This window comes from Leuresthes tenuis, unplaced genomic scaffold (assembly GCF_036924035.1).
Source record: "Leuresthes tenuis unplaced genomic scaffold, fLeuTen1.0.hap1 SCAF_17, whole genome shotgun sequence".
Classification (NCBI taxonomy): domain Eukaryota; kingdom Metazoa; phylum Chordata; class Actinopteri; order Atheriniformes; family Atherinopsidae; genus Leuresthes; species Leuresthes tenuis.
The window spans coordinates 29,747,557-29,819,645 of NW_027325371.1; the positions used below are offsets into that span (position 1 = coordinate 29,747,557).

Genomic DNA, 72,089 nt, shown 5'->3' on the forward strand with positions numbered 1-72,089 from the left:
TGGTGTATAGTCGGGCATACGAACCTTTTCTTACCCGCTTTTTACAAACCAAGGTCGGACTTTCACACCTTCTCTTAGCTGAACAACTCCGTTCCCTCTTTTGATTGTGTACAGTCGGGTAATTTAACCTTTTCTTACCCGCTTTTTACCATCTATGGTCGGACATTCACACCGTCTTACAGCGGAACACCTCCGCTCCCTCTTTTGATGATGTATGGTTAGGCATTCGCACCTGTGGGTAAGAAAAGGTGCGAATGTCCGACAATGTATGATCAAAAGAGAGAGCGGAGGTTTTCGGATACAAGAAGGTTTGAATGTCCCACCATAGTTTGTAAAAAGCGGGTAAGAAAAGGTTCGAATGCCCGACTATACACCATCAAAAGAGGGAGCGGAGGTGTTCCGCTGTAAGAAGGTGTGAATGTCCGACCATAGTTGGTAAAAAGCGGGTAAGAAAAGGTTAAAATACCCGACTGTACACAATCAATAGCGGGAGCGGAGTTGTTCGGCTACAAGAAGGTGTGAAAGTCCGACTATGGTTTGTAAAAACCGGGAAGAAAAGGCTCGAAAGCCCGACTATACACCATCAAAAAGAAGGTTTGAATGTCCATCAATAATTGCTTTAAAACAAGAAAGTAAATTTTCGAATATCAAACCGCACATGATCATAAGCGGGAGAGGAGGTGTTCGGCTGCAAGAAGGTGTGAATGTCCACCCATAATTCATGAAAAATGGGTAAAAAAAAAGGTGCGAATGCCTAACAATACATTATCAAAAGCAGGTGTGAATGTCAGATCATAATTTGTAAAAAGCTGATGAGAAAGGGTGAGAATGCCCGACTATACACCATCAAATGCGGGAGCGGAGGTGTTCGGCTCTGAGTAGGTGTGAATGTCCGACCATAATTGCTGAAGAATGTGTTAGAAAAGGTAAGAATACTGGACAATACATCATCAAAAGCGGGAGAGGTGGTGTTCGGCTGCAAGAAGGTGTGAAAGTCCAACAATGGTTTGTAAAAAGCGGGTAAGAAAAGGTTAAAATACCCGACTGTACACAATCAATAGCGGGAGCGGATGTGTTCGGCTACAAGAAGATGTGAAAGTCCGACCATGGTTTGTAAAAAGCGGGTAAGAAAAGGTGCGAATGTCCGACAATGTATGATCAAAAGAGAGAGCGGAGGTTTTCGGATACAAGAAGGTTTGAATGTCCCACCATAGTTTGTAAAAAGCGGGTAAGAAAAGGTTCGAATGCCCGACTATACACCATCAAAAGCGGGAGCAGAGGTGTTCCGCTGTAAGACGGTGTGAATGTCCGACCATAGTTGGTAAAAAGCGGGTAAGAAAAGGTTAAAATACCCGACTGTACACAATCAATAGCGGGAGCGGAGTTGTTCGGCTACAAGAAGGTGTGAAAGTCCGACCATGGTTTGTAAAAACCGGTAAGAAAAGGCTCGAAAGCCCGACTATACACCATCAAAAAGAAAGTTTGAATGTCCATCAATAATTGCTTTAAAACAAGAAAGTAAATTTTCGAATATCAAACCGCACATGATCATAAGCGGGAGAGGAGGTGTTCGGCTGCAAGAAGGTGTGAATGTCCACCCATAATTCATGAAAAATGGGTAAAAAAAAAGGTGCGAATGCCTAACAATACATTATCAAAAGCAGGTGTGAATGTCAGATCATAATTTGTAAAAAGCTGATGAGAAAGGGTGAGAATGCCCGACTATACACCATCAAATGCGGGAGCGGAGTTGTTCGGCTGTGAGTAGGTGTGAATCTCCGACCATAATTGCTGAAAAATGTGTTAGAAAAGGTAAAAATGCCGGTCCATACATCATCAAAAGCGAGAGAGGTTGTGTTCGACTGCAAGTAGGTGTGAATGTCCAGCCATAATTACTCACAAACGGGTAAGAAAAGGTAGTAGCCAGACCATATATGATCAAAACAGGGAGCAAAGGTGTTTCAGCTGCAAGAAGGTTTGAATGTCAAACTAAAGTTCAAATATATTAACAAAAGCGGGAGGAGAGGTCTTCGGATGAGAGTGGTTGAAAATTTCCAACCATAATGTATAAAATGCGGTGAAAAAAAAGGTGTGATAGAACACTAAAAGGTGGAGCGGAAGGGTTCGGCTGCAAGAAGGTGTGAATGTCCGACTATATTAGGTGAAAAGCAGGTGAAGCAAGGTCTGAATGCCCTACCTTACATCATCAAAAGCAAGATCAGAGTTGTTTGGCTGCAAGAAGGCCATAGTTTGCCAAAAGCGGGTAAGGTGCGAATGTCCGACTAAATATCAACAAAATTTGGGGCGGAGGTCTTCGGATGCAAGTGGGTGTGAATATCCTACCATACAAGTATGGTGGGTGGAGAGGAAGCTGTGAATAGCCGACCATAGTTTGGAAAAAGCGGGTAAGAAAAGGTTTGAATGTCCGAACATACACCATCAAAAGAGGGAGCAGAGGTGTTCCGCTGTACGAAGGTGTGAATGTCCAACCATACTTGGTAAAAAGCGGGTAAGAAAAGGTTAATATACCCGACTGTACACAATCAATAGCGGGAGCGGATGTGTTCGGCTACAAGAAGGTGTGAAAGTCCAACCATGGTTTGTAAAAAGCCGGTAAGAAAAGGTGCGAATGTCCGACAATGTATGATCAAAAGAGAGAGCGGAGGTTTTCGGATACACGAAAGTTTGAATGTCCTACCATAGTTTGTAAATAGCGGGTAAGAAAAGGTTCAAATGCCCGACTATACACCATAAAAAGCGGGAGCGGAGGTGTTCCGCTGTAAGACGGTGTGAATGTCCGACAATAGTTGGTAAAAAGCGGGTAAGAAAAGGTTAAAATACCCGACTGTACAAAATCAATAGCGGGAGCGGAGTTGTTCGGCTACAAGAAGGTGTGAAAGTACGACCATGGTTTGTAAAAAGCAGTTAAGAAAAGGTTCGAATATCCAACCAAACATAATCAAAAGCGGGAGCAGAGCTGTTCGACTGCAAGTAGGTGTGAATGTCCAGCCATAATTACTCACAAACGGGGGAAGAAAAGGTAGTATTGCCAGACCATACATGATCAAAACAGGGAGCGGAGGTTCAGCTGCAAGGTGTGAATGTCTGACTATAGTTTGTAAAAAGCGGGTAAGACAAGGTGCGAATGCCCGACAATGTATGATCAAAAGAGAGAGCGGAGGTGTTCGGCTGCAAGGTCTGAATGTCCAACCATAATTTGTAAAAACCGGGTAAGAAAAGGCTCGAAAGCCCGACTATACATCATCAAAAGCGGGAGCGGAGGTGTTCAGCTGCAAGAAGGTGTGAATGTTCGACTAAAGTTTGTAAAAAGCTGGTAAGACAAGGAGCGATGTCCCGACATTGTATGATCAAAAGCGGGAGCGGAGGTGTCCAGCTGTGAGTAGGTGTGAATGTCCGACCATAATTGCTGAAAAATGTGTTAGAAAAGGTAAGAATACTGGACCATACATCATCAAAAGCGGGAGAGGTGGTGTTCGGCTGCAAGAAGGTGTGAACGTCCGACCAAAGTTTGTAAAAAGCAGTGAAAAGCGAGAAAAAGCTTTTCGTGAGTTTTGCATGATTTGGGATTTTGCTTATAAAATGCATTACTTCACTCAAACTATGTTAAAACTGATTTGTCCTTCATATTTACCATGTCTAGAAAGATTTAAAAAAAAAAACAACGTTGTACTTTGCAGTAAAAGAAAGAGCAAATCTGAAGTTTCAGGAATCCGAGTATAAGCCTGCTTTCATGAGTTCTGCACGATTTCGGATTTTGCTATAAAATGAATTGCTTTGCTCAAACCAAGTTAAAACTGCTTTGTCCTTCCATATTCATCAATGTCTAGATCGACTTCAACAAAGAAAAACATTGGACTTTGCAGTAGAAGAAGTTCAAATCCATCTACACATTGATAAATACGAAGGACAAAGCAGTTCAAGAAAATAAGCTTATTCTCGGATTCCTGATCCTTCAGTTTTGCTCTTTCTTCTACTGCAAAATACAATGTTGTTCTTTGTTGAAGTCGATCTAGACATTGATAAATATGAATGAAAAAGCAGTTTTAACTTGGTTTGAGTGAATGAATTCATTTTATACATAAAATCCGAAATCGTGCAGAACTCATGAAAATAAGCTTATTCTCGGATTCCTAAAACTTTTGATTGGCTCTTTCTTTTACTGCAAAGTACAACGTTGTTTTTTTTGTTTAAATCTATCGAGACATTGATAAATATGAAGGTAAAAGCCGTTTTAACATAGTTTGAGTGAAGGAATTGATTTTATAGATAAAATCCCAAATCATGCAGAACTCCTCAAAAGGGGCGTATGGCTTAATCACAAGTGTGGCTCTTTCTCATTCAGGGTAGTATGAGGAAGTTTATGCTTGAAATATATGTAGAAATGGGTACATATGAAGGACAAAGCAGTGTTAACTTAGTTTGAGTGAAGGAATTCATTTTATACATAAAATCCCAAATCATGCAGAACGTATGAAAAGAAGCTTATTCTCGGATTCCTGATCCTTCAGTTTTGCTCTTTCTTCTACTGCAAAATACAATGTTGTTCTTTGTTGAAGTCGATCTAGACATTGATAAATATGAAGGAAAAGGCAGTTTTAACTTGGTTTGAGTGAATGAATTCATTTTATACATAAAATCCGAAATCGTGCAGAACTCATGAAAATAAGCTTATTCTCGGATTCCTAAAACTTTTGATTTGCTCTTTCTTTTATTGCAAAGTTCAATGTTGTTTTTTTGTTTAAATCTATCGAGACATTGATAAATATGAAGGTAAAAGCCGTTTTAACATAGTTTGAGTGAAGGAATTAATTTTATAGATAAAATCCCAAACCATGCAGAACTCCTCAAAAGGGGCGTATGGCTTAATCACAAGTGTGGCTCTTTCTCATTCAGGGTAGTATGAGGAAGTTTATGCTTGAAATATATGTAGAAATGGGTACATATGAAGGACAAAGCAGTGTTAACTTAGTTTGCGTGAAGGAATTCATTTTATACATAAAATCCGAAATCGTGCAGAACTCATGAAAATAAGCTTATTCTCGGATTCCTAAAACTTTTGATTTGCACTTTCTTTTACTGCAAAGTACAACGTTGTTTTTTGTTGAAATCTATCTAGACATTGATAAATACCAGTCGAAACTCTGCTGCCGCTTTTGATAATTTATGGTTGGGCATTCTTACCTTTTCTTACCCGCTTTTTACAAATTATGATCTTACATTCACACCTACTTGCAGTCGAACACCTTCTCATCCACTTATGGTCATGTGCGGTTGGGCTTTCGCACCTTTTCTTACCCATTTTTCAGTAATTATGGGTGGACATTCAGACCTACTTGCAGCCGAACACAACCTCTCCCGCTTTTGGTGATATATGGTCCGGCATTCTTACCTTTTCTAACACATTTTTCAGCAATTATGGTCGGAGATTCACACCTACTCACAGCCGAACAACTCCGCTCCCACATTTGATAGTGTATAGTCGGGCATTCTCACCCTTTCTCAACAGCTTTTTGCAAATTATTCTCTGACATTCACACCTACTTGCAGTCGAACAGCTCTGCTCCCGCTTTTGATTATGTTTGGTTGGATATTCGAACATTTTCTTAACTGCTTTTTACAAACTTTGGTCGGACGTTCACACCGTCTTGCAGCCAAACACCTCCGCTTCCGCTTTTGATCGTATATAGTCGGGCATTCGAGCCTTTTCTTACCCGACTATTACTTACTATGGTTGGACATTCAAACCTTCTTGTAGCCGAACACATCCGCTCCTGCTTTTGATGATGTATTATTTGGCATTTGCACCTTTTCTTACCCATTTTTCATTAATTTTTGGTCGGATATTCAGACCTTATTGCACCTGAACACCTCTGCTCCCGCTTTTGATGGTGTATAGTCGGGCTTTCGAGCCTTTTCTTCCCCGATTTTTACAAATTGTGGTTGGACATTCAGACCTTGCAGCCGAAAACCTCCGCTCCCTCTTTTGATCATACATTGTCGGGCATTCGCCCCTTGTCTTACACGGTTTTTACAAACTTTAGTCAGACATTCACACCTTGCAGCTGAACCACCTCCATTCCCTGTTTTGATCATGTGTGGTCTGGAAATACTACCTTTTCTTCCCCCGTTTGTGAGTGATTATGGCTGGACATTCACACCTACTTGCAGCCGAAAAACCACCTCTCCCGCTTTTGATGATGTATTGTCCGGCATTCTAGTCTTTTCTATCACATTTTTCAGCAATTATGATCTGACATTCACACCTACTTGCAGTCGAACAGCTCTGCTCCCGCTTTTGATTATGTTCGGTTGGATATTCAAACCTTTTCTTAACTGCTTTTTTCAAACTTTGGTCGGACGTTCACACCTTCTTGCAGCCGAACGCCTCCGCTTCCGCTTTTGATGGTATATATTCGGGTATTCGAACCTTCTCTTACCCGCTTTTTACAAACCATGGTTGGACTTTCATACCTTCTTGTAGCTGAACAACTCCACTCCTGCTTTTGATGATTTATGGTTGGACATTCGCATCTTTTCCTACCCATTTTTCAATAATTATGGGTGGATATTCACACCTTCTTGCAGCTGAACACCTCCTCTCCCGCTAATGATCATGTAAGGTTTGATATTCGAAAATTTTCTTTCATGTTTTAAAGCAATTATTGATGGACATTCACACCTACTTGCAGCCGAACACCACCTCTCCCGCTTTTGATGATGTATGGACCGTTATTCTTACCTTTTCTAACACATTTTTCAGCAATTATGGTTGGAGAATCACACCTACTCACAGCCGAACAACTCCGCTACCGCATTTGATGGTGTATAGTCGGGATTTCTCACCCTTTCTCATCAGCTTTTTGCAAATTATTCTCTGACATTCACACCTACTTGCAGTCGCACAGCTCTGCTCCCGCTTTTGATTGTGTTTGGTTAGATATTCGAACCTTTTCTTAACTGCTTTTTCACAAACTTTGGTCGGACGTTCACACCTTCTTGCAGCCGAACACCTACGCTTCCGGTTTTGATAGTGTATATTCGGGCATACGAACCTTTTCTTACCCGCTTTTTACAAACCATGGTCGGACTTTCACACCTTCTCTTAGATGAACAACTCCGCTCCCTCTTTTGATTGTGTACAGTCGGGTATTTTAACCTTTTCTTACCCGCTTTTTACCAACTATGATCGGACATTCACACCGTCTTACAGCGGAACACCTCCGCTACCTCTTTTGATGGTGTATGTTCGGGCATTCGAACCTTTTCTTACCCGCTTTTTAAAACCAGGGTCGGACTTTCACACCTTTTAGTAGCCGAACAACTCCGCTCCCGCTATTGATTGTGTACAGTCGGGTATTTTAACCTTTTCTTACCCGCTTTTTACCAACTATGGTTGGACATTCACACCTTCTTACAGCGGAACACCTCCGCTCCCTCTTTTGATGGTGTATGTTTGGGCATTCGAACCTTTTCTTACCCGCTTTTTACAAACTATGGTCGGACATTCAAACCTTCTTGTAGCCGAACACATCCACTCGTGCATTTGATGATGTATGGTTGGGAATTCGCACCTTTTCTTACCCATTTTTCAGTAATTATGGGTGGACATTCACACCTTCTTGCAGCTGAACACCTCCTCTCCCGCTTATTATCATGTGCGGTTTGATATTCGAAAATTCTCTTTCATGTTTTCTAGCAATTATTGATGGACATTCAGACCTTCTTGCAGCTGAACACCTCCGCTCCAGCTTTTGATTGTGTATAGTCGGGCTTTCGAGCCTTTTCTTCCCCGGTTTTTACAAATTATGGTTGGACATTCAGACCTTCTTTCAGCCGAAAACCTCCGCTCCCTCTTTTGATCATACATTGTCGGGCATTCGCACCTTTTCTTACCCGCTTTTTACAAACTTTAGTTGGACATTAACACCTTCTTGCAGCTTAACCACCTCCGCTCCCTGTTTTGATGATGTATGGTCTGGCAATACTACCTTTAGTGTTGTTAAGAGATTAAAAAAAATTAGAGATTAATTAATTATGATCTGTAATTAATTGATCTAATTAATCTATTTTAATCTCACCTAAAAGAAATGCTGAAAAAAGCCCTCAACTTGAGGTATTTCCATTTAAATTCATTACGTTATTGCAGCAAATCAAAAGATTGATAAATAACAAAAAAGCAGCTTTATGAAGTCATTTATTGTTTTTAACAGATTTGAACAGATGCTGTACGAGCCATTTACATTCCACTGTATTTGAGACTAGTCCCAAGCACTGCCTGCAACCTTTAGTTTCGACCTTTTTTCAATCTCCAAATAATTAGAAAATAAAAATAAAATAAAACATCAGATCCATATAAAGTGCTGTAAGTTAACACATCAAAAAACAGTAACAACACTTTTCAGATCAATAGAAGTACTGGACACTGAACTTGTTGCTTTTCCTCTGCTTCAGATAATATAAAATAAATAAAACAGAACCAGCAATCACAGTGCTGTTAGCACATCAAAAATAACATTGTTCATCATCACAAAATAAAGTGCTGAAATAACATCAAGCAATCACTTCTAATGGGGTACAGATGACATGGCAGCTATGCTGACCTCATGCTTCTTATTTCTTCTTCTTCAGCCTGTCGCTGAGACAGACCAGCTTGGTCACATTTTCTGGGAGCAAGGCTGCCCTTTTCTTTTGTACTATGTGGCCTGCGAGGCTAAACAGTCTCTCACAAGGTACGGAGGTTGCCGGGGAGGCCAGGTACTTGCGTGCCACGACTGACAGCTTTTCATAGGCTCCTGAGTGAGCATACCACCACTGCAGGGGACAGTCATCAATACTGATGCTGGGCCCTGCTCTGAAGCGCTGCAGCTCTCCGGACTCCATTCCATCTTCTTCTGAGTCAGACCCCAGCAGAAGAGCGCTCCTCCTCTTCTTCTGAGCTGGTTCATCATCCTCTGTGGAGGGCTGGAGAGTAGCTACTCTTCTAGGCTCTGCTGCTTGGAGCATGTTTTCCAGACTGGTCCACACCTGAATGAATGAATACATAGATGGACAGGTAGATTTATTTTATTTTGTGCAGCACTTTATGTTGCACTTTGTGTCACATACCTGTAGAGGTGGATAAGTTTGAAAAATAAACTTCGCTGGACATTTAAATTTCCAATTTAATTGCCCTGAGAAGTACTACCTAATGTTCATTCATTTTTGGATGACACATGTGTAGTTTATTTCATTAAAATTGACAGGTGTTTATTTGGGCTTACCTGCATGGTTCAAGCAGGACCTCCAGCCTCTGCAGTTTCCCCCACTCAGCTTCGGTTAGCATGACCAATCTGTGGTTGTTCTGTTGGTCCAACGTAGCCTGGACAGCCTCTCGGTTGCGTAGGAGGCCTGAGACCATTGCGAGTGTCGAATTCCACCTGGTTGGTACATCTTGTATAAGTTGCTCGCTTTTTTTTCCCAAGTGCAACTTGTTGCTGGTTAAGTTCTGTGGTACTTGCAGGGCTTTGTTTGAAATGGCCAACAATCTTGCGGCACTTTGCTAGTACACCAGCAAACCCACTGCCATCGAGGCAGACTGTGATGGTCCTCTGGAGAATGTGAGCATTGCAGGCGATGTGCTCATATGGAAGGGCTCTCATAGCAGCCAGCATGTTTGCTGCGCTATCTGTACCGATGGTGGATATCTTATTTCCAATTCCCCAGTCATTTGCCACATTGAGGAACTGTTCGGCGCATTTATCAGCAAAGTGCCTGGTTTCTGTTTTCATGACGGTCAGCGCAAACGAGTTGAGGTTCCACTCACCATCAATAAAGTGTCCGGTCACCCCCAAATAGCTGTGGTTGCCAGCTGAGGTCCAGTGATCTCCGGTTATAGCAACAAAGTTGGGCGAATCCTCCACCAAAATCTCAAGTTTGTTTTTCTTTTCGCCGTCGTTCATCTTGCTGATTTTGGTCGTCACTGTAGTCCTGCACGGTGGCTTGTATGATGGGTCATTGGACGCAGTTTGCAACACCTCTGTTAACCCCTCGTCTTCCACTATGTTTATCGGCCTGCAGTTCATCACTATCCACTTGGCAAGAACATTCGTCAGCCTGTCGGTCGCAGACTTGCTCATACGCGGGATGTTCTCCTCGAGTTTAGTTTGGCGAAGAGCTTTGCTATAGATCGCTAAATTGCTAACGTTAGCTGTGGCTACACTCGCGACTGGGTGCTTTGCGTTGATGTGGTAGGCTAAACTGGAGCTACTTCAGTGGTAAGCAAACTCCTTCTTACAAAGAACGCAGATCACTCTACCTTTATCAATGGTGCCGTCGAGGCGTTTGTGAAATGTAAATATTCCATTCATTGAACCGACAACTCTTACATGCTCCTCCATTTTCAAGTCTCCTCACCTTGCCCAACTACAGTGGGAGCCTATCAGCTTATCCCAAACCATCCCAAACACAATGACAGCCAATCAATGTCCACTTCAGGGTGTGACAGACCATTGATTTCCAACCCAAGTACAAGAAGCCCAACGTATAAAAACGGATTTTAAAAAAAGGCAACTGGCATTCAGAAACAGCAAAGTTAGAGATTAAAAATTAGATTAACGCGATTAAAAAATATAACGCACTAAAAATCACTGTAATTAATTAATCTCCATTAACGCGATAATTTGACAACCCTGACTACCTTTTCTTACCCATTTGTGAGTAATTATGGCTGGACATTCACACCTACTTGCAGCCGAACACCACCTCTCCCGCTTTTGATGATGTATGGACCGGCATTCTTACCTTTTCTAACACATTTTTCAGCAATTATGGTTGGAGATTCACACCTACTCACAGCCGAACACCTCCGCTCCCGCATTTGATGGTGTATATTCGGGCATACGAACCTGTTCTTACCCGCTTTTTACAAACCATGGTCGGACTTTCACACCTTCTTGTAGCTGAACAACTCCGCTCCCTCTTTTGATTGTGTACAGTCGGGCATACAAACCTGTTCTTACCCGCTTTTTACAAACTATGGTCGGACATTCAAACCTTCTTGTAGCCGAACACATCCACTCCTGCTTTTGATGATGTATGGTTGGGCATTCGCACCTTTTCTTACCCATTTTTCAGTAATTATGGGTGGATATTCACACCTTCTTGCAGCGGAACACCTCCTCTCCCGCTTACGATTATGTGCGGTTAGATATTCGAAAATTTTCTTTCATGTTTTATAGCAATTATTGATAGACATTCATACCTTCTTGAAGCCGAACACATCCACTCCTGCTTTTGATGATGTATGGTTGGGCATTCGAACCTACTTGTTGCCCGTTTTTCATTAATTATGAGTAGACATTCACACCTTGTCGCAGCCAAACACCTCCGCTCCCTGTTTTGATCATGTATGTTTTGACATTCGCACCTTTTCTCACCTGCTTTTTACTATTGTCGGCCAATCACAGCTTCCTCTCCACCATACTTGTATGGTAGGAAATTCTCACCCACTCTCATCCGAAGACCTCTCCTCCCGCTTTTGTTAATATTTAGTCGGGCATTCGAACCTTTTCTTACCCACTTTTTACAAATTTTGGTCGAACATTCACACCTACTTGACGCTGAATACTTCCGCTCCACCTTTTAGTGATGTATGGTTGGCATTTGCACCTTTTGTTACCCTCTTTTTATACTGATTGCTGAAGATTAAGTTGTTCTTTCTCAAACTACAATTTTTTTTTAATTGTTGAAACTTGATTTGAAGTGGATAAATAAGGAGGACAAACAGTTTTAAGTCACGCTGATAGAAGAAATTAATTTTATAGCAAAATCTGTATTTCGTCATATGTCGAGAGATGCTTATTGCTGAAGAAGTTCTTTCTCATTCTACAAAGTACAACGTTGTTTATCGTTGAAACTTGATTAGACATGAATAAATATGAAGGACAAAGCAGTCTTAACTTGGTTTGAGTTAATTAATTCGTTTTATAGGAGAATCCGAATTCGTGCTTATTTTCGGATTCCTGAAGAATGAGTCTGGTTCTTTCTCATAATACAAAGTTTGTTGTTTATTGTTGAAACTTCATCAGAAGTGAAGAAATAAATGAATGCCTATCAACAAATGTGGGATCTAAACTCTACTGCTTCCTCTAAAATAATTTCTTTTCTCAATTCAGAAATGTGTGTGTGTAAGTCACAACACCCATGACACCAAAACGGCTTTCTTTTCTCTCTTTTCTCTACACTCTGCACTATGAGCACACACACCAAATCAGAAAGGCTTTTTTCTCTCTTTTCTACATTATGGACTGTGGGGACACAAAACCGCTCTCTCTTTTTTTTTTTGATTGTGTGCCAGGGCGTTGTCTCACGTATTAGATTATGCTTAAGATACGAATGGGTTTATCAGTCACATCAGAATCCATACATACTGATCCTCCCGTAATAAAATGGTCGGATCTTATCAAACACACTTTGTTTCTTGTGACAATCAAGTCAGCGAAACAGCGTATACACGTCAAGACACTGAATCAAGTTTGCCACAAGCACTCATAAGTTTGGCAGTATTGCTCTGCCGTCAGCAATCATACACCCATTTTATTTTCGTGAGACATGCAGGCACCTGTTCATCTACTGTTCTATCACTATGAATTAGTTTATCTATTATCAATAAGGATACTTCTACAACTACTATCAAAGTATGTCCAGACTTCTTATGTTGTCAGTTGCTATATATGAATAAGTGGGTAGCTACTGACAAGCATTAAGCATGTCACACAGCCCAAACATATAACATTTCAGGACACACCACACAGTTAACAACCACAGTGAAGTGTCAAAGCCCAAACATTCAACAGGACACTTACACAACACATTCAAATCAAACAGTCAGACAACATACAAGAACATATACCCCAGCCGGCATTGCTCCCTGCCTATTTTCCTACAGCTCACTATGTGTGCGCACACCTTTATTCACAAACTCTTCAACTTATACTCTTTTACCGAAGCTGCTACAGCTCGATTGGCCGAATACCCTTAGATCCTATTTCGGTGAATTTGACATCTGCCTTACATGTAACAGATTAGCGGTTTAGCAGTTTTAATTTAGTTTGAGTGAAGGAATTCATTTTATAGCAAAATCCGAAATCGTGAAGCACTCATGAAAGTAAGCTTATTCTCGGATTCCTGAAACTTTAGATTTGCTCTTTCTTTTACTGCAAAGTACAACGTTGTTTTTTTTGTTTGAATCTTTCTAGACATGGTAAATATGAACGACAAAGCAGTTTTAACATAGTTTGAGTGAAGGAATTCATTTTATAGATAAAATCCCAAGAGTCTGCAGAGAAAAGAGAGTGAATGCGAAGTAGACTTTAACACGGCTATGGGAGCGAGCCGAGTGTCGGCTAACCGGGAGAATTGCTTGAAAGAAACGCGACACTGAATGAGCGGTCAGAACAAAGCCTCAATACGGGATTCTCGTGGTGTTTTTGTTGCTGCCTTGTCTTTTGCATAGAGTAAAAGACAAGGCAGCCATCGAATAGGGCCCGATTGTTCCTACTTGGTCAGCCGAGGAGCGGGGGGGGGGGGGGGGGGGGGGGGGGGGGGGGGGGCAAGCATCTCAACCAAGCAAAGCTCACCATGCCTGATGCCCTGCTCCCGCAGTGACGGATAATCGTACTCTGGTTTCTCTTCATAACATACAAGTCTTTCGCCTTTTACTAAAGACTTCCGTGGAGAGCAGCACTAATGAGTTGTTTCTATTATTGGCAGGCTTTACCTTTGCGGGTGAAGCCCTTTCTGTCTGTGCAAAAGAAATCTTGCTACTTTGCAGAGTGACTTCTCTGAGTAGAGTCGCCTTACTTGTTGCGACTGTGCCGATGTTCGAAGCTGGAGTGCAAAGTTGTTGCTTGAATGGTGCTTGCTGGAGCATGCGGGAGTGCAAAGTTATACCATTTAAAAGGGCTGAAGAGTGCTCAGTGCAGCGGGGTGGGCGGAGGTGCAACGTGACACTCTGGCCACCTATGGCCATAAAAAGAACACTGCTACAAGTGCGCATTGTGCCAGCAAGGGCCCTCGCACCTGAGACAGTGGACAGTTATCGCTTCTCGGCCTTTTGGCTAAGATCAAGTGTAGTATCTGTTCTTATCAGTTTAATATGTCCTCTATACGAGGACAACATATTAAATGGATTTTTAAGAATAGGAGTTGAAAAAGAAGCTTGCTCCGTTCACTCCAAGCCTCGACCCGGTACTGCAGTGCCGCTGGGAACGGTGCGCTCTCCTCTGCTCTTGTGAAAAAGCAAACAGCGGTGCAGGATGGAAGTTTCAGGGAGCCCAAGATGAAACTTTCTTTTAATCTGCTGAGAAAAGAGAGTGAATGCGAAGTCGACTTTAACACGGCTCTGGGAGCGAGCCGAGTGCGGGCTAACCGGGAGAATTGCTTGAAAGAAACGCGACACCGAATGAGTGGTCAGAACAAAGCCTCAATACGGTGTTCCCGTGGTGTTTGTGGCTGCCTTGTCTTTTGCACAGAGTAAAAGACAAGGCAGCCATCGAATAGATTGTTTCTACTTGGTCAGCCGAGGAGCAGGGGGGGGGGGGGGGGGGGGGGGCAAGCGTCTCAACCAAGCAAAGCTCACCAAGTAGGAACAATCGGCCCTTTTCGATGGCTGCAACACCTGAAAGAGATATTGATGCGAGACCCGATCAAATGCTTTTTCAAAGTCTAAATTCAAAGTCTAAATTTAAGATGACAAGCCGGGTGTTTCTGTCTCTAGCGTAATCAATGATGTCTCGAATCAGTACGAGGCTGTCGGTGAGTTGTCTCCCTGAGATGGCACAAGCTTGGTCTGGGTGAATTACCTCCTCTAAAACAGAGGACATCCGTGTCGCTAAAACCTTGCTAAAATGTTTACAGTCAAAGTTTAAAAGTGTGATGGGCCTCCAATTCTTTAGGTCAGTCTTATCATTTTTTTTATAAAGTAGAGTCACTATTCCCACTCTAAAACTGTCAGGCAGTCGGTCGAGTTTTTCAAAATCTTTAAAAACATCTAAAATGTCTGATGATAAAAGGTCCCAATAGGTCAGATAGAATTCTGCAGGAAGCCCGTCTAAACCCGGAGCTCGACTTCTCTTAAAACCTGTTAGGCATTTTTTTAACTCTAAAGCAGTAAAATTCTGTGTCAAGTGTGCATTCTCTTTTACGGTTTTGTCAACGAGTTTTAAGATTTCTGCCGATGTTTCCAAGTGCACGGGTTTCTCTTTGTACATGTTACTATAAAAGGTATGTACAGTTTCAATCATCTCTTGTGTGGATTTTGTTAAAAACCCATCTTCTCTTTTTAGATTTTGAATACACTCCTTTTTATTTATAACTTTCTTTCTTTTTCACCTTCCTCAATTTCCTGCTCCCTGCTTTTTACAAAAATTCCTTTACTCTTTATTTCTGCTAAAACTGACATTTCCTTTTTGACATCTTTGATTTCTTCTTTAAAGTCTATGCCACACTGATTTAGTTTAAAGTAGCGCTGTAAGCGTTTATGTAGTCCCATCATACATCTATTCTCTTTCCTTTTTTTACGTTTACCTTGCTGTTTAAAAAAGTCTGGGTCGTTTCCTTCACCATTTCCCACCATTGTGCATGTGTTTCGTAGAGGTCTTGAAGGGTCTGCCACTCTTTATAACATTCCCTGTACTGACTGACTATGATTTCATCCTCCAACAGGGAACAGTTGAGTTTCCACAGACCACTTCCTACCGTCACACCAGAAGGGGGTGAAAGGGTGCAGGAGAGCATAAGGTGGTCTGAAAAGAAAACAGGGGTTAATCTAACATCAGTGGGTGGGCAATCTCTAGTAAAGAAATAATCAATGCGAGAGGCTCTGGTGCCATCATGACTAAACCAGGTGAAGCCCTCCTCTCTGGGATGCATGGTTTTAAAACAGTCAGTAAGCTTAAAATCCCTGCATATGCCCTGAAGTAAAATCGAAGTCTTATCCACTTTAAAATCTACCCCTGCTCTTTTTCTATCTTTCCTGCTCAAGATACAGTTAAAATCCCCTCCTACAACTAAAGGTACTTGCCCTAGCATGTAAAGCTGTATATCTTCTAAAAGGTCATACCTTTCATTTTTTCCATTGAAACCATAAATATTTAAGAGGTTAAAGTCTTGCCCCATAAAATTCAAGTGTGCTAAAAGTGCCCGTCCGTCTCTCACCACTGTGCTACCTTTCACCAGAACATGCAGATTTTTAATTAGAATGGCCACACCATCATTTTTATTTTGATTTGAGCCACTCCATATCGATAAATGGGGCCACATTTCCTCCCATTGTCTATGGTTTTTTAAAAAAGGTAGTCCACATTCTTGTATTAAAAACACATCTGATTTTATGGAGTCTAAGAAGGATAAAATACTCTGGGCTCTTGTCTTTGATTTCACACTTCTCACATTTAGTGTTGAGAAGGTGAGAACCATTAAAAGCATAAAGGAAAGTAGGTATGTCATTTTCGTTTTTCTAAGTTATCAAAACAAATTACACACAGGTTATTTCTTGGGAAACTAGCTCTTCCTTCATTTCTTTAGGTGAAAAGTGAGTAGGGTGATCTATATTTCCTTTTCGGACTCTCGGTGTTGGCCTCTGACGCAATGTTGCATTTAACTTTGAGTCCCTGGGGGTTGATTGCAGAGCTGAAGTTAAAAAGGAGACCTCATTTGGTGAGTCGGAGGGGAAGACTCTAGGTTCTTCCACTGAAGAACTGTCTGAAAGGGACCTAACCCTTCCCCTCTTCTCTGATACCACTGGGGAATCAGAGGCTCAGATGCCGTCCTCTTCGGCTGTTGACCTTCGGGGAGGTGAGTATCTTCACTAGACTCACCTGTCTGCTCTTCCTCCTCATTTAGCGTAGCTCCACCCTCTGCCTGTGAATTCTCACAGACTTCAACACTGAGTGGTGAGGCCTCTACAGGCCCCTCCCCTTTTTGCTCCTCACTTCCAATCCAAGCTTTTGGCGGGAAGTTTGAATTTATTGGGTCAACCTCTTCACTTTGTTTACCAACTGCCACCTTTGGTCCTTTCTCTTTGTTGGCTTGACTGTGGCTTTACCGTCTTTAATTTGTTGGCAAAAGATTTAGGGCAATCTCTGAAGAGGTGATTTAATTCTCCACAGAGATTACATTTCCTGCCATTTGGACACTCTCCAAAAGTTTGCCCAATTTCTCTGCTCTTCCCACATAACACCTTGGTACAAGCCTCAACCAGGTGCCCATGCTCACCACACTTGCGGCAGAACTTGGGCTGCCCCTGGTAGTGGATGTAACCTCGGTTTTCAAGGTGGCCAGAGTGTCGCCCAACCGCTGCACTGAGCACTCTTCAGCCCTTTTAAATGGTATAACTTTGCACTCCCGCACGCTCCAGCAAGCACCATTCAAGCAACAACTTTGCACTCCAGCTTCGAACATCGGCACAGTCGCAACAAGTAAGGCGACTCTACTCAGAGAAGTCACTCTGCACAGTAAGAAGATTTCTTTTGCACAGACAGAAAGGGCTTCACATGCAAAGGTAAAGCCTGCCAAAAATAGAAACAACTCATTAGTGCTGCTCTCCACAGAAATCTTTAGTAAAAGGCGAAAGACTTGTACGTTATGAAGAGAAACCAGAGTACGATTATCCGTCACTGCGGGAGCAGGGCATCAGGCTAGTTGGCATAGCCACCTTCCCCATGGTGAGCTTTGCTTGGTTGAGACGCTTGCTCCCCCCCCCCCCCCCCCCCCCCTTGCTCCTCGGCTGACCAACTAGGAACAATCGGGCCCTATTCGATGGCTGCCTTGTCTTTTACTCTGTGCAAAAGACAAGGCAGCAACAAAAACACCACGAGAATCCCATATTGAGGCTTTGTTCTGATCGCTCATTCGGTGTCGCGTTTCTTTCAAGCAATTCTCCCGGTTAGCCCACACTCGGCTCGCTCCCATAGCCGTGTTAAAGTCTACTTCGCATTCACTCTCTTTTCTCAGCAGACTCTTGGGATTTCATCTATAAAATGAATTCCTTCACTCAAACTATGTGAAAACTGCTTTGTCCTTAATATTTACCATGTCTAGAAAGATTTAAACAAAAAAAACAACGTTGTACTTTGCAGTAAAAGAAAGAGCAAATCTAAAGTTTCAGGAATCCGAGAATAAGCTTACTTTCATGAGTTCTTCACGATTTCGGATTTTGCTATGAAATGAATTCCTTCACTCAAACTAAATTAAAACTGCTAAACCGCTAATCTGTTATATGTAAGGCAGATGTCAAATTCACCGAAATAGGATCAAAGGGTATTCGGCCAATCGAGCTGTAGCAGCTTCGGTAAAAGAGTATAAGTTGAAGAGTTTGTGAATAAAGGTGTGCGCACACATAGTGTGCTGTAAGAAAATAGGCAGGGAGCAATGCCGGCTGGGGTATATGTTCTTGTATGTTGTCTGACTGTTTGATTTGAATGTGTTGTGTAAGTGTCCTGTTGAATGTTACATATTTGGGCTTTGACACTTCACTGTGGTTGTTAACTGTGTGGTGTGTCCTGAAATGTTATATGTTTGGGCTGTGTGACATGCTTAATGCTTGTCAGTAGCTACCCACTTATTCATATATAGCAACTGACAACATAAGAAGTCCGGACATACTTTGATAGTAGTTGTAGAAGTATCCTTATTGATAATAGATCACTAATTCATAGTGATAGAACAGTAGATGAACAGGTGTTTGCACATGTCTCACGGAAATAAAATGGGTGTATGATTGCTGACGGCAGAGCAATACTGCCAAACTTATGAGTTCTTGTGGCAAACTTTATTCAGTGTCTTGAAGTGTATACGCTGTTTCGCTGACTTGATTGTCACAAGAAACAAAGTGTGTTTGATAAGATCCGACCATTTTATTACGGGAGGATCAGTATGTATGGATTCTGATGTGACTGATAAACCCATTCGTATCTTAAGCATAATCTAATACGTGAGACAACGCCCTGGCACACGATAAAAAAAAAAAAAGAGAGAGCGGTTTTGTGTCCCCACAGTCCATAATGTAGAAAAGAGAGAAAAAAGCCTTTCTGATTTGGTGTGTGTGCTCATAGTGCAGAGTGTAGAGAAAAGAAAGCCGTTTTGGTGTCACGGGTGTTGTGACTTACACACACACATTTCTAAATTGAGAAAGGAAATTATTTTAGAGGAAGCACTAGAGTTTAGATCCCACATTTGTTGATAGGCATTCATTTATTTCCTCACTTCTGATGAAGTTTCAACAATAAACAACAAACTTTGTATTATGAGAAAGAACCAGACTCATTCTTCAGGAATCCGAAAATAAGCTCTATTTTATGAGTTATGCACGAATTCGGATTCTCCTATAAAAAGAATTCATTAACTCAAACCAAGTTAAGACTGCTTTGTCCTTCATATGTATTCATGTCTAATCAAGTTTCAACGATAAACAACGTTGTACTTTGTAGAATGAGAAAGAACTTCTTCAGCAATAAGCATCTCTCGACATATGACGAAATACAGATTTTGCTATAAAATTAATTCCTTCTATCAGCCTGACTTAAAACTGTTTGTCCTCCTTATTTATCCACTTCAAATCAAGTTTCAACAATTAAAAAAAATTTGTAGTTTGAGAAAGAACAACTTAATCTTCAGCAATCAGTATAAAAAGAGGTGCAAATGCCAACCATACATACCTAAAAGGTGGAGCGGAAGTATTCAGCTGCAAGTAGGAGTGAATGTTCGACCATAATTTGTAAAAAGTGGGTAAGAAAAGGTTCGAATGCCCGACTATATATTAACAAAAGCGGGAGGAGAGGTCTTCGGATGAGAGTGGGTGAGAATTTCCAACCATAATCTATAAAATACGGTGAAAAAAAATATGTGAATGCCTCATAGAACACTAAAAGCGGAAGTGTTCGGCTGCAAGAAGGTGTGAATGTCCGACTATATTTGGTGAAAAGCAGGTGAAGCAAGGTCTGAATGCCCAACCTTACATCATCAAAAGCGAGATCAGAGGTGTTTGGCTGCAAGAAGGCCATAGTTTGCCAAAAGCGGGTAAGGTGCGAATGTCCGACTAAATATCAACAAAATTTGGGGCGGAGGTCTTCGGATGCAAGTGGGTGTGAATGTCCGACTATATTTGGTGAAAAGCAGGTGAAGCAAGGTCTGAATGCCCAACCTTACATCATCAAAAGCGAGATCAGAGGTGTTTGGCTGCAAGAAGGCCATAGTTTGCCAAAAGCGGGTAAGGTGCGAATGACCGACTAAATATCAACAAAAGTGGGGCGGAGGTCTTCGGATGCAAGTGGGTGTGAATATCCCACCATACAAGTATGGTGGATAGGAAGCTGTGAATGGCCGACCATAGTAAAAGGCGGGTGAGAGAAGGTGCGAATGTCAAACCATACATCATCAAAACAGGGAGCGGAGGTGTTCTGCTGTAAGAAGGTGTGAATGTCCAACCATAGTTGGTAAAAAGCGGGTAAGAAAAGGTTAAAATACCCGACTGTACACAATCAATAGCAGGAGCGGAGTTGTTCGGCTACTAAAAGGTGTGAAAGTCCGACCATGGTTTGTAAAAAGCGGGTAAGAAAAGGTGCGAATGCCCGACAATGTATGATCAAAAGAGGGAGTGGAGGTTTTCGGCTGCAAGAAGGTCTGAATGTCCAACCATAATTTGTAAAAACCGGGGAAGAAAAGGCTCGAAAGCCCGACTATACACCATCAAAAGTGGGAGCGGAGGTGTTCAGCTGCAAGACGGTCTGAATGTCCATCAATAATTGCTAGAAAACATGAAAGAAAATTTTCGAATATCAAACTGCATATGATCATAAGCGGGAGAGGAGGTGTTCAGCTGCAAGAAGGTGTGAATGTCTACCCATAATTACTGAAAAATGGGTAAGAAAAGGTGCGAATGCCTAACCATACATCATCAAAAGAGGGAGCGGAGGTGTTCCGCTGTAAGACGGTGTGAATGTCCGACCATAGATGGTAAAAAGCGGGTAAGAAAAGGTTAAATTACCCGACTGTACACAATCAAAAGAGGGAGCGGAGTTGTTCAGCTAAGAGAAGGTGTGAAAGTCCGACCTTGGTTTGTAAAAAGCGGGTAAGAAAAGGTTCGTATGCCCGAATATACACCATCAAAAGCGGAAGCGGAGGTGTTCGGCTGCAAGATATTGTGAACGTCCGACCAAAGTTTGTAAAAAGCAGTTAAGAAAAGGTTCAAATATCTAACCAAACATAATCAAAAGCGGGAGCAGAGCTGTTCGACTGGAAGTAGGTGTGAATGTCAGATCATAATTTGCAAAAAGCTGATGAGAAAGGGTGAGAATGCCCAACTATACACCATCAAATGCGGTAGCGGAGTTATTTGGCTGTGAGTAGTTGTGAATCTCCAACCATAATTGCTGAAAAATGTGTTAGAAAAGGTAAAAATGCCGGTCCATACATCATCAAAATCGGGAGAGGTGGTGTTCAGCTGCAAGAAGGTCTAAATGTCCATCAATAATTGCTAGAAAACATGAAAGAAAATTTTCGAAAATCAAACCACACATGATCATAAGTGGGAGAGGAGGTGTTCAGCTGCAAGAAGGTGTGAATGTCCACCCATAATACCTGAAAAATGGGTAAAAAAAAGGTGCGAATGCCCAACCATACATCATCAAAAGCAGGAGTGCATGTGTTCGGCTACAAGAAGGTGTGAACGTCCAACCAAAGTTTGTAAAAAGCAGTTAAGAAAAGGTTCGAATATCCAACCAAACATAATCAAAAGCGGGAGCAGAGCTGTTCGACTGCAAGTAGGTGTGAATGTCAGATCATAATTTGCAAAAAGCTGATGAGAAAGGGTGAGAAATCCCGACTATACACCATCAAATGCGGTAGCGGAGTTGTTCGGCTGTGAGTAGGTGTGATTCTCCAACCATAATTGCTGAAAAATGTGTTAGAATAGGTAAGAATGCCGGTCCATACATCATCAAAAGCGGGAGAGGTGGTGTTCGGCTGCAAGTAGGTGTGAATGTCCATTAATAATTGCTTTAAAACATGAAGGAAAATTTTTGAATATCAAACCTTACATGATCATTAGCGGGAGAGGAGGTGTTCAGCTGCAAGAAGGTGTGAATGTCCAGCCATAATTACTCACAAACGGGTAAGAAAAGGTACTATTGCCAGACCATATATGATCAAAACAGGGAGCGGAGGTGGTTCAGCTGCAAGAAGGTTTGAATGTCCAACTAAAGTTTGTAAAAAGCGGGTAAGACAAGGTGTGAATGCCCGACAATGTATGATCAAAAGAGGAGCGGAGGTTTTCGGCTGCAAGAAGGTCTGAATGTCCACCCATAATTACTGAAAAATGGGTAAGAAAAGGTGCGAAAGCCCAACCGCACATGATCATAAGTGGATGAGAAGGTGTTCGACTGCAAGTAGGTGTGAATGTAAGATCATAATTTGTAAAAAGCGGGTAAGAAAAGGTAAGAATGCCCAACCATAAATTATCAAAAGCGGCAGCAGAGTTTCGGCTGGTATTTATCAATGTCTAGATAGATTTCAACAAAAAACAACGTTGTACTTTGCAGTAAAAGAAAGTGCAAATCAAAAGTTTTAGGAATCCGAGAATAAGCTTATTTTCATGAGTTCTGCACGATTTCGGATTTTATGTATAAAATGAATTTCTTCACGCAAACTAAGTTAACACTGCTTTGTCCTTCATATGTACCCATTTCTACATATATTTCAAGCATAAACTTCCTCATATTACCCTGAATGAGAAAGAGCCACACTTGTGATTAAGCCATACCTCCCTTTTGAGGAGTTCTGCATGATTTGGGATTTTATCTATAAAATTAATTCCTTCACTCAAACTATGTTAAAACGGCTTTTACCTTCATATTTATCAATGCCTCGATAGATTTAAACAAAAAAACAACGTTGTACTTTGCAATAAAAGAAAGAGCAAATCAAAAGTTTTAGGAATCCGAGAATAAGCTTATTTTCATGTGTTCTGCACGATATCGGATTTTATGTATAAAATGAATTCATTCACTCAAACCAAGTTAAAACTGCTTTTTCCTTCATATTTATCAATGTCTAGATCGACTTCAACAAAGAACAACATTGTATTTTGCAGTAGAAGAAAGAGCAACACTGAAGGATCAGGAATCCGAGAATAAGCTTCTTTTCATACGTTCTGCATGATTTGGGATTTTATGTATAAAATGAATTCCTTCACTCAAACTAAGTTAACACTGCTTTGTCCTTCATATGTACCCATTTCTACATATATTTCAAGCATAAACTTCCTCATACTACCCTGAATGAGAAAGAACCACACTTGTGATTAAGCCATACGCCCCTTTTGAGGAGTTCTGCATGATTTGGGATTTTATCTATAAAATCAATTCCTTCACTCAAACTATGTTAAAACGGCTTTTACCTTCATATTTATCAATGTCTCGATAGATTTAAACAAAAAAACAACGTTGTACTTTGCAGTAAAAGAAAGAGCCGATCAAAAGTTTTAGGAATCCGAGAATAAGCTTATTTTCATGAGTTCTGCACGATTTCGGATTTTATGTATAAAATGAATTCATTCACTCAAACCAAGTTAAAACTGCTTTTTCCTTCATATTTATCAATGTCTAGATCGACTTCAACAAAGAACAACATTGTATTTTGCAGTAGAAGAAAGAACAAAACTGAAGGATCAGGAATCCGAGAATAAGCTTATTTTCTTATGGGCAAGTGGGAACTGCTTTGTCCTTCATATTTATCAATGTGTAGATGGATTTCAACTTCTTCTACTGCAAAGTCCAATGTTTTTCTTTGTTGAAGTCGATCTAGACATTGATGAATATGGAAGGACAAAGCAGTTTTAACTTGGTTTGAGCAAAGCAATTCATTTTATAGCAAAATCCGAAATCGTGCAGAACTCATGAAAGCAGGCTTATACTCGGATTCCTGAAACTTTAGATTTGCTCTTTCTTTTACTGCAAAGTACAACGTTGTTTTTTTGTTTAAATATTTCTAGACATGGTAAATATGAAGGACAAATCAGTTTTAACATAGTTTGAGTGAAGTAATGCATTTTATAAGCAAAATCCCAAATCATGCAGAACTCACGAAATGCTTTTTCTCGCTTTTCACTGCTTTTTACAAACTTTGGTCGGACGTTCACACCTTCTTGCATCCGAACACCTCCGCTTCCGCTTTTGATGATGTATATTCGGGCATTCGAACCTTTTTTTACCCGCTTTTTACAAACCATTGTTGGACTTTCACACCTTCTTGCAGCCGAACACAACCTCTCTCGCTTTTGATGATGTATGGACCGGCATTTTTACCTTTTCTAACACATTTTTCAGCAATTATGGTCGGAGATTCACACCTACTCACAGCCGAACAACTCCGCTCCCACATTTGATGATGTATAGTCGGGCATTCTCACCCTTTCTCATCAGCTTTTTGCAAATTATGATCTGACATTCACACCTACTTGCAGTCGAACAGCTCTGCTCCCGCTTTTGATTATGTTTGGTTGGATATTCGAACCTTTTCTTAACTTCTTTTTACATATTTTGGTTGGACGTTCACACCTTCTTGTAGCCGAACACTTCCACTCCTGCTTTTGATGATGTATGGTTGGGCATTCACACCTTTTTTTTGCCCATTTTTCAGGAATTATGGGTGGACATTCACACCTTGCAGCTGAACACCTCCTATCCCACTTATGATCATGTGCGGTTTGATTTTCGAAAAGTTTCTTTCATGTTTTCTAGCAATTATTGATGGACATGTAGACCTTCTTGCAGCTGAACACCTCCGCTCCCGCTTTTGATCATACATTGTCAGGCATTCGCACCTTGTCTTACCCACTTTTTACAAACTTTAGTTGAACAGTCACACCTTTTTGCAGCCGAACACCACCTCTACCGCTTTTGATGATGTATGGTCCAGCATTCTTACCTTTTCTAACACATTCTTCAGCAATTATGGTCGGACATTCACACCTACTCAGAGCCGAACACCTCCGCTCCCGCATTTGATGGTCTATAGTCGGGCATTCTACAGCGGAAAAGACTCATTCTTATGTTTGGTTGGATATTCAAACCTTTTCTTAACTGCTTTTTACAAACTTTGGGCGGACGTTCACAATATCTTGCAGCCGAACACCTCCGCTTCCGCTTTTGATGGTGTATATTCGGGCATACGAACCTTTTCTTACCCGCTTTTTACAAACCAAGGTCGGACTTTCACACCTTCTCTTAGCTGAACAACTCCGCTCCCTCTTTTGATTGTGTACAGTCGGGTAATTTAACCTTTTCTTACCCGCTTTTTACCATCTATGGTCGGACATTCACACCGTCTTACAGCGGAACACCTCCGCTCCCTCTTTTGATGATGTATGGTTAGGCATTCGCACCTTTTCTTACCCATTTTTCAGTAATTATGGGTAGACATTCACACCTTCTTGCAGCTGAACACCTCCTCTCCTGCTTATGATCATGTGCAGTTTGATATTCGAAAATTTTCTTTCATGTTTTCTAGCAATTATTGATGGACATTCAGACCGTCTTGAAGCTGAACACCTCCGCTCCCACTTTTGATGGTGTATAGTCGGGCTTTCGAGCCTTTTCTTCCCCGGTTTTTACAAATTATGGTTGGACATTCAGACCTTCTTGCAGCCGAAAACCTCCACTCCCTCTTTTGATCATACATTGTCGGGCATTCGCACCTTTTCTTACCCGCTTTTTACAAACCATGGTCGGACTTTCACACCTTCTTGTAGCCGAACAACTCCGCTCCCGCTATTGATTGTGTACAGTCGGGTATGTTAACCTTTTCTTACCCGCTTTTTACCAACTATGGTTGGACATTCACACCTTCTTACAGCAGAACACCTCCGCTCCCTGTTTTGATTATGTATGGTTTGACATTCGCACCTTCTCTCACCCGCCTTTTACTATGGTCGGCCATTCACAGCTTCCTCTCCACCATACTTGTATGGTGGGATATTCACACCCACTTGCATCCGAAGACCTCCGCCCCCACTTTTGTTGATATTTAGTCGGTTATTCGCACCTTACCCGCTTTTGGCAAACTATGGCCTTCTTGCAGCCAAACACCTCTGATCTCGCTTTTGATGATGTAAGGTTGGGCATTCAGACCTTGCTTCACCTGCTTTTCACCAAATATAGTCGGACATTCACACCCACTTGCATCCGAAGATCTCCGCCCCAAATTTTGTTGATATTTAGTCGGACATTCGCACCTTACCCGCTTTTGGCAAACTATGGCCTTCTTGCAGCCAAACACCTCTGATCTCGCTTTTGATGATGTAAGGTTGGGCATTCAGACCTTGCTTCACCTGCTTTTCACCAAATATAGTCGGACATTCACACCTTCTTGCTGCCGAACACTTCCGCTCCACCTTTTAGTGTTCTATCACACCTTTTTTTCACCGCATTTTATACATTATGGTTGGAAATTTTCAACCACTCTCATCCGAAGACCTCTCCTCCCGCTTTTGTTAATATATTTGAACTTTAGTCGGACATTCAAACCTTCTTGCAGCTGAACCACCTCCGCTCCCTGTTTTGATCATATATGGTCTGGCAATACTACCTTTTCTTACCCGTTTTTGAGTAATTATGGCTGGACATTCACACCTACTTGCAGCCGAACACAACCTCTCTCGCTTTTGATGATGTATGGACCGGCATTCTTACCTTTTCTAACACATTTTTCAGCAATTATGGTCGGAGATTCACACCTACTCACAGCCGAACAACTCCGCTACCGCATTTGATGGTGTATAGTCGGGCATTCTCACCCTTTCTCATCAGCTTTTTGCAAATTATGATCTGACATTCACACCTACTTGCAGTCGAACAGCTCTGCTCCCGCTTTTGATTATGTATGGTTGGATATTCGAACCTTTTCTTAACTGCTTTTTACAAACTTTGGTTGGACGTTCACACCTTCTTGTAGCCGAACACATGCACTCCTGCTTTTGATGATGTATGGTTGGGCATTCGCACCTTTTTTTTACCCATTTTTCAGGTATTATGGGTGGACATTCACACCTTCTTGCAGCTGAACACCTCCTCTCCCACTTATGATCATGTGTGGTTTGATTTTCGAAAATTTTCTTTCATGTTTTCTAGCAATTATTGATGGACATTTAGACCTTCTTGCAGCTGAACACCACCTCTCCCGATTTTGATTATGTATGGACCGGCATTTTTACCTTTTCGAACACATTTCTAAATTGAGAAAGGAAATTATTTTAGAGGAAGCACTAGAGTTTAGATCCCACATTTGTTGATAGGCATTCATTTATTTCTTCACTTCTGATAAAAATGATAAGACTGACCTAAAGAATTGGAGGCCCATCACACTTTTAAACTTTGACTGTAAACTTTTTAGCAAGGTTTTAACGACACGGATGTCCTCTGTTTTAGAGGAGGTAATTCACCCAGACCAGGCTTGTGCCATCTCAGAGAGACAACTCACCGACAGCCTCGTACTGATTCGAGACATCATTGATTACGCTAGAGACAGAAACACCCGGCTTGTCATCTTAAATTTAGACTTTGAAAAAGCTTTTGATCGGGTCTCTCATCAATATCTCTTTCAGGTGTTGCAGCCATCGAATAGGGCCCGATTGTTCCTACTTGGTGAGATTTGCTTGGTTGAGACGCTTGCTCCCCCCCCTTGCTCCTCGGCTGACCAAGTAGGAACAATCGGGCCCTATTCGATGGCTGCCTTGTCTTTTACTCTGTGCAAAAGACAAGGCAGCCACAAACACCACGGGAACACCGTATTGAGGCTTTGTTCTGACCACTCATTCGGTGTCGCGTTTCTTTCAAGCAATTCTCCCGGTTAGCCCACACTCGGCTCGCTCCCAGAGCTGTGTTAAAGTCTACTTCGCATTCACTCTCTTTTCTCAGCAGATTAAAAGAAAGTTTCATCTTGGGCTCCCTGAAACTTCCATCCTGCACCGCTGTTTGCTTTATCACAAGAGCAGAGAAGAGCGCACCGTTCCCAGCGGCACTGCAGTACTGGGTCGATGCTTGGAGTGAACGGAGCAAGCTTCTTTTTCAACTCCTATTCTTAAAAATCCATTTAATATGTAGTCCTCGTATAGAGGACATATTAAACTGATAAGAACAGATACTACACTTGATCTTAGCCAAAAGGCCGAGAAGCGATAACTGTCCACTGTTTCAGGTCCGAGGGCCCTTGCTGGCACAATGCGCACTTGTAGCAGTGTTCTTTTTATGGCCATAGGTGGCCAGAGTGTCACGTTGCACCTCCGCCCATCCGCTGCACTGAGCACTCTTCAGCCCTTTTAAATGGTATAACTTTGCACTCCCGCATGCTCCAGCAAGCACCATTCAAGCAACAACTTTGCACTCCAGCTTCGAACATCGGCACAATCGCAACAAGTAAGGCGACTCTACTCAGAGAAGTCACTCTGCACAGTAACAAGATTTCTTTTGCACAGACAGAAAGGGCTTCACCCGCAAAGGTAAAGCCTGCCAAAAATAGAAACAACTCATTAGTGCTGCTCTCCACGAAAGTCTTTAGTAAAAGGCGAAAGACTTGTATGTTATGAAGAGAAACCAGAGTACGATTATCCGTCACTGCGGGAGCAGGGCATCAGGCTAGTTGCCATAGCCACCTTCCCCATGGTGAGCGTTGCTTGGTTGAAACGCTTGCCCCTGTGCAATCGACAAGGCAGCAACAAAAACACCACGGGAACACCGTATTGAGGCTTTGTTCTGACCGCTCATTCGGTGTCGCGTTTCTTTCAAGCAATTCTCCCGGTTAGCCCACACTCGGCTCGCTCCCAGAGCCGTGTTAAAGTCTACTTCGCATTCACTCTCTTTTCTCAGCAGACTCTTGGGATTTTATCTATTAAATGAATTCCTTCACTCAAACTATGTTAAAACTGCTTTGTCCTTCATATTTACCATGTCTAGAAAGATTTAAACAAAAAAAAACAACGTTGTACTTTGCAGTAAAAGAAAGAGCAAATCTAAAGTTTCAGGAATCCGAGAATAAGCTTACTTTCATGAGTTCTTCACGATTTCGGATTTTGCTATAAAATGAATTCCTTCACTCAAACTAAATTAAAACTGCTAAACCGCTAATCTGTTACATGTAAGGCAGATGTCAAATTCACCGAAATAGGATCTAAGGGTATTCGGCCAATCGAGCTGTAGCAGCTTTGGTAAAAGAGTATAAGTTGAAGAGTTTGTGAATAAAGGTGTGCGCACACATAGTGAGCTGTAGGAAAATAGGCAGGGAACAATGCCGGCTGGGGTATGTGTTCTTGTATGTTGTCTGACTGTTTGATTTGAATGTGTTGTGTAAGTGTCCTGTTGAATGTTACATGTTTGGGCTTTGACACTTCACTGTGGTTGTTAACTGTGTGGTGTGTCCTGAAATGTTATATGTTTGGGCTGTGTGACATGCTTAATGCTTGTCAGTAGCTACCCACTTATTCATATATAGCAACTGACAACATAAGAAGTCTGGACATACTTTGATAGTAGTTGTAGAAGTATCCTTATTGATAATAGATAAACTAATTCATAGTGATAGAACAGTAGATGAACAGGTGCCTGCACATGTCTCACGAAAATAAAATGGGTGTATGATTGCTGACGGCAGAGCAATACTGCCAAACTTATGAGTTCTTGTGGCAAACTTGATTCAGTGTCTTGACGTGTATACGCTGTTTCGCTGACTTGATTGTCACAAGAAACAAAGTGTGTTTGATAAGATCCGACCATTTTATTACGGGAGGATCAGTATGTATGGATTCTGATGTGACTGATAAACCCATTCGTATCGTAAGCATAATCTAATACGTGAGACAACGCCCTGGCACACAATCAAAAAAAAAAAAGAGAGAGCGGTTTTGTGTCCCCACAGTCCATAATGTAGAAAAGAGAGAAAAAAGCCTTTCTGATTTGGTGTGTGTGCTCACAGTGCAGAGTGTAGAGAAAAGAGAGAAAAGAAAGCCGTTTTGGTGTCACGGGTGTTGTGACTTACACACACACATTTCTAAATTGAGAAAGGAAATTATTTTAGAGGAAGCACTAGAGTTTAGATCCCACATTTGTTGATAGGCATTCATTTATTTCTTCACTTCTGATGAAGTTTCAACAATAAACAACAAACTTTGTATTATGAGAAAGAACCAGACTCATTCTTCAGGAGTCCGAAAATAAGCTCTATTTTACGAGTTATGCACGAATTCGGATTCTCCTATAAAACGAATTCCTTAACTCTAACCAAGTTAAGACTGCTTTGTCCTTCATATTTATTCATGTCTAATCAAGTTTCAACGATAAACAACGTTGTACTTTGTAGAATGAGAAAGAACTTCTTCAGCAATAAGCATCTCACGACATATGACGAAATACAGATTTTGCTATAAAATTAATTCCTTCTATCAGCCTGACTTAAAACTGTTTGTCCTCCTTATTTATCCACTTCAAATCAAGTTTCAACAATTAAAAAAATGTTGTAGTTTGAGAAAAAACAACTTAATCTTAAGCAATCATTATAAAAAGAGGGTAAGAAAAGGTGCAAATGCCAACCATACATCACTAAAAGGTGGAGCGGAAGTATTCGGCTGCAAGTAGGTGTGAATGTTCGACCATAATTTGTAAAAAGCGGGTAAGAAAAGGTTCGAATGCCCGACTATATATTAACAAAAGTGGGAGGAGAGGTCTTCGGATGAGAGTGGGTGAGAATTTCCAACCATAATCTATAAAATGCGGTGGAAAAAAAAGGTGTGAATACCCCATAGAACACTAAAAGGTGAAGCGGAGGTTTTCGGCTGCAAGGTCTGAATGTCCAACCATAATTTGTAAAAACCGGGGAAGAAAAGGCTCGAAAGCCCGACTATACACCATCAAAAGCGGGAGCGGAGCTGTTCGGCTGCAAGTAGGTGTGAATGTTCGACCAAAATTTGTAAAAAGCGGGTAAGAAAAGGTTCGAATGCCCGACTATATATTAACAAAAGCAGGAAGAGAGGTCTTCGGATAAGAGTGGGTGAGAATTTCCAACCATAATCTATAAAATGCGGTGAAAAAAAAGGTGTGAATACCCCATAGAACACTAAAAGGTGGAGCAGAAGTGTTCGGCTGCAAGAAGGTGTGACTGTTCGACTATATTTGGTGAAAAGCAGGTGAAGCAAGGTCTGAATGCCCAACCTTACATCATCAAAAACGAGATCAGAGGTGTTTGGCTGCAAGAAGGCCATAGTTTGCCAAAAGCGGGTAAGCTGCGAATGACCGACTAAATATCAACAAAAGTGGGGGCGGAGGTCTTCGGATGCAAGTGGGTGTGAATATCCCACCATACAAGTATGGTGGAGAGGAAGCTGTGAATGGCCGACCATAGTAAAAAGCGGGTGAGAAAAGGTGCGAATGTCCAATCATACATGATCAAAACAGGGAGCGGAGGTGTTTGGCTGCGACAAGGTGTGTATGTCCACCCATAATTAATGAAAAGCGGGCAACAAGTAGGTTTGAATACCCATCATCAAAAGCAGGAGTGGATGTGTTCGGCTACAAGAAGGTTTGAATGTCTGACCATAGTTTGTAAAAAGCGGGTAAGAAAAGGTTCGAGTGCCCGAACATACACCATCAAAAGAGGGAGCGGAGGTGTTCCGTTGTAAGACGGTGTGAATGTCCAACAATAGTTGGTAAAAAGCGGGTAAGAAAAGGTTAAAATACCCGACTGTACACAATCAATAGCGGGAGCGGAGTTGTTCGGCTACAAGAAGGTGTGAAAGTCCGACCATGGTTTGTAAAAAGCGGGTAAGAAAAGTTGCGAATGCCTGACAATGTATGATCAAAAGAGGGAGTGGAGGTTATCGGCTGCAAGAAGGTCTGAATGTCCAACCATAATTTGTAAAAACCGGGGAAGAAAAGGCTCGAAAGCCCGACTATACACCATCAAAAGTGGGAGCGGAGGTGTTCAGCTTCAAGACGGTCTGAATGTCCATCAATAATTGCTAGAAAACATGAGAGAAAATTTTCGAATATCAAACTGCACATGATCATAAGCAGGAGAGGAGGTGTTCAGCTGCAAGAAGGTTTGAATGTCTACCCATAATTACTGAAAAATGGGTAAGAAAAGGTGCGAATGCCTAACCATACATCATCAAAAGAGGGAGCGGAGGTGTTCCGCTGTAAGACGGTGTGAATGTCCGACCATAGATGGTAAAAAGCGGGTAAGAAAAGGTTAAATTACCCGACTGTACACAATCAAAAGAGGGAGCGGAGTTGTTCAGCTAAGAGAAGGTGTGAAAGTCCGACCTTGGTTTGTAAAAAGCGGGTAAGAAAAGGTTCGTATGCCCGAATATACACCATCAAAAGCGGAAGCGGAGGTGTTCGGCTGCAAGATATTGTGAACGTCCGACCAAAGTTTGTAAAAAGCAGTTAAGAAAAGGTTTGAATATCTAACCAAACATAAGAATGAGTCTTTTCCGCTGTAGAATGCCCGACTATAGACCATCAAATGCGGGAGCCGAGGTGTTCGGCTCTGAGTAGGTGTGAATGTCCGACCATAATTGCTGAAGAATGTGTTAGAAAAGGTAAGAATGCTGGACCATACATCATCAAAAGCGGTAGAGGTGGTGTTCGGCTGCAAAAAGGTGTGACTGGTCGACTAAAGTTTGTAAAAAGTGGGTAAGACAAGGTGCGAATGCCTGACAATGTATGATCAAAAGCGGGAGCGGAGGTGTACAGCTGCAAGAAGGTCTACATGTCCATCAATAATTGCTAGAAAACATGAAAGAAACTTTTCAAAAATCAAACCGCACATGATCATAAGTGGGATAGGAGGTGTTCAGCTAAAAGGTGTGAATGTCCACCCATAATTCCTGAAAAATGGGCAAAAAAAAGGTGTGAATGCCCAACCATACATCATCAAAAGCAGGAGTGGAAGTGTTCGGCTACAAGAAGGTGTGAACGTCCAACCAAAATATGTAAAAAGAAGTTAAGAAAAGGTTCGAATATCCAACCAAACATAATCAAAAGCGGGAGCAGAGCTGTTCGAATGCAAGTAGGTGTGAATGTCAGATCATAATTTGCAAAAAGCTGATGAGAAAGGGTGAGAATGCCCGACTATACATCATCAAATGCCGGAGCGGAGTTGTTCGGCTGTGAGTAGGTGTGAATCTCCGACCATAATTGCTGAAAAATGTGTTAGAAAAGGTAAAAATGCCGGTCCATACATCATCAAAAGCGAGAGAGGTTGTGTTCAGCTGCTAGTAGGTGTGAATGTCCAGCCATAATTACTCACAAACGGGTAAGAAAAGGTAGTATTGCCAGACCATATATGATCAAAACAGGGAGCGGAGGTGGTTCAGCTGCAAGAAGGTTTGAATGTCAAACTAAAGTTCAAATATATTAACAAAAGCGGGAGGAGAGGTCTTCGGATGAAAGTGGTTGAAAATTTCAAACCATAATGTATAAAATGCGGTGAAAAAAAAGGTGTGATAGAACACTAAAAGGTGGAGCCGAAGTGTTCGGCTGTAAGAAGGTGTGAATGTCCGACTATATTTGGTGAAAAGCAGGTGAAGCAAGGTCTGAATGCCCAACCTTACATCATCAAAAGCAAGATCAGAGTTGTTTGGCTGCAAGAAGGCCATAGTTTGCCAAAAGCGGGTAAGGTGCGAATGTCCGACTAAATATCAACAAAATTTGGGGCGGAGGTTTTCGGATGCAAGTGGGTGTGAATATCCCACCATACAAGTATGGTGGAGAGGAAGCTGTGAATAGCCGACCATAGTTTGGAAAAAGCGGGTAAGAAAAGGTTTGAATGCCCGAACATACACCATCAAAAGAGGGAGCGGAGGTGTTCCGCTGTACGAAGGTGTGAATGTCGGACCATACTTGGTAAAAAGCGGGTAAGAAAAGGTTAAAATACCCGACTGTACACAATCAATAGCGGGAGCGGATGTGTTCGGCTACAAGAAGGTGTGACAGTCCGACCATGGTTTGTAAAAAGCGGGTAAGAAAAGGTGCAAATGTCCGACAATGTATGATCAAAAGAGAGAGCGGAGGTTTTCGGATACACGAAGGTTTGAATGTCCTACCATAGTTTGTAAATAGCGGGTAAGAAAAGGTTCGAATGCCCGACTATACACCATAAAAAGTGGGAGCGGAGGTGTTCCGCTGTAAGACGGTCTGAATGTCCATCAATAATTGCTAGAAAACATGAGAGAAAATTTTCGAATATCAAACTGCACATGATCATAAGCAGGAGAGGAGGTGTTCAGCTGCAAGAAGGTTTGAATGTCTACCCATAATTACTGAAAAATGGGTAAGAAAAGGTGCGAATGCCTAACCATACATCATCAAAAGAGGGAGCGGAGGTGTTCCGCTGTAAGACGGTGTGAATGTCCGACCATAGATGGTAAAAAGCGGGTAAGAAAAGGTTAAATTACCCGACTGTACACAATCAAAAGAGGGAGCGGAGTTGTTCAGCTAAGAGAAGGTGTGAAAGTCCGACCTTGGTTTGTAAAAAGCGGGTAAGAAAAGGTTCGTATGCCCGAATATACACCATCAAAAGCGGAAGCGGAGGTGTTCGGCTGCAAGATATTGTGAACGTCCGACCAAAGTTTGTAAAAAGCAGTTAAGAAAAGGTTTGAATATCTAACCAAACATAAGAATGAGTCTTTTCCGCTGTAGAATGCCCGACTATAGACCATCAAATGCGGGAGCCGAGGTGTTCGGCTCTGAGTAGGTGTGAATGTCCGACCATAATTGCTGAAGAATGTGTTAGAAAAGGTAAGAATGCTGGACCATACATCATCAAAAGCGGTAGAGGTGGTGTTCGGCTGCAAAAAGGTGTGACTGGTCGACTAAAGTTTGTAAAAAGTGGGTAAGACAAGGTGCGAATGCCTGACAATGTATGATCAAAAGCGGGAGCGGAGGTGTACAGCTGCAAGAAGGTCTACATGTCCATCAATAATTGCTAGAAAACATGAAAGAAACTTTTCAAAAATCAAACCGCACATGATCATAAGTGGGATAGGAGGTGTTCAGCTAAAAGGTGTGAATGTCCACCCATAATTCCTGAAAAATGGGCAAAAAAAAGGTGTGAATGCCCAACCATACATCATCAAAAGCAGGAGTGGAAGTGTTCGGCTACAAGAAGGTGTGAACGTCCAACCAAAATATGTAAAAAGAAGTTAAGAAAAGGTTCGAATATCCAACCAAACATAATCAAAAGCGGGAGCAGAGCTGTTCGACTGCAAGTAGGTGTGAATGTCAGATCATAATTTGCAAAAAGCTGATGAGAAAGGGTGAGAATGCCCGACTATACATCATCAAATGCCGGAGCGGAGTTGTTCGGCTGTGAGTAGGTGTGAATCTCCGACCATAATTGCTGAAAAATGTGTTAGAAAAGGTAAAAATGCCGGTCCATACATCATCAAAAGCGAGAGAGGTTGTGTTCGGCTGCTAGTAGGTGTGAATGTCCAGCCATAATTACTCACAAACGGGTAAGAAAAGGTAGTATTGCCAGACCATATATGATCAAAACAGGGAGCGGAGGTGGTTCAGCTGCAAGAAGGTTTGAATGTCAAACTAAAGTTCAAATATATTAACAAAAGCGGGAGGAGAGGTCTTCGGATGAAAGTGGTTGAAAATTTCAAACCATAATGTATAAAATGCGGTGAAAAAAAAGGTGTGATAGAACACTAAAAGGTGGAGCCGAAGTGTTCGGCTGTAAGAAGGTGTGAATGTCCGACTATATTTGGTGAAAAGCAGGTGAAGCAAGGTCTGAATGCCCAACCTTACATCATCAAAAGCAAGATCAGAGTTGTTTGGCTGCAAGAAGGCCATAGTTTGCCAAAAGCGGGTAAGGTGCGAATGTCCGACTAAATATCAACAAAATTTGGGGCGGAGGTTTTCGGATGCAAGTGGGTGTGAATATCCCACCATACAAGTATGGTGGAGAGGAAGCTGTGAATAGCCGACCATAGTTTGGAAAAAGCGGGTAAGAAAAGGTTTGAATGCCCGAACATACACCATCAAAAGAGGGAGCGGAGGTGTTCCGCTGTACGAAGGTGTGAATGTCGGACCATACTTGGTAAAAAGCGGGTAAGAAAAGGTTAAAATACCCGACTGTACACAATCAATAGCGGGAGCGGATGTGTTCGGCTACAAGAAGGTGTGACAGTCCGACCATGGTTTGTAAAAAGCGGGTAAGAAAAGGTGCAAATGTCCGACAATGTATGATCAAAAGAGAGAGCGGAGGTTTTCGGATACACGAAGGTTTGAATGTCCTACCATAGTTTGTAAATAGCGGGTAAGAAAAGGTTCGAATGCCCGACTATACACCATAAAAAGTGGGAGCGGAGGTGTTCCGCTGTAAGACGGTGTGAATGTCCGACCATAGTTGGTAAAAAGCGGGTAAGAAAAGGTTAAAATACCCGACTGTACACAATCAATAGCGGGAGCGGAGTTGTTCGGCTACAAGAAGGTGTGAAAGTCCAACCATGGTTTGTAAAAAGCAGTTAAGAAAAGGTTCGAATATCCAACCAAACATAATCAAAAGCGGGAGCAGAGCTGTTCGACTGCAAGTAGGTGTGAATGTCCAGCCATAATTACTCACAAACGGGGGAAGAAAAGGTAGTATTGCCAGACCATACATGATCAAAACAGGGAGCGGAGGTTCAGCTGCAAGGTGTGAATGTCTGACTATAGTTTGTAAAAAGCGGGTAAGACAAGGTGCGAATGCCCAACAATGTATGATCAAAAGAGAGAGCGGAGGTGTTCGGCTGCAAGGTCTGAATGTCCAACCATAATTTGTAAAAACCGGGTAAGAAAAGGCTCGAAAGCCCGACTATACATCATCAAAAGCGGGAGCGGAGGTGTTCAGCTGCAAGAAGGTGTGAATGTTCGACTAAAGTTTGTAAAAAGCTGGTAAGACAAGGAGCGATGTCCCGACATTGTATGATCAAAAGCGGGAGCGGAGTTTCCAGCTGTGAGTAGGTGTGAATGTCCGACCATAATTGCTGAAAAATGTGTTAGAAAAGGTAAGAATACTGGACCACACATCATCAAAAGCGGGAGAGGTGGTGTTCGGCTGCAAGAAGGTGTGAAAGTCCGACAATGGTTTGTAAAAAGCGGGTAAAAAAAGGTTCGAATGCCCGAATATACATCATCAAAAGCGGAAGCGGAGGTGTTCGGATGCAAGAAGGTGTGAACGTCCGACCAAAGTTTGTAAAAAGCAGTGAAAAGCGAGAAAAAGCATTTCGTGAGTTCTGCATGATTTGGGATTTTGCTTATAAAATGCATTACTTCACTCAAACTATGTTAAAACTGATTTGTCCTTCATATTTACCATATCTAGAAATATTTAAACAAAAAAACAACGTTGTACTTTGCAGTAAAAGAAAGAGCAAATCTAAAGTTTCAGGAATCCGAGTATAAGCCTGCTTTCATGAGTTCTGCACGATTTCGGATTTTGCTATAAAATGAATTGCTTTGCTCAAACCAAGTTAAAACTGCTTTGTCCTTCCATATTCATCAATGTCTAGATCGACTTCAACAAAGAAAAACATTGGACTTTGCAGTAGAAGAAGTTGAAATCCATCTACACATTGATAAATATGAAGGACAAAGCAGTTCCCACTTGCCCATAAGAAAATAAGCTTATTCTCGGATTCCCGATCCTTCAGTGTTGCTCTTTCTTCTACTGCAAAATACAATGTTGTTCTTTGTTGAAGTCGATCTAGACATTGATAAACATGAAGGATCATGTTTAACTTGGTTTGAGTGAATGAATTCATTTTATACATAAAATCCGAAATCGTGCAGAACTCATGAAAATAAGCTTATTCTCGGATTCCTAAAACTTTTGATTGGCTCTTTCTTTTACTGCAAAGTACAACGTTGTTTTTTTGTTTAAATCTATCGAGACATTGATAAATATGAAGGTAAAAGCCGTTTTAACATAGTTTGAGTGAAGGAATTGATTTTATAGATAAAATCCCAAATCATGCAGAACTCCTCAAAAGGGGCGTATGGCTTAATCACAAGTGTGGTTCTTTCTCATTCAGGGTAGTATGAGGAAGTTTATGCTTGAAATATATGTAGAAATGGGTACATATGAAATACAAAGCAGTGTTAACTTAGTTTGAGTGAAGGAATTCATTTTATACATAAAATCCCAAGTCACGCAGAACGTATGAAAAGAAGCTTATTCTCGGATTCCTGATCCTTCAGTTTTGCTCTTTCTTCTACTGCAAAATACAATGTTCTTCTTTGTTGAAGTCGATCTAGACATTGATAAATATGAAGGAAAAAGCAGTTTTAACTTGGTTTGAGTGAATGAATTCATTTTATACATAAAATCCGAAATCATGCAGAACTCATGAAAATAAGCTTATTCTCGGATTCCTAAAACTTTTGATTTGCTCTTTCTTTTATTGCAAAGTACAACGTTGTTTTTTTTGTTTAAATCTATCGAGACATTGATAAATATGAAGGCAAAAGCCGTTTTAACATAGTTTGAGTGAAGGAATTAATTTCATAGATAAAATCCCAAATCATGCAGAACTCCTCAAAAGGGAGGTATGGCTTAATCACAAGTGTGGCTCTTTCTCATTCAGGGTAATATGAGGAAGTTTATGCTTGAAATATATGTAGAAATGGGTACATATGAAGGACAAAGCAGTGTTAACTTAGTTTGCGTGAAGAAATTCATTTTATACATAAAATCCGAAATCGTGCAGAACTCATGAAAATAAGCTTATTCTCGGATTCCTAAAACTTTTGATTTGCACTTTCTTTTACTGCAAAGTACAACGTTGTTTTTTGTTGAAATCTATCTAGACATTGATAAATACCAGCCGAAACTCTGCTGCCGCTTTTGATAATTTATGGTTGGGCATTCTTACCTTTTCTTACCCGCTTTTTACAAATTATGAACTTACATTCACACCTACTTGCAGTCGAACACCTTCTCATGTGCGGTTGGGCTTTCGCACCTTTTCTTACCCATTTTTCAGTAATTATGGGTGGACATTCAGACCTTCTTGCAGCCGAAAACCTCCGCTCCTCTTTTGATCATACATTGTCGGGCATTCACACCTTGTCTTACCCGCTTTTTACAAACTTTAGTCGGACATTCAAACCTTCTTGCAGCTGAACCACCTCCGCTCCCTGTTTTGATCATATATGGTCTCGCAATAGTACCTTTTCTTACCCGTTTGTGAGTAATTATGGCTGGACATTCACACCTTCTTGCAGCCGAACACAACCTCTCCCGCTTTTGATGATATATGGTCCGGCATTCTAGTCTTTTCTAACACATTTTTCAGCAATTATGGTTGGACATTCACACCTACTCACAGACGAACAACTCCGCTCCACCATTTGATAGTGTATAGTCGGGCATTCTCACCCTTTCTCATCAGCTTTTTGCAAATTATGATCTGATATTCACACCTACTTGCAGTCGAACAGCTCTGCTCCCGCTTTTGATTATGTTTGGTTAGATATTCGAACCTTTTCTTAACTGCTTTTTACAAACTTTGGTCGGACGTTCACAATATCTTGCAGCCGAACACCTCCACTTCCGCTTTTGATGGTGTATAGTCGGGCATTCGAGCCTTTTCTTACCCACCTATTACTTACTATGGTTGGACATTCAAACCTTCTTGTAGCCGAACACATCCGCTCCTGCTTTTGATGATGTATGATTTGGCATTCGCACCTTTTCTTACCCATTTTTCCGTAATTATTGGTCGGACATTCAGACCTGCTTGCACCTGAACACCTCTGCTCCCGCTTTTGATGGTGTATAGTCGGGCTTTCGAGCCTTTTCTTCCCCGATTTTTACAAATTATGGTTGGACATTCAGACCTTGCAGCCGAAAACCTCCGCTCCCTCTTTTGATCATACCTTGTCGGGCATTCGCCCCTTGTCTTACACGGTTTTTACAAACTTTAGTCAGACATTCACACCTTGCAGCTGAACCACCTCCATTCCCTGTTTTGATCACGTGTGGTCTGGAAATACTACCTTTTCTTCCCCCGTTTGTGAGTAATTATGGCTGGACATTCACACCTACTTGCAGCCGAAAAACCACCTCTCCCGCTTTTGATGATGTATTGTCCGGCATTCTAGTCTTTTCTATCACATTTTTCAGCAATTATGATCTGACATTCACACCTACTTGCAGTCGAACAGCTCTGCTCCCGCTTTTGATTATGTTCGGTTGGATATTCAAACCTTTTCTTAACTGCTTTTTACAAACTTTGGTCGGACGTTCACACCTTCTTGCAGCCGAACACCCCCACTTCCGCTTTTGATGGTATATATTCGGGTATTCGAACCTTCTCTTACCCGCTTTTTACAAACCATGGTTGGACTTTCATACCTTCTTGTAGCTGAACAACTCCACTCCTGCTTTTGATGATTTATGGTTGGACATTCGCATCTTTTCCTACCCATTTTTCAGTAATTATGGGTGGATATTCACATCTTCTTGCAGCTGAACACCTCCTCTCCCGCTAATGATCATGTAAGGTTTGATATTCGAAAATTTTCTTTCATGTTTTAAAGCAATTATTAATGGACATTCACACCTACTTGCAGCCGAACACCACCTCTCCCGCTTTTGATGATGTATGGACCGGCATTCTTACCTTTTCTAACACATTTTTCAGCAATTATGGTTGGAGAATCACACCTACTCACAGCCTAACAACTCCGCTACCGCATTTGATGGTGTATAGTCGGGATTTCTCACCCTTTCTCATCAGCTTTTTGCAAATTATTCTCTGACATTCACACCTACTTGCAGTCGAACAGCTCTGCTCCCGCTTTTGATTAAGTTTGGTTAGATATTCGAACCTTTTCTTAACTGCTTTTTTACAAACTTTGGTCGGACGTTCGCACCTTCTTGCAGCCGAACACCTCCGCTCCCTCTTTTGTTGGTGTATGTTCGGGCATTCGAACCTTTTCTTACCCGCTTTTTACAAACCAGGGTCGGACTTTCACGACTTTTAGTAGCCGAACAACTCCGCTCCCGCTATTGATTGTGTACAGTCGGGTATTTTAACCTTTTCTTACCCGTTTTTTACCAACTATGGTCGGACATTCACACCTTCGTACAGCGGAACACCTCCGCTCCCTCTTTTGATGGTGTATGTTCGGGTATTCAAACCTTTTCTTACCCGCTTTTTCCAAACTATGGTCGGCTATTCACAGCTTCCTCTCCACCATACTTGTATGGTTGGATATTCACACCCACTTGCATCCGAAGACCTCTGCCCCAAATTTTGTTGATATTTAGTCGGACATTCGCACCTTACCCGCTTTTGGCAAACTATGGCCTTCTTGCAGCCAAACACCTCTGATCTCGCTTTTGATGATGTAAGGTTGGGCATTCAGACCTTGCTTCACCTGCTTTTCACCAAATATAGTCGGATATTCACACCTTCTTGCAGCCGAACACTTCCGCTCCACCTTTTAGTGTTCTATCACACCTTTTTTTCACCGCATTTTATCCATTATGGTTGGAAATTTTCAACCACTCTCATCCGAAGACCTCTCCTCCCGCTTTCTTTAATATATTTGAACTTTAGTCGGACATTCCAACCTTCTTGCAGCTGAACCACCTCCGCTCCCTGTTTTGATCATATATGGTCTGGCAATACTACCTTTTCTTACCCGTTTGTGAGTAATTATGGCTGGACATTCACACCTACTTGCAGCCGAACACAACCTCTCTCGCTTTTGATGATGTATGGACCGGCATTTTTACCTATTCTAACACATTTTTCAGCAATTATGGTCGGAGATTCACACCTACTCACAGCCGAACAACTCCGCTCCCGCATTTGATGATGTATAGTCGGGCATTCTCACCCTTTCTCATCAGCTTTTTGCAAATTATGATCTGACATTCACACCTACTTCCAGTCGAACAGCTCTGCTCCCGCTTTTGATTATGTTTGGTTAGATATTCGAACCTTTTCTTAACTGCTTTTTACAAACTTTGGTTGGACGTTCACAATATCTTGCAGCCGAACACCTCCGCTTCCGCTTTTGATGGTGTATATTCGGGCATACGAACCTTTTCTTACCCGCTTTTTACAAACCAAGGTCGGACTTTCACACCTTCTCTTAGCTGAACAACTCCGCTCCCTCTTTTGATTGTGTACAGTCGGGTAATTTAACCTTTTCTTACCCGCTTTTTACCATCTATGGTCGGACATTCACACCGTCTTACAGCGGAACACCTTCGCTCCCTCTTTTGATGATGTATGGTTAGGCATTCGCACCTTTTCTTACCCATTTTTCAGTAATTATGGGTAGACATTCACACCTTCTTGCAGCTGAACACCTCCTCTCCCGCTTATGATCATGTGCACTTTGATATTCGAAAATTTTCTTTCATGTTTTCTAGCAATTATTGATGGACATTCAGACCGTCTTGCAGCTGAACACCTCCGCTCCCACTTTTGATGGTGTATAGTCGGGCTTTCGAGCCTTTTCTTCCCCGGTTTTTACAAATTATGGTTGGACATTCAGACCTTCTTGCAGCCGAAAACCTCCACTCCCTCTTTTGATCATGCATTGTCGGGCATTCGCACCTTTTCTTACCCGCTTTTTACAAACCATGGTCGGACTTTCACACCTTTTAGTAGCCGAACAACTCCGCTCCCGCTATTGATTGTGTACAGTCGGGTATTTTAACCTTTTCTTACCCGCTTTTTACCAACTATGGTTGGACATTCACACATTCTTAGAGCAGAACACCTCCGCTCCCTGTTTTGATATGTATGGTTTTACATTCGCACCTTCTCTCACCCGCCTTTTACTATGGTCGGCCATTCACAGCTTCCTCTCCACCATACTTGTATGGTGGGATATTCACACCCACTTGCATCCGAAGACCTCCGCTTCCGCTTTTGATGGGAACTGACAACATAAGAAATCCGGACATACTTTGATAGTATATGAATAAGTGGGTAGCTACTGACAAGCATTAAGCATGTCACACAGCCCAAACATATAACATTTCAGGACACACCACACAGTTAACAACCACAGTGAAGCGTGTCAAAGCCCAAACATGTAACATTCAACAGGACACTTACACAACACATTCAAATCAAACAGTCAGACAACATACAAGAACATATACCCCAGCCGGCATTGCTCCCTGCCTATTTTCGTACAGCACACTATGTGTGCGCACACCTTTATTCACAAACTCTTCAACTTATACTCTTTTACCGAAGCTGCTACAGCTCGATTGGCCGAATACCCTTTGATCCTATTTCGGTGAATTTGACATCTGCCTTACATATAACAGATTAGCGGTTTAGCAGTTTTAATTTAGTTTGAGTGAAGGAATTCATTTTATAGCAAAATCCGAAATCGTGAAGAACTCATGAAAGTAAGCTTATTCTCGGATTCCTGAAACTTTAGATTTGCTCTTTCTTTTACTGCAAAGTACAACGTTGTTTTTTTTGTTTAAATCTTTCTAGACATGGTAAATATTAAGGACAAAGCAGTTTTCACATAGTTTGAGTGAAGGAATTCATTTTATAGATAAAATCCCAAGAGTCTGCTGAGAAAAGAGAGTGAATGCGAAGTAGACTTTAACACGGCTATGGGAGCGAGCCGAGTGTGGGCTAACCAGGAGAATTGCTTGAAAGAAACGCGACCCCGAATGAGCGGTCAGAACAAAGCCTCAATACGGGATTCTCGTGGTGTTTTTGTTGCTGCCTTGTCTTTTGCACAGAGTAAAAGACAAGGCAGCCATCGAATAGGGCCCGATTGTTCCTACTTGGTCAGCCGAGGAGCAAGGGAGGGGGAGCAAGCGTCTCAACCAAGCAAAGCTCACCATGGGGAAGGTGGCTATGCCAACAAGCCTGATGCCCTGCTCCCGCAGTGACGGATAATCGTACTCTGGTTTCTCTTCATAACGTACAAGTCTTTCGCCTTTTACTAAAGATTTCTGTGGAGAGCAGCACTAATGAGTTGTTTCTATTTTTGGCAGGCTTTACCTTTGCGGGTGAAGCCCTTTCTGTCTGTGCAAAAGAAATCTTCTTACTGTGCAGAGTGACTTCTCTGAGTAGAGTCGCCTTACTTGTTGCGACTGTGCCGATGTTCGAAGCTGGAGTGCAAAGTTGTTGCTTGAATGGTGCTTGCTGGAGTGTGCGGGAGTGCAAAGTTATACCATTTAAAAGGGCTGAAGAGTGCTCAGTGCAGCGGGTGGGCGACACTCTGGCCACCTTGAAAACCGAGGTTACATCCACTACCAGGGGCAGCCCAAGTTCTGCCGCAAGTGTGGTGAGCATGGGCACCTGTTTGAGGCTTGTACCAAGGTGTTATGTGGGAAGAGCAGAGAAATTGGGCAAACTTTTGGAGAGTGTCCAAATGGCAGGAAATGTAATCTCTGTGGAGAATTAAATCACCTCTTCAGAGATTGCCCTAAATCTTTTGCCAACAAATTAAAGACGGTAAAGCCACAGTCAAGCCAACAAAGAGAAGGACCAAAGGTGGCAGTTGGTGAACAAAGTGAAGAGGTTGACCCAATAAATTCAAACTTCCCGCCAAAAGCTTGGATTGGAAGTGAGGAGCAAAAAGGGGAGGGGCCTGTAGAGGCCTCACCACTCAGTGTTGAAGTCTGTGAGAATTCACAGGCAGAGGGTGGAGCTACGCTAAATGAGGAGGAAGAGCAGACAGGTGAGTCTAGTGAAGATACTCACCTCCCCGAAGGTCAACAGAAGGTCAATTTGTTGATAGGCATTCATTTATTTGTTCACTTCTGATGAAGTTTCAACAATAAACAACAAACTTTGTATTATTAGAAAGAACCAGAATCATTCTTCAGGAATCCGACAATAAGCTCTATTTTATGAGTTATGCACGAATTCGGATTCTCCTATAAAACGAATTCATTAACTCAAACCAAGTTAAGACTGCTTTGTCCTTCATATTTATTCATGTCTAATCAAGTTTCAACGATAAACAACGTTGTACTTTGTAGAATGAGAAAGAACTTCTTCAGCAATAAGCATCTCTCGACATATGACGAAGTACAGATTTTGCTATAAAATTAATTCCTTCTATCAGCCTGACTTAAAACTGTTTGTCCTCCTTATTTATCCACTTCAAATCAAGTTTCAACAAATAAAAAAAAGTTGTAGTTTGAGAAAGTACAACTTAATCTTCAGCAATCAGTATAAAAAGAGGTGCAAATGCCAACCATACATACCTACAAGGTGGAGCGGAAGTATTCAGCTGCAAGTAGGTGTGAATGTTCGACTATAATTTGTAAAAAGCGGGTAAGAAAAGGTTCGAATGCCCGACTATATATTAACAAAAGCGGGAGGAGAGGTCTTCGGATGAGAGTGGGTGAGAATTTCCAACCTTAATCTATAAAATACGGTGAAAAAAAATATGTGAATGCCTCATAGAACACTAAAAGCGGAAGTGTTCGGCTGCAAGAAGGTGTGAATGTCCGACTATATTTGGTGAAAAGCAGGTGAAGCAAGGTCTGAATGCCCAACCTTATATCATCAAAAGCGAGATCAGAGGTGTTTGGCTGCAAGAAGGCCATAGTTTTCCAAAAGCGGGTAAGGTGCGAATGTCCGACTAAATATCAACAAAATTTGGGGCGGAGGTCTTCGGATGCAAGTGGGTGTGAATATCCCACCATACAAGTATGGTGGAGAGGAAGCTGTGAATAGCCGACCATAGTTTGGAAAAAGCGGGTAAGAAAAGGTTTGAATGCCCGAACATACACCATCAAAAGAGGGAGCGGAGGTGTTCCGCTGTACGGAGGTGTGAATGTCCAACCATAGTTGGTAAAAAGCGAGTAAGAAAAGGTTAAAATACCCGACTGTACACAATCAATAGCGGGAGCGGAGTTGTTCGGCTACAAGAAGGTGTGAAAGTCCGACCATGGTTTGTAAAAACCGGGAAGAAAAGGCTCGAAAGCCCGACTATACACCATCAAAAAGAAGGTTTGAATGTCCATCAATAATTGCTTTAAAACAAGAAAGTAAATTTTCGAATATCAAACCGCACATGATCATAAGCGGGAGAGGAGGTGTTCGGCTGCAAGAAGGTGTGAATGTCCACCCATAATTCATGAAAAATGGGTAAAACAAAAGGTGCGAATGCCTAACAATACATTATCAAAAGCAGGTGTGAATGTCAAATCATAATTTGTAAAAAGCTGATGCGAAAGGGTGAGAATGCCCGACTATACACCATCAAATGCGGGAGCGGAGGTGTTCGGCTCTGAGTAGGTGTGAATGTCCGACCATAATTGCTGAAGAATGTGTTAGAAAAGGTAAGAATGCTGGACCATACATCATCAAAAGCGGGAGAGGTGGTGTTCAGCTGCAAAAAGGTGTGACTGTTCGACTAAAGTTTGTAAAAAGTGGGTAAGACAAGGTGCGAATGCCTGACAATGTATGATCAAAAGCGGGAGCGGAGGTGTTCAGCTGCAAGAAGGTCTACATGTCCATCAATAATTGCTAGAAAATATGAAAGAAACTTTTCGAAAATCAAACCGCACATGATCATAAGTGGGATAGGAGGTGTTCAGCTGCAAGGTGTGAATGTCCACCCATAATTCCTGAAAAATGGGCAAAAAAAAGGTGTGAATGCCCAACCATACATCATCAAAAGCAGGAGTGGAAGTGTTCGGCTACAAGAAGGTGTGAACGTCCAACCAAAATATGTAAAAAGAAGTTAAGAAAAGGTTCGAATATCCAACCAAACATAATCAAAAGCGGGAGCAGAGCTGTTCGACTGCAAGTAGGTGTGAATGTCAGATCATAATTTGCAAAAAGCTGATGAGAAAGGGTGAGGATGCCCGACTATACATCATCAAATGCGGGAGCGGAGTTGTTCGGCTGTGAGTAGGTGTGAATCTCCGACCATAATTGCTGAAAAATGTGTTAGAAAAGGTAAAAATGCCGGTCCATACATCATCAAAAGCGAGAGAGGTTGTGTTCGACTGCAAGTAGGTGTGAATGTCCAGCCATAATTACTCACAAACGGGTAAGAAAAGGTAGTAGCCAGACCATATATGATCAAAACAGGGAGCGGAGGTGGTTCAGCTGCAAGAAGGTTTGAATGTCAAACTAAAGTTCAAATATATTAACAAAAGCGGGAGGAGAGGTCTTCGGATGAGAGTGGTTGAAAATTTCCAACCATAATGTATAAAATGCGGTGAAAAAAAAGGTGTGATAGAACACTAAAAGGTGGAGCGGAAGGGTTCGGCTGCAAGAAGGTGTGAATGTCCGACTATATTTGGTGAAAAGCAGGTGAAGCAAGGTCTGAATGCCCAACCTTACATCATCAAAAGCAAGATCAGAGTTGTTTGGCTGCAAGAAGGCCATAGTTTGCCAAAAGCGGGTAAGGTGCGAATGTCCGACTAAATATCAACAAAATTTGGGGCGGAGGTCTTCGGATGCAAGTGGGTGTGAATATCCCACCATACAAGTATGGTGGGTGGAGAGGAAGCTGTGAATAGCCGACCATAGTTTGGAAAAAGCGGGTAAGAAAAGGTTTGAATGCCCGAACATACACCATCAAAAGAGGGAGCGGAGGTGTTCCGCTGTACGAAGGTGTGAATGTCCAACCATACTTGGTAAAAAGCGGGTAAGAAAAGGTTAATATACCCGACTGTACACAATCAATAGCGGGAGCGGATGTGTTCGGCTACAAGAAGGTGTGACAGTCCGACCATGGTTTGTAAAAAGCCGGTAAGAAAAGGTGCGAATGTCCGACAATGTATGATCAAAAGAGAGAGCAGAGGTTTTCGGATACACGAAAGTTTGAATGTCCTACCATAGTTTGTAAATAGCGGGTAAGAAAAGGTTCAAATGCCCGACTATACACCATAAAAAGCGGGAGCGGAGGTGTTCCGCTGTAAGACGGTGTGAATGTCCGACCATAGTTTGTAAAAAGCGGGTAAGAAAAGGTTAAAATACCCGACTGTACAAAATCAATAGCGGGAGCGGAGTTGTTCGGCTACAAGACGGTGTGAAAGTACGACCATGGTTTGTAAAAAGCAGTTAAGAAAAGGTTCGAATATCCAACCAAACATAATCAAAAGCGGGAGCAGAGCTGTTCGACTGCAAGTAGGTGTGAATGTCCAGCCATAATTACTCACAAACGGGGGAAGAAAAGGTAGTATTGCCAGACCATACATGATCAAAACAGGGAGCGGAGGTTCAGCTGCAAGGTGTGAATGTCTGACTATAGTTTGTAAAAAGCGGGTAAGACAAGGTGCGAATGCCCGACAATGTATGATCAAAAGAGAGAGCGGAGGTGTTCGGCTGCAAGGTCTGAATGTCCAACCATAATTTGTAAAAACCGGGTAAGAAAAGGCTCGAAAGCCCGACTATATATCATCAAAAGCGGGAGCAGAGGTGTTCAGCTGCAAGAAGGTGTGAATGTTCGACTAAAGTTTGTAAAAAGCTGGTAAGACAAGGAGCGATGTCCCGACATTGTATGATCAAAAGCGGGAGCGGAGGTGTCCAGCTGTGAGTAGGTGTGAATGTCCGACCATAATTGCTGAAAAGTGTGTTAGAAAAGGTTAGAACACTGGACCATACATCATCAAAAGCGGGAGAGGTGGTGTTCGGCTGCAAGAAGGTGTGAAAGTCCAACAATGGTTTGTAAAAAGCGGGTAAGAAAAGGTTAAAATACCCGACTGTACACAATCAATAGCGGGAGCGGATGTGTTCGGCTACAAGAAGATGTGAAAGTCCGACCATGGTTTGTAAAAAGCGGGTAAGAAAAGGTGCGAATGTCCGACAATGTATGATCAAAAGAGAGAGCGGAGGTTTTCGGATACAAGAAGGTTTGAATGTCCCACCATAGTTTGTAAAAAGCGGGTAAGAAAAGGTTCGAATGCCCGACTATACACCATCAAAAGTGGGAGCAGAGGTGTTCCGCTGTAAGACGGTGTGAATGTCCGACCATAGTTGGTAAAAAGCGGGTAAGAAAAGGTTAAAATACCCGACTGTACACAATCAATAGCGGGAGCGGAGTTGTTCGGCTACAAGAAGGTGTGAAAGTCCGACCATGGTTTGTAAAAACCGGGAAGAAAAGGCTCGAAAGCCCGACTATACACCATCAAAAAGAAGGTTTGAATGTCCATCAATAATTGCTTTAAAACAAGAAAGTAAATTTTCGAATATCAAACCGCACATTATCATAAGCGGGAGAGGAGGTGTTCGGCTGGAAGAAGGTGTGAATGTCCACCCATAATTCATGAAAAATGGGTAAAAAAAAAGGTGCGAATGCCTAACAATACATTATCAAAAGCAGGTGTGAATGTCAGATCATAATTTGTAAAAAGCTGATGAGAAAGGGTGAGAATGCCCGACTATACACCATCAAATGCGGGAGCGGAGGTGTTCGGCTCTGAGTAGGTGTGAATGTCCGACCATAATTGCTGAAGAATGTGTTAGAAAAGGTAAGAATGCTGGACCATACATCATCAAAAGCGGGAGAGGTGGTGTTCGGCTGCAAAAAGGTGTGACTGTTCGACTAAAGTTTGTAAAAAGTGGGTAAGACAAGGTGCGAATGCCTGACAATGTATGATCAAAAGCGGGAGCGGAGGTGTTCTGCTGCAAGAAGGTCTACATGTCCATCAATAATTGCTAGAAAACATGAAAGAAACTTTTCGAAAATCAAACCTCACATGATCATAAGTGGGATAGGAGGTGTTCAGCTGCAAGGTGTGAATGTCCACCCATAACTCCTGAAAAATGGGCAAAAAAAAGGTGTGAATGCCCAACCATACATCATCAAAAGCAGGAGTGGAAGTGTTCGGCTACAAGAAGGTGTGAACGTCCAACCAAAATATGTAAAAAGAAGTTAAGAAAATGTTCGAATATCCAACCAAACATAATCAAAAGCGGGAGCAGAGCTGTTCGACTGCAAGTAGGTGTGAATGTCAGATCATAATTTGCAAAAAGCTGATGAGAAAGGGTGAGGATGCCCGACTATACATCATCAAATGCGGGAGCCGAGTTGTTCGGCTGTGAGTAGGTGTGAATCTCCGACCATAATTGCTGAAAAATGTGTTAGAAAAGGTAAAAATGCCGGTCCATACATCATCAAAAGCGAGAGAGGTTGTGTTCGACTGCAAGTAGGTGTGAATGTCCAGCCATAATTACTCACAAACGGGTAAGAAAAGGTAGTAGCCAGACCATATATGATCAAAACAGGGAGCGGAGGTGGTTCAGCTGCAAGAAGGTTTGAATGTCAAACTAAAGTTCAAATATATTAACAAAAGCGGGAGGAGAGGTCTTCGGATGAGAGTGGTTGAAAATTTCCAACCATAATGTATAAAATGCGGTGAAAAAAAAGGTGTGATAGAACACTAAAAGGTGGAGCGGAAGGGTTCGGCTGCAAGAAGGTGTGAATGTCCGACTATATTTGGTGAAAAGCAGGTGAAGCAAGGTCTGAATGCCCAACCTTACATCATCAAAAGCAAGATCAGAGTTGTTTGGCTGCAAGAAGGCCATAGTTTGCCAAAAGCGGGTAAGGTGCGAATGTCCGACTAAATATCAACAAAATTTGGGGCGGAGGTCTTCGGATGCAAGTGGGTGTGAATATCCCACCATACAAGTATGGTGGGTGGAGAGGAAGCTGTGAATAGCCGACCATAGTTTGGAAAAAGCGGGTAAGAAAAGGTTTGAATGCCCGAACATACACCATCAAAAGAGGGAGCGGAGGTGTTCCGCTGGACGAAGGTGTGAATGTCCAACCATACTTGGTAAAAAGCGGGTAAGAAAAGGTTAATATACCCGACTGTACACAATCAATAGCGGGAGCGGATGTGTTCGGCTACAAGAAGGTGTGACAGTCCGACCATGGTTTGTAAAAAGCCGGTAAGAAAAGGTGCGAATGTCCGACAATGTATGATCAAAAGAGAGAGCAGAGGTTTTCGGATACACGAAAGTTTGAATGTCCTACCATAGTTTGTAAATAGCGGGTAAGAAAAGGTTCAAATGCCCGACTATACACCATAAAAAGCGGGAGCGGAGGTGTTCCGCTGTAAGACGGTGTGAATGTCCGACCATAGTTGGTAAAAAGCGGGTAAGAAAAGGTTAAAATACCCGACTGTACAAAATCAATAGCGGGAGCGGAGTTGTTCGGCTACAAGACGGTGTGAAAGTACGACCATGGTTTGTAAAAAGCAGTTAAGAAAAGGTTCGAATATCCAACCAAACATAATCAAAAGCGGGAGCAGAGCTGTTCGACTGCAAGTAGGTGTGAATGTCCAGCCATAATTACTCACAAACGGGGGAAGAAAAGGTAGTATTGCCAGACCATACATGATCAAAACAGGGAGCGGAGGTTCAGCTGCAAGGTGTGAATGTCTGACTATAGTTTGTAAAAAGCGGGTAAGACAAGGTGCGAATGCCCGACAATGTATGATCAAAAGAGAGAGCGGAGGTGTTCGGCTGCAAGGTCTGAATGTCCAACCATAATTTGTAAAAACCGGGTAAGAAAAGGCTCGAAAGCCCGACTATACATCATCAAAAGCGGGAGCGGAGGTGTTCAGCTGCAAGAAGGTGTGAATGTTCGACTAAAGTTTGTAAAAAGCTGGTAAGACAAGGAGCGATGTCCCGACATTGTATGATCAAAAGCGGGAGCGGAGGTGTCCAGCTGTGAGTAGGTGTGAATGTCCGACCATAATTGCTGAAAAGTGTGTTAGAAAAGGTTAGAACACTGGACCATACATCATCAAAAGCGGGAGAGGTGGTGTTCGGCTGCAAGAAGGTGTGAAAGTCCAACAATGGTTTGTAAAAAGCGGGTAATAAAAGGTTCGAATGCCCGAATATACATCATCAAAAGCGGAAGCGGAGGTGTTCGGATGCAAGAAGGTGTGAACGTCCGACCAAAGTTTGTAAAAAGCAGTGAAAAGCGAGAAAAAGCTTTTCGTGAGTTTTGCATGATTCGGGATTTTGCTTATAAAATGCATTACTTCACTCAAACTATGTTAAAACTGATTTGTCCTTCATATTTACCATGTCTAGAAAGATTTAAACAAAAAAAACAACGTTGTACTTTGCAGTAAAAGAAAGAGCAAATCTAAAGTTTCAGGAATCCGAGTATAAGCCTGCTTTCATGAGTTCTGCACGATTTCGGATTTTGCTATAAAATGAATTGCTTTGCTCAAACCAAGTTAAAACTGCTTTGTCCTTCCATATTCATCAATGTCTAGATCGACTTCAACAAAGAAAAACATTGGACTTTGCAGTAGAAGAAGTTCAAATCCATCTACACATTGATAAATGCGAAGGACAAAGCAGTTCCCACTTGCCCATAAGAAAATAAGCTTATTCTCGGATTCCTGATCCTTCAGTTTTGCTCTTTCTTCTACTGCAAAATACAATGTTGTTCTTTGTTGAAGTCGATCTAGACATTGATAAATATGAATGAAAAAGCAGTTTTAACTTGGTTTGAGTGAATGAATTCATTTTATACATAAAATCCGAAATCGTGCAGAACTCATGAAAATAAGCTTATTCTCGGATTCCTAAAACTTTTGATTGGCTCTTTCTTTTACTGCAAAGTACAACGTTGTTTTTTTGTTTAAATCTATCGAGACATTGATAAATATGAAGGTAAAAGCCGTTTTAACATAGTTTGAGTGAAGGAATTGATTTTATAGATAAAATCCCAAATCATGCAGAACTCCTCAAAAGGGGCGTATGGCTTAATCACAAGTGTGGCTCTTTCTCATTCATGGTAGTATGAGGAAGTTTATGCTTGAAATATATGTAGAAATGGGTACATATGAAGGACAAAGCAGTGTTAACTTAGTTTGAGTGAAGGAATTCATTTTATACATAAAATCCCAAAGCATGCAGAACGTATGAAAAGAAGCTTATTCTCGGATTCCTGATCCTTCAGTTTTGCTCTTTCTTCTACTGCACAATACAATGTTGTTCTTTGTTGAAGTCGATCTAGACATTGATAAATATGAAGGAAAAAGCAGTTTTAACTTAGTTTGCGTGACGGAATTCATTTTATACATAAAATCCGAAATCGTGCAGAACTCATGAAAATAAGCTTATTCTCGGATTCCTAAAACTTTTGATTTGCACTTTCTTTTACTGCAAAGTACAACGTTGTTTTTTGTTGAAATCTATCTAGACATTGATAAATACCAGTCGAAACTCTGCTGCCGCTTTTGATAATTTATGGTTGGGCATTCTTACCTTTTCTTACCCGTTTTTTACAAATTATGATCTTACATTCACACCTACTTGCAGTCGAACACCTTCTCATCCACTTATGATCATGTGCGGTTGGGCTTTCGCACCTTTTCTTACCCATTTTTCAGTAATTATGGGTGGACATTCAGACCTTCTTGCAGCCGAAAACCTCCACTCCTCTTTTGATCATACATTGTCGGGAATTCACACCTTGTCTTACCCGCTTTTTACAAACTTTAGTCGGACATTCAAACCTTCTTGCAGCTGAACCACCTCCGCTCCCTGTTTTGATCATATATGGTCTGGCAATAGTACCTTTTCTTACCCGTTTGTGAGTAATTATGGCTGGACATTCACACCTACTTGCAGCCGAACACAACCTCTCCCGCTTTTGGTGATATATGGTCCGGCATTCTTACCTTTTCTAACACATTTTTCAGCAATTATGGTTGTAGAATCACACCTACTCACAGCCGAACAACTCCGCTCCCATATTTGATAGTGTATAGTCGGGCATTCTCACCCTTTCTCAACAGCTTTTTGCAAATTATGATCTGATATTCACACCTACTTGCAGTCGAACAGCTCTGCTCCCGCTTTTGATTATGTTTGGTTGGATATTCGAACATTTTCTTAACTGCTTTTTACAAACTTTGGTCGGACGTTCACACCGTCTTGCAGCCGAACACCTCCGCTTCCGCTTTTGATGGTATATAGTCGGGCATTCGAGCCTTTTATTACCCGCCTATTACTTACTATGGTTGGACATTCAAACCTTCTTGTAGCCGAACACATCCGCTCCTGCTTTTGATGATGTATTATTTGGCATTTGCACCTTTTCTTACCCATTTTTCATTAATTTTTGGTCGGATATTCAGACCTTCTTGCACCTGAACACCTCTGCTCCCGCTTTTGATTGTGTTTGGTTAGATATTCGAACCTTTTCTTAACTGCTTTTTCACAAACTTTGGTCGGACGTTCACACCTTCTTGCAGCCGAACACCTACGCTTCCGGTTTTGATAGTGTATATTCGGGCATACGAACCTTTTCTTACCCGCTTTTTACAAACCATGGTCGGACTTTCACACCTTCTCTTAGCTGAACAACTCCGCTCCCTCTTTTGATTGTGTACAGACGGGTATTTTAACCTTTTCTTACCCGCTTTTTACCAACTATGATCGGACATTCACACCGTCTTACAGCGGAACACCTCCGCTACCTCTTTTGATGGTGTATGTTCGGGCATTCGAACCTTTTCTTACCCGCTTTTTAAAACCAGGGTCGGACTTTCACACCTTTTAGTAGCCGAACAACTCCGCTCCCGCTATTGATTGTGTACAGTCGGGTATTTTAACCTTTTCTTACACCGCTTTTTACCAACTATGGTTGGACATTCACACCTTCTTACAGCGGAACACCTCCGCTCCCTCTTTTGATGGTGTATGTTTGGGCATTCGAACCTTTTCTTACCCGCTTTTTACAAACTATGGTCGGACATTCAAACCTTCTTGTAGCCGAACACATCCACTCGTGCATTTGATGATGTATGGTTGGGAATTCGCACCTTTTCTTACCCATTTTTCAGTAATTATGGGTGGACATTCACACCTTCTTGCAGCTGAACACCTCCTCTCCCGCTTATTATCATGTGCGGTTTGATATTCGAAAATTCTCTTTCATGTTTTCTAGCAATTATTGATGGACATTCAGACCTTCTTGCAGCTGAACACCTCCGCTCCAGCTTTTGATGGTGTATAGTCGGGCTTTCGAGCCTTTTCTTCCCCGGTTTTTACAAATTATGGTTGGACATTCAGACCTTCTTTCAGCCGAAAACCTCCGCTCCCTCTTTTGATCATACATTGTCGGGCATTCGCACCTTTTCTTACCCGCTTTTTACAAACTTTAGTCGGACATTAACACCTTCTTGCAGCTTAACCACCTCCGCTCCCTGTTTTGATGATGTATGGTCTGGCAATACTACCTTTTCTTACCCATTTGTGAGTAATTATGGCTGGACATTCACACCTACTTGCAGCCGAACACCACCTCTCCCGCTTTTGATGATGTATGGACCGGCATTCTTACCTTTTCTAACACATTTTTCAGCAATTATGGTTGGAGATTCACACCTACTCACAGCCGAACATCTCCGCTCCCGCATTTGATGGTGTATATTCGGGCATACGAACCTGTTCTTACCCGCTTTTTACAAACCATGGTCGGACTTTCACACCTTCTTGTAGCTGAACAACTCCGCTCCCTCTTTTGATTGTGTACAGTCGGGCATACAAACCTGTTCTTACCCGCTTTTTACAAACTATGGTCGGACATTCAAACCTTCTTGTAGCCGAACACATCCACTCCTGCTTTTAATGATGTATGGTTGGGCATTCGCACCTTTTCTTACCCATTTTTCAGTAATTATGGGTGGATATTCACACCTTCTTGCAGCGGAACACCTCCTCTCCCGCTTACGATTATGTGCGGTTTGATATTCGAAAATTTTCTTTCATGTTTTATAGCAATTATTGATGGACATTCATACCTTCTTGAAGCCGAACACATCCACTCCTGCTTTTGATGATGTATGGTTGGGCATTCGAACCTACTTGTTGCCCGTTTTTCATTAATTATGGGTAGACATTCACACCTTGTCGCAGCCAAACACCTCCGCTCCCTGTTTTTATCATGTATGTTTTGACATTCGCACCTTTTCTCACCTGCTTTTTACTATTGTCGGCCAATCACAGCTTCCTCTCCACCATACTTGTATGGTAGGAAATTCTCACCCACTCTCATCCGAAGACCTCTCCTCCCGCTTTTGTTAATATCTAGTCGGGCATTCGAACCTTTTCTTACCCACTTTTTACAAATTTTGGTCGAACATTCACACCTACTTGACGCTGAATACTTCCGCTCCACCTTTTAGTGATGTATGGTTGGCATTTGCACCTTTTGTTACCCTCTTTTTATACTGATTGCTGAAGATTAAGTTGTTCTTTCTCAAACTACAATTTTTTTTTAATTGTTGAAACTTGATTTGAAGTGGATAAATAAGGAGGACAAACAGTTTTAAGTCACGCTGATAGAAGAAATTAATTTTATAGCAAAATCTGTATTTCGTCATATGTCGAGAGATGCTTATTGCTGAAGAAGTTCTTTCTCATTCTACAAAGTACAACGTTGTTTATCGTTGAAACTTGATTAGACATGAATAAATATGAAGGACAAAGCAGTCTTAACTTGGTTTGAGTTAATTAATTCGTTTTATAGGAGAATCCGAATTCGTGCTTATTTTCGGATTCCTGAAGAATGAGTCTGGTTCTTTCTCATAATACAAAGTTTGTTGTTTATTGTTGAAACTTCATCAGAAGTGAAGAAATAAATGAATGCCTATCAACAAATGTGGGATCTAAACTCTACTGCTTCCTCTAAAATAATTTCTTTTCTCAATTCAGAAATGTGTGTGTGTAAGTCACAACACCCGTGACACCAAAACGGCTTTCTTTTCTCTCTTTTCTCTACACTCTGCACTATGAGCACACACACCAAATCAGAAAGGCTTTTTTCTCTCTTTTCTACATTATGGACTGTGGGGACACAAAACCGCTCTCTCTTTTTTTTTTTGATTGTGTGCCAGGGCGTTGTCTCACGTATTAGATTATGCTTAAGATACGAATGGGTTTATCAGTCACATCAGAATCCATACATACTGATCCTCCCGTAATAAAATGGTCGGATCTTATCAAACACACTTTGTTTCTTGTGACAATCAAGTTAGCGAAACAGCGTATACACGTCAAGACACTGAATCAAGTTTGCCACAAGCACTCATAAGTTTGGCAGTATTGCTCTGCCGTCAGCAATCATACACCCATTTTATTTTCGTGAGACATGCAGGCACCTGTTCATCTACTGTTCTATCACTATGAATTAGTTTATCTATTATCAATAAGGATACTTCTACAACTACTATCAAAGTATGTCCAGACTTCTTATGTTGTCAGTTGCTATATATGAATAAGTGGGTAGCTACTGACAAGCATTAAGCATGTCACACAGCCCAAACATTTCAGGACACACCACACAGTTAACAACCACAGTGAAGTGTCAAAGCCCAAACATTCAACAGGACACTTACACAACACATTCAAATCAAACAGTCAGACAACATACAAGAACATATACCCCAGCCGGCATTGCTCCCTGCCTATTTTCCTACAGCTCACTATGTGTGCGCACACCTTTATTCACAAACTCTTCAACTTATACTCTTTTACCGAAGCTGCTACAGCTCGATTGGCCGAATACCCTTAGATCCTATTTCGGTGAATTTGACATCTGCCTTACATGTAACAGATTAGCGGTTTAGCAGTTTTAATTTAGTTTGAGTGAAGGAATTCATTTTATAGCAAAATCCGAAATCGTGAAGCACTCATGAAAGTAAGCTTATTCTCGGATTCCTGAAACTTTAGATTTGCTCTTTCTTTTACTGCAAAGTACAACGTTGTTTTTTTTGTTTAAATCTTTCTAGACATGGTAAATATGAACGACAAAGCAGTTTTAACATAGTTTGAGTGAAGGAATTCATTTTATAGATAAAATCCCAAGAGTCTGCAGAGAAAAGAGAGTGAATGCGAAGTAGACTTTAACACGGCTATGGGAGCGAGCCGAGTGTCGGATAACCGGGAGAATTGCTTGAAAGAAACGCGACACTGAATGAGCGGTCAGAACAAAGCCTCAATACGGGATTCTCGTGGTGTTTTTGTTGCTGCCTTGTCTTTTGCATAGAGTAAAAGACAAGGCAGCCATCGAAGAGGGCCCGATTGTTCCTACTTGGTCAGCCGAGGAGCAAGGGGGGGGGGCAAGCGTCTCAACCAAGCAAAGCTCACCACGCCTGATGCCCTGCTCCCGCAGTGACGGATAATCGTACTCTGGTTTCTCTTCATAACATACAAGTCTTTCGCCTTTTACTAAAGATTTCTGTGGAGAGCAGCACTAATGAGTTGTATCTATTTTTGGCAGGCTTTACCTTTGCGGGTGAAGCCCTTTCTGTCTGTGCAAAAGAAATCTTCTTACTTACATAGGTTAAAATACCCGACTGTACACAATCAATAGCAGGAGCGGAGTTGTTCGGCTACTAAAAGTTGTGAAAGTCCGACCATGGTTTGTAAAAAGCTGATAAGAAAAGGTGCGAATGCCCGACAATGTATGATCAAAAGAGGGAGTGGAGGTTTTCGGCTGCAAGAAGGTCTGAATGTCCAACCATAATTTGTAAAAACCGGGGAAGAAAAGGCTCGAAAGCCCGACTATACACCATCAAAAGTGGGAGCGGAGGTGTTCAGCTGCAAGACGGTCTGAATGTCCATCAATAATTGCTAGAAAACATGAAAGAAAATTTTCGAAAATCAAACCACACATGATCATAAGTGGGAGAGGAGGTGTTCAGCTGCAAGAAGGTGTGAATGTCCACCCATAATACCTGAAAAATGGGTAAAAAAAAGGTGCGAATGCCCAACCATACATCATCAAAAGCAGGAGTGCATGTGTTCGGCTACAAGAAGGTGTGAACGTCCAACCAAAGTTTGTAAAAAGCAGTTAAGAAAAGGTTCGAATATCCAACCATACATAATCAAAAGCGGGAGCAGAGCTTTTCGACTGCAAGTAGGTGTGAATGTCAGATCATAATTTGCAAAAAGCTGATGAGAAAGGGTGAGAATGCCCGACTATACACCATCAAATGCGGTAGCGGAGTTGTTCGGCTGTGAGTAGGTGTGAATCTCCAACCATAATTGCTGAAAAATGTGTTAGAAAAGGTAAAAATGCCGGTCCATACATAATCAAAATCGGGAGAGGTGATGTTCAGCTGCAAGAAGGTCTAAATGTCCATCAATAATTGCTAGAAAACATGAAAGAAAATTTTCGAAAATCAAACCACACATGATCATAAGTGGGAGAGGAGGTGTTCAGCTGCAAGAAGGTGTGAAAGTCCAACCATAATACCTGAAAAATGGGTAAAAAAAAGGTGCGAATGCCCAACCATACATCATCAAAAGCAGGAGTGCATGTGTTCGGCTACAAGAAGGTGTGAACGTCCAACCAAAGTTTGTAAAAAGCAGTTAAGAAAAGGTTCGAATATCCAACCAAACATAATCAAAACAGGGAGCGGAGGTGTTCTGCTGTAAGAAGGTGTGAATGTCAAGCGGGTAAGGTGTGAATGTCCGACTAAATATCAACAAAATTGGGGCGGAGGTTTTCGGATGCAAGTGGGTGTGAATATCCCACCATACAAGTATGGTGGAGAGGAAGCTGTGAATAGCCGACCATAGTTTGGAAAAAGCGGGTAAGAAAAGGTTCGAATGCCCGACTATACACCATAAAAAGCGGGAGCGGAGGTGTTCCGCTGTAAGACGGTGTGAATGTCCGACCATAGTTGGTAAAAAGCGGGTAAGAAAAGGTTAAAATACCCGACTGTACACAATCAATAGCGGGAGCGGATGTGTTCGGCTACAAGAAGGTGTGAAAGTCCAACCATGGTTTGTAAAAAGCGGATAAGAAAAGGTGCGAATGTCCGACAATGTATGATCAAAAGAGAGAGCGGAGGTTTTCGGATACAAGAAGGTTTGAATGTCCCACCATAGTTTGTAAAAAGCGGGTAAGAAAAGGTTCGAATGCCCGAACATACACCATCAAAAGAGGGAGCGGAGGTGTTCCGCTGTAAGAAGGTGTGAATGTCCGATCATAGTTGGTAAAAAGCGGGTAAGAAAAGGTTAAAATACCCGACTGTACACAATCAAAAGAGGGAGCGGAGTTGTTCAGCTAAGAGAAGGTGTGAAAGTCCGACCATGGTTTGTAAAAAGCGGGTAAGAAAAGGTTCGTATGCCCGAATATACACTATCAAAACCGGAAGCTTAGGTGTTCCGCTACAAGAAGGTGTGAACGTCCGACCAAAGTTTGTAAAAAAGCAGTTAAGAAAAGGTTCGAATATCCAACCAAACATAATCAAAAGCGGGAGCAGAGCTGTTCGACTGCAAGTAGGTGTGAATGTCAGAGAATAATTTGCAAAAAGCTGATGAGAAAGGGTGAGAAATCCCGACTATACACCATCAAATGCGGTAGCGGAGTTGTTCGGCTGTGAGTAGGTGTGATTCTCCAACCATAATTGCTGAAAAATGTGTTAGAAAAGGTAAGAATGCCGGTCCATACATCATCATTAGCGGGAGAGGAGGTGTTCAGCTGCAAGAAGGTGTGAATGTCCAGCCATAATTACTCACAAACGGGTAAGAAAAGGTACTATTGCCAGACCATATATGATCAAAACAGGGAGCGGAGGTGGTTCAGCTGCAAGAAGGTTTGAATGTCCGACTAAAGTTTGTAAAAAGCGGGTAAGACAAGGTGTGAATGCCCGACAATGTATGATCAAAAGAGGAGCGGAGGTTTTCGGCTGCAAGAAGGTCTGAATGTCCACCCATAATTACTGAAAAATGGGTAAGAAAAGGTGCGAAAGCCCAACCGCACATGATCATAAGTGGATGAGAAGGTGTTCGACTGCAAGTAGGTGTGAATGTAAGATCATAATTTGTAAAAAGCGGGTAAGAAAAGGTAAGAATGCCCAACCATAAATTATCAAAAGCGGCAGCAGAGTTTCGGCTGGTATTTATCAATGTCTAGATAGATTTCAACAAAAAACAACGTTGTACTTTGCAATAAAAGAAAGAGCAAATCAAAAGTTTTAGGAATCCGAGAATAAGCTTATTTTCATGTGTTCTGCACGATTTCGGATTTTATGTATAAAATGAATTCATTCACTCAAACCAAGTTAAAACTGCTTTTTCCTTCATATTTATCAATGTCTAGATCGACTTCAACAAAGAACAACATTGTATTTTGCAGTAGAAGAAAGAGCAACACTGAAGGATCAGGAATCCCAGAATAAGCTTCTATTCATACGTTCTGCATGATTTGGGATTTTATGTATAAAATGAATTCCTTCACTCAAACTAAGTTAACACTGCTTTGTCCTTCATATGTACCCATTTCTACATATATTTCAAGCATAAACCTCCTCATACTACCCTGAATGAGAAAGAACCACACTTGTGATTAAGCCATACGCCCCTTTTGAGGAGTTCTGCATGATTTGGGATTTTATCTATAAAATCAATTCCTTCACTCAAACTATGTTAAAACGGCTTTTACCTTCATATTTATCAATGTCTCGATAGATTTAAACAAAAAAACAACGTTGTACTTTGAAGTAAAAGAAAGAGCCAATCAAAAGTTTTAGGAATCCGAGAATAAGCTTATTTTCATGAGTTCTGCACGATTTCGGATTTTATGTATAAAATCAATTCATTCACTCAAACCAAGTTAAAACTACTTTTTCCTTCATATTTATCAATGTCTAGATCGACTTCAACAAAGAACAACATTGTATTTTGCAGTAGAAGAAAGAGCAACACTGAAGGATCAGGAATCCGAGAATAAGCTTTTTTTCTTATGGGCAAGTGGGAACTGCTTTGTCCTTCATATTTATCAATGTGTAGATGGATTTCAACTTCTTCTACTGCAAAGTCCAATGTTTTTCTTTGTTGAAGTCGATCTAGACATTGATGAATATGGAAGGACAAAGCAGTTTTAACTTGGTTTGAGCAAAGCAATTCATTTTATAGCAAAATCCGAAATCGTGCAGAACTCATGAAAGCAGGCTTATACTCGGATTCCTGAAACTTTAGATTTGCTCTTTCTTTTACTGCAAAGTACAACGTTGTTTTTTTTGTTTAAATATTTCTAGACATGGTAAATATGAAGGACAAATCAGTTTTAACATAGTTTGAGTGAAGTAATGCATTTTATAAGCAAAATCCCAAATCATGCAGAACTCACGAAATGCTTTTTCTCGCTTTTCACTGCTTTTTACAAACTTTGGTCGGACGTTCACACCTTCTTGCATCCGAACACCTCCGCTTCCGCTTTTGATGATGTATATTCGGGCATTCGAACCTTTTTTTACCCGCTTTTTACAAACCATTGTCGGACTTTCACACCTTCTTGCAGCCGAACACCACCTCTCCCGCTTTTGATGATGTATGGTCCAGTATTCTTACCTTTTCTAACACATTTTTCAGCAATTATGGTCGGACATTCACACCTACTCACAGCTGGACACCTCCGCTCCCGCTTTTGATCATACAATGTCGGGACATCGCTCCTTGTCTTACCTGCTTTTTACAAACTTTAGTCGAACATTCCCACCTTCTTGCAGCTGAACACCTCCACTCCCGCTTTTGATGATGTATAGTCGGGCTTTCGAGCCTTTTCTTACCCGGTTTTTACAAATTATAGTCAGACATTCACACCTTGCAGCTGAACCTCCGCTCCCTGTTTTGATCATGTATGGTCTGGCAATACTACCTTTTCTTCCCCCGTTTGTGAGTAATTATGGCTGGACATTCACACCTACTTGCAGTCGAACTGCTCTGCTCCCGCTTTTGATTATGTTTGGTTTGGATATTAAAACCTTTTCATAACTGCTTTTTACAAACCATGGTCGGACTTTCACACCTTCTTGTAGCCGAACAACTCCGCTCCCGCTATTGATTGTGTACAGTCGGGTATTTTAACCTTTTCTTACCCGCTTTTTACCAACTATGGTCGGACATTCACACCGTCTTACAGCGGAACACCTCCGCTCCCGCTTTTTATGGTGTATAGTCGGGCATTCGAACCTTTTCTTACCCGCTTTTTCCAAACTATGGTCGGCTATTCACAGCTTCCTCTCCACCATACTTGTATGGTGGGATATTCACACCCACTTGCATCCGAAAACCTCCGCCCCAATTTTGTTGATATTTAGTCGGACATTCACACCTTACCCGCTTTTGGCAAACTATGGCCTTCTTGCAGCCAAACACCTCTGATCTCGCTTTTGATGATGTAAGGTTGGGCATTCAGACCTTGCTTCACCTGCTTTTCACCAAATATAGTCAGACATTCACACCTTCTTGCAGCCGAACACTTCCGCTCCACCTTTTAGTGTTCTATCACACTTTTTTTTCACCGCATTTTATACATTATGGTTGGAAATTTTCAACCACTTTCATCCGAAGACCTCTCCTCCCACTTTTGTTAATATATTTGAACTTTAGTTTGACATTCAAACCTTCTTGCAGCTGAACCACCTCCGCTCCCTGTTTTGATCATATATGGTCTGGCAATACTACCTTTTCTTACCCGTTTGTGAGTAATTATGGCTGGACATTCACACCTACTTGCAGCCGAACACAACCTCTCTCGCTTTTGATGATGTATGGACCGGCATTTTTACCTTTTCTAACACATTTTTCAGCAATTATGGTCGGAGATTCACACCTACTCACAGCCGAACAACTCTGCTCCCGCATTTCATGATGTATAGTCGGGCATTCTCACCCTTTCTCATCAGCTTTTTGCAAATTATGATCTGACATTCACACCTACTTGCAGTCGAACAGCTCTGCTCCCGCTTTTGATTATGTTTGGTTGGATATTCGAACCTTTTCTTAACTTCTTTTTACATATTTTGGTTGGACGTTCACACCTTCTTGTAGCCGAACACTTCCACTCCTGCTTTTGATGATGTATGGTTGGGCATTCACACCTTTTTTTTGCCCATTTTTCAGGAATTATGGGTGGACATTCACACCTTGCAGCTGAACACCTCCTATCCCACTTATCATCATGTGCGGTTCGATTTTCGAAAAGTTTCTTTCATGTTTTCTAGCAATTATTGATGGACATGTAGACCTTCTTGCAGCTGAACACCTCCGCTCCCGCTTTTGATCATACATTGTCAGGCATTCGCACCTTGTCTTACCCACTTTTTACAAACTTTAGTCGAACAGTCACACCTTTTTGCAGCCGAACACCACCTCTACCGCTTTTGATGATGTATGGTCCAGCATTCTTACCTTTTCTAACACATTCTTCAGCAATTATGGTCGGACATTCACACCTACTCAGAGCCGAACACCTCCGCTCCCGCATTTGATGGTCTATAGTCGGGCATTCTACAGCGGAAAAGACTCATTCTTATGTTTGGTTGGATATTCGAACCTTTTCTTAACTGCTTTTTACAAACTTTGGTCGGACGTTCACAATATCTTGCAGCCGAACACCTCCGCTTCCGCTTTTGATGGTGTATATTCGGGCATACGAACCTTTTCTTACCCGCTTTTTACAAACCAAGGTCGGACTTTCACACCTTCTCTTAGCTGAACAACTCCGCTCCCTCTTTTGATTGTGTACAGTCGGGTAATTTAACCTTTTCTTACCCGCTTTTTACCATCTATGGTCGGACATTCACACCGTCTTACAGCGGAACACCTCCGCTCCCTCTTTTGATGATGTATGGTTAGGCATTCGCACCTTTTCTTACCCATTTTTCAGTAATTATGGGTAGACATTCACACCTTCTTGCAGCTGAACACCTCCTCTCCTGCTTATGATCATGTGCAGTTTGATATTCGAAAATTTTCTTTCATGTTTTCTAGCAATTATTGATGGACATTCAGACCGTCTTGAAGCTGAACACCTCCGCTCCCACTTTTGATGGTGTATAGTCGGGCTTTCGAGCCTTTTCTTCCCCGGTTTTTACAAATTATGGCTGGACATTCAGACCTTCTTGCAGCCGAAAACCTCCACTCCCTCTTTTGATCATACATTGTCGGGCATTCGCACCTTTTCTTACCCGCTTTTTACAAACCATGGTCGGACTTTCACACCTTCTTGTAGCCGAACAACTCCGCTCCCGCTATTGATTGTGTACAGTCGGGTATTTTAACCTTTTCTTACCCGCTTTTTACCAACTATGGTTGGACATTCACACCTTCTTACAGCAGAACACCTCCGCTCCCTGTTTTGATTATGTATGGTTTGACATTCGCACCTTCTCTCACCCGCCTTTTACTATGGTCGGCCATTCACAGCTTCCTCTCCACCATACTTGTATGGTGGGATATTCACACCCACCTGCATCCGAAGACCTCTGCCCCCACTTTTGTTGATATTTAGTCGGTCATTCGCACCTTACCGCTTTTGGCAAACTATGGCCTTCTTGCAGCCAAACACCTCTGATCTCGCTTTTGATGATGTAAGGTTGGGCATTCAGACCTTGCTTCACCTGCTTTTCACCAAATATAGTCGGACATTCACACCCACTTGCATCCGAAGACCTCCGCCCCAAATTTTGTTGATATTTAGTCGGACATTCTTACCTTACCCGCTTTTGGCAAACTATGGCCTTCTTGCAGCCAAACACCTCTGATCTCGCTTTTGATGATGTAAGGTTGGGCATTCAGACCTTGCTTCACCTGCTTTTCACCAAATATAGTCGGACATTCACACCTTCTTGCAGCCGAACACTTCCGCTCCACCTTTTAGTGTTCTATCACACCTTTTTTTCACCGCATTTTATACATTATGGTTGGAAATTTTCAAACACTCTCATCCGAAGACCTCTCCTCCCGCTTTTGTTAATATATTTGAACTTTAGTCGGACATTCAAACCTTCTTGCAGCTGAACCACCTCCGCTCCCTGTTTTGATCATATATGGTCTGGCAATACTACCTTTTCTTACCCGTTTGTGAGTAATTATGGCTGGACATTCACACCTACTTGCAGCCGAACACAACCTCTCTCGCTTTTGATGATGTATGGACCGGCATTCTTACCTTTTCTAACACATTTTTCAGCAATTATGGTCGGATATTCACACCTACTCACAGCCGAACAACTCCGCTCCCGCATTTGATGGTGTATAGTCGGGCATTCTCACCCTTTCTCATCAGCTTTTTGCAAATTATGATCTGACATTCACACCTACTTGCAGTCGAACAGCTCTGCTCCCGCTTTTGATTATGTATGTTTGGATATTCGAACCTTTTCTTAACTGCTTTTTACAAACTTTGGTTGGACGTTCACACCTTCTTGTAGCCGAACACATGCACTCCTGCTTTTGATGATGTATGGTTGGGCATTCGCACCTTTTTTTTTACCCATTTTCAGGTATTATGGGTGGACATTCACACCTTCTTGCAGCTGAACACCTCCTCTCCCACTTATGATCATGTGTGGTTTGATTTTCGAAAATTTTCTTTCATGTTTTCTAGCAATTATTGATGGACATTTAGACCTTCTTGCAGCTGAACACCACCTCTCCCGATTTTGATTATGTATGGACCGGCATTTTTACCTTTTCTAACACATTTTTCAGCAATTATGGTTGGAGATTCACACCTACTCACAGCCGAACAACTCCGCTACCGCATTTGATGGTGTATAGTCGGGCATTCTCACCCTTTCTCATCAGCTTTTTGCAAATTATGATCTGACATTCACACCTACTTGCAGTCGAACAGCTCTGCTCCCGCTTTTGATTATGTATGGTTGGATATTCTAACCTTTTCTTAACTGCTTTTTACAAACTTTGGTTGGACGTTCACACCTTCTTGTAGCCGAACACATGCACTCCTGCTTTTGATGATGTATGGTTGGGCATTCGCACCTTTTTTTTACCCATTTTTCAGGTATTATGGGTGGACATTCACACCTTCTTGCAGCTGAACACCTCCTCTCCCACTTATGATCATGTGTGGTTTGATTTTCGAAAATTTTCTTTCATGTTTTCTAGCAATTATTGATGGACATTTAGACCTTCTTGCAGCTGAACACCACCTCTCCCGATTTTGATGATGTATGGACCGGCATTTTTACCTTTTCTAACACATTTTTCAGCAATTATGGTTGGAGATTCACACCTACTCACAGCCGAACAACTCCGCTACCGCATTTGATGGTGTATAGTCGGGCATTCTCACCCTTTCTCATCAGCTTTTTGCAAATTATGATCTGACATTCACACCTACTTCCAGTCGAACAGCTCTTCTCCCGCTTTTGATTATGTTTGGTTAGATATTCGAACCTTTTCTTAACTGCTTTTTACAAACTTTGGTCGGACGTTCACAATATCTTGCAGCCGAACACCTCCGCTTCCGCTTTTGATGGTGTATATTCGGGCATACGAACCTTTTCTTACCTGCTTTTTACAAACCAAGGTCGGACTTTCACACCTTCTCTTAGCTGAACAACTCCGCTCCCTCTTTTGATTGTGTACAGTCGGGTAATTTAACCTTTTCTTACCCGCTTTTTACCATCTATGGTCGGACATTCACACCGTCTTACAGTGGAACACCTCCGCTCCCTCTTTTGATGATGTATGGTTAGGCATTCGCACCTTTTCTTACCCATTTTTCAGTAATTATGGGTAGACATTCACACCTTCTTGCAGCTGAACACCTCCTCTCCCGCTTATGATCATGTGCAGTTTGATATTCGAAAATTTTCTTTCATGTTTTCTAGCAATTATTGATGGACATTCAGACCGTCTTGCAGCTGAACACCTCCGCTCCCACTTTTGATGGTGTATAGTCGGGCTTTCGAGCCTTTTCTTCCCCGGTTTTTACAAATTATGGTTGGACATTCAGACCTTCTTGCAGCCGAAAACCTCCACTCCCTCTTTTGATCATACATTGTCGGGCATTCGCACCTTTTCTTACCCGCTTTTTACAAACCATGGTCGGACTTTCACACCTTTTAGTAGCCGAAAAACTCCGCTCCCGCTATTGATTGTGTACAGTCGGGTATTTTAACCTTTTCTTACCCGCTTTTTACCAACTATGGTTGGACATTCACACCTTCTTACAGCAGAACACCTCCGCTCCCTGTTTTGATTATGTATGGTTTGACATTCGCACCTTCTCTCACCCGCCTTTTACTATGGTCGGCCATTCACAGCTTCCTCTCCACCATACTTGTATGGTGGGATATTCACACCCACTTGCATCCGAAGACCTCCGCCCCCACTTTTGTTGATATTTAGTCGGTCATTCGCACCTTACCCGCTTTTGGCAAACTATGGCCTTCTTGCAGCCAAACACCTCTGATCTCGCTTTTGATGATGTAAGGTTGGGCATTCAGACCTTGCTTCACCTGCTTTTCACCAAATATAGTCGGACATTCACACCCACTTGCATCCGAAGATCTCCGCCCCAAATTTTGTTGATATTTAGTCGGACATTCGCACCTTACCCGCTTTTGGCAAACTATGGCCTTCTTGCAGCCAAACACCTCTGATCTCGCTTTTGATGATGTAAGGTTGGGCATTCAGACCTTGCTTCACCTGCTTTTCACCAAATATAGTCGGACATTCACACCTTCTTGCAGCCGAACACTTCCGCTCCACCTTTTAGTGTTCTATCACACCTTTTTTTCACCGCATTTTATACATTATGGTTGGAAATTTTCAACCACTCTCATCCGAAGACCTCTCCTCCCGCTTTTGTTAATATATTTGAACTTTAGTCGGACATTCAAACCTTCTTGCAGCTGGACCACCTCCGCTCCCTGTTTTGATCATATATGGTCTAGCAATACTACCTTTTCTTACCCGTTTGTGAGTAATTATGGCTGGACATTCACACCTACTTGCAGCCGAACACAACCTCTCTCGCTTTTGATGATGTATGGACCGGCATTCTTACCTTTTCTAACACATTTTTCAGCAATTATGGTCGGAGATTCACACCTACTCACAGCCGAACAACTCCGCTACCGCATTTGATGGTGTATAGTCGGGCATTCTCACCCTTTCTCATCAGCTTTTTGCAAATTATGATCTGACATTCACACCTACTTGCAGTCGAACAGCTCTGCTCCCGCTTTTCATTATGTATGGTTGGATATTCGAACCTTTTCTTAACTGCTTTTTACAAACTTTGGTCGGACGTTCACAATATCTTGCAGCCGAACACCTCCGCTTCCGCTTTTGATGGTGTATATTCGGGCATACGAACCTTTTCTTACCTGCTTTTTACAAACCAAGGTCGGACTTTCACACCTTCTCTTAGCTGAACAACTCCGCTCCCTCTTTTGATTGTGTACAGTCGGGTAATTTAACCTTTTCTTACCCGCTTTTTACCATCTATGGTCGGACATTCACACCGTCTTACAGTGGAACACCTCCGCTCCCTCTTTCGATGATGTATGGTTAGGCATTCGCACCTTTTCTTACCCATTTTTCAGTAATTATGGGTAGACATTCACACCTTCTTGCAGCTGAACACCTCCTCTCCCGCTTATGATCATGTGCAGTTTGATATTCGAAAATTTTCTTTCATGTTTTCTAGCAATTATTGATGGACATTCAGACCGTCTTGCAGCTGAACACCTCCGCTCCCACTTTTGATGGTGTATAGTCGGGCTTTCGAGCCTTTTCTTCCCCGGTTTTTACAAATTATGGTTGGACATTCAGACCTTCTTGCAGCCGAAAACCTCCACTCCCTCTTTTGATCATACATTGTCGGGCATTCGCACCTTTTCTTACCCGCTTTTTACAAACCATGGTCGGACTTTCACACCTTTTAGTAGCCGAACAACTCCGCTCCCGCTATTGATTGTGTACAGTCGGGTATTTTAACCTTTTCTTACCCGCTTTTTACCAACTATGGTTGGACATTCACACCTTCTTACAGCAGAACACCTCCGCTCTATGTTTTGATTATGTATGGTTTGACATTCGCACCTTCTCTCACCCGCCTTTTACTATGGTCGGCCATTCACAGCTTCCTCTCCACCATACTTGTATGGTGGGATATTCACACCCACTTGCATCCGAAGACCTCCGCCCCAAATTTTGTTGATATTTAGTCGGTCATTCGCACCTTACCCGCTTTTGGCAAACTATGGCCTTCTTGCAGCCAAACACCTCTGATCTCGCTTTTGATGATGTAAGGTTGGGCATTCAGACCTTGCTTCACCTGCTTTTCACCAAATATAGTCGGACATTCACACCCACTTGCATCCGAAGATCTCCGCCCCAAATTTTGTTGATATTTAGTCGGACATTCGCACCTTACCCGCTTTTGGCAAACTATGGCCTTCTTGCAGCCAAACACCTCTGATCTCGCTTTTGATGATGTAAGGTTGGGCATTCAGACCTTGCTTCACCTGCTTTTCACCAAATATAGTCGGACATTCACACCTTCTTGCAGCCGAACACTTCCGCTCCACCTTTTAGTGTTCTATCACACCTTTTTTTCACCGCATTTTATACATTATGGTTGGAAATTTTCAACCACTCTCATCCGAAGACCTCTCCTCCCGCTTTTGTTAATATATTTGAACTTTAGTCGGACATTCAAACCTTCTTGCAGCTGGACCACCTCCGCTCCCTGTTTTGATCATATATGGTCTAGCAATACTACCTTTTCTTACCCGTTTGTGAGTAATTAGGGCTGGACATTCACACCTACTTGCAGCCGAACACAACCTCTCTCGCTTTTGATGATGTATGGACCGGCATTCTTACCTTTTCTAACACATTTTTCAGCAATTATGGTCGGAGATTCACACCTACTCACAGCCGAACAACTCCGCTACCGCATTTGATAGTGTATAGTCGGGCATTCTCACCCTTTCTCATCAGCTTTTTGCAAATTATGATCTGACATTCACACCTACTTGCAGTCGAACAGCTCTGCTCCCGCTTTTCATTATGTATGGTTGGATATTCGAACCTTTTCTTAACTGCTTTTTACAAACTTTGGTCGGACGTTCACAATATCTTGCAGCCGAACACCTCCGCTTCCGCTTTTGATGGTGTATATTCGGGCATACGAACCTTTTCTTACCTGCTTTTTACAAACCAAGGTCGGACTTTCACACCTTCTCTTAGCTGAACAACTCCGCTCCCTCTTTTGATTGTGTACAGTCGGGTAATTTAACCTTTTCTTACCCGCTTTTTACCATCTATGGTCGGACATTCACACCGTCTTACAGTGGAACACCTCCACTCCCTCTTTCGATGATGTATGGTTAGGCATTCGCACCTTTTCTTACCCATTTTTCAGTAATTATGGGTAGACATTCACACCTTCTTGCAGCTGAACACCTCCTCTCCCGCTTATGATCATGTGCAGTTTGATATTCGAAAATTTTCTTTCATGTTTTCTAGCAATTATTGATGGACATTCAGACCGTCTTGCAGCTGAACACCTCCGCTCCCACTTTTGATGGTGTATAGTCGGGCTTTCGAGCCTTTTCTTCCCCGGTTTTTACAAATTATGGTTGGACATTCAGACCTTCTTGCAGCCGAAAACCTCCACTCCCTCTTTTGATCATACATTGTCGGGCATTCGCACCTTTTCTTACCCGCTTTTTACAAACCATGGTCGGACTTTCACACCTTTTAGTAGCCGAACAACTCCGCTCCCGCTATTGATTGTGTACAGTCGGGTATTTTAACCTTTTCTTACCCGCTTTTTACCAACTATGGTTGGACATTCACACCTTCTTACAGCAGAACACCTCCGCTCCCTGTTTTGATTATGTATGGTTTGACATTCGCACCTTCTCTCACCCGCCTTTTACTATGGTCGGCCATTCACAGCTTCCTCTCCACCATACTTGTATGGTGGGATATTCACACCCACTTGCATCCGAAGACCTCCGCCCCCACTTTTGTTGATATTTAGTCGGTCATTCGCACCTTACCCGCTTTTGGCAAACTATGGCCTTCTTGCAGCCAAACACCTCTGATCTCGCTTTTGATGATGTAAGGTTGGGCATTCAGACCTTGCTTCACCTGCTTTTCACCAAATATAGTCGGACATTCACACCCACTTGCATCCGAAGATCTCCGCCCCAAATTTTGTTGATATTTAGTCGGACATTCGCACCTTACCCGCTTTTGGCAAACTATGGCC

General features: G+C 42.0%; 7 non-coding genes across 7 annotated transcripts; 4 read left to right on the forward strand and 3 right to left on the reverse strand.

The window, feature by feature from the left end:
- Nucleotides 1-13,674: 13,674 nt before the first annotated feature.
- Nucleotides 13,675-13,788, forward strand: LOC140274173 (U5 spliceosomal RNA). The gene has a single exon (XR_011908150.1). It is a non-coding gene; the product is annotated as a U5 spliceosomal RNA (small nuclear RNA).
- A 309-nt stretch (nt 13,789-14,097) lies between these two features.
- On the forward strand, nt 14,098-14,281 carry LOC140274090 (U2 spliceosomal RNA). The gene has a single exon (XR_011908082.1). It is a non-coding gene; the product is annotated as a U2 spliceosomal RNA (small nuclear RNA).
- Nucleotides 14,282-17,546: 3,265 nt separating this feature from the next.
- On the reverse strand, nt 17,547-17,663 carry LOC140274322 (U5 spliceosomal RNA). Its single transcript, XR_011908286.1, has one exon. It is a non-coding gene; the product is annotated as a U5 spliceosomal RNA (small nuclear RNA).
- Nucleotides 17,664-28,046: 10,383 nt separating this feature from the next.
- LOC140274203 (U2 spliceosomal RNA) lies at nt 28,047-28,230 on the reverse strand. The gene has a single exon (XR_011908177.1). It is a non-coding gene; the product is annotated as a U2 spliceosomal RNA (small nuclear RNA).
- Nucleotides 28,231-28,538: 308 nt separating this feature from the next.
- Nucleotides 28,539-28,652, reverse strand: LOC140274321 (U5 spliceosomal RNA). The gene has a single exon (XR_011908285.1). It is a non-coding gene; the product is annotated as a U5 spliceosomal RNA (small nuclear RNA).
- Nucleotides 28,653-43,983: 15,331 nt separating this feature from the next.
- LOC140274297 (U5 spliceosomal RNA) lies at nt 43,984-44,097 on the forward strand. The gene has a single exon (XR_011908264.1). It is a non-coding gene; the product is annotated as a U5 spliceosomal RNA (small nuclear RNA).
- A 14,120-nt stretch (nt 44,098-58,217) lies between these two features.
- On the forward strand, nt 58,218-58,331 carry LOC140274334 (U5 spliceosomal RNA). The gene has a single exon (XR_011908298.1). It is a non-coding gene; the product is annotated as a U5 spliceosomal RNA (small nuclear RNA).
- Nucleotides 58,332-72,089: the final 13,758 nt, after the last annotated feature.